Raw genomic sequence first — 72089 nt, 5'->3', positions numbered from 1 at the left:
ATCATAAAATATGGGTTTATCAACCTCCCCACACTTAAACAATAGCATGTCCTCATGCTAAATCCAAGATAAAGAGTAAGGTAAGGTTGAAGTGGTGGAATCTCATGCAATGCAATTTATCCTAAATGCAACCATCTAAATAAATCATGCAATTCTAATTTTTATTCACTTGTATATAAAACTTACATGTAGTTAAATTAATTCACATTCTCAAGGGATCATATAGTATAGCCAAACCTTAGATAATGATAAAGCACTTTTACAATTGAGATGGGAAAGAAAAATATTTTATAAACTTGCAAGACAATTAATAATTTAAGCATAGATATATGTTGATGAGCTATTGAACCCTTACTGGATTTTGTGTTTACTCTCTAGTCACTCAGTGTTTATTGGGTTAATCACTCTATTCTTCTTTTTATTCTTATTTTCTATAACTTTGTTCTTCATCTAACCAATCAACAATTATAGAATATAGGCATACAAAAATCATGAGGTCTTTAATTAAGGTTGTAATGGGGCCAAGGTAAAGGTAAGGGTATATGTATAAGGCTAAGCGAGCTAATTAAGTGAATCCTTGATTAGTCTAAGATCTCACCTAACATACATATTTTGTAAAGCACAGCTTCTTTACCTATTTTCCCATATTTCTCCCACTTTTGATGTTACATGCTCATGCCTTAATTTTAATTTTTATCCTATGTGCATTATTTTATTTTGCAATTGGGGAATTCTTTTGTATCCCCTTTATTCAAATACTGAAATATAAAATTTTTTTTAATGCACGTGGTAATTCAATTATTTTGATTTCACATGAGCATGCCTTCCAATTTTTTTTATTTTAAATTATTTTATTTTTTTTTAACTTTCTACCCTTTGTTTTTATCATCCATGTTCCCAATAGGTTTCTCACACTTACACAATACATAATTTCTATCTTAAGCTAACCAATGATTCAACTTGGGATTTTATTTTGTTTTTCTACTTAAGGCTAGTAATGTGGTTATAAAACAAGAGGGAATTTAAAGGCTCAAGGGGGCTAACAAGGGTGATGTAAAAGGTAGGCTAATTTGGGAATAGTGAGCTAGAATCAAACAATGGCCTCAATCACTTTCTTGGTATGTATCTATATTCTACAATCGGACATATAGATTAAAACAAAGTAAAGAACATCAGAATAAAAAAGAAGGGTGGAACACACAGGAATAAAATATGATGGTTTAAATGTAACCATGCAATTAAGCTCAAAATTCACAGGCTGTGTATTCTCTAACTCAAAAATCATATATCAGTTATATATGTCATGCAAGTAAAAGTTAAGAGTTCCCATTATTCTCAATGTAATTCTTAAGGTGGCTCTAAAGTTTTAGTGTTTCTCCTTGATGAAATGTTGTTAACTAACTAACATGCAATACTATATATACAAGGTGTGGGTTGTTTTTATTCTGTTCAAGTCTCTAGTTTACTTCCTTTTTATTTTTTTCAATTTAAACTAAGTTATCTTATGCTAAAAAGGGTAAACTATACTAATTAATCCATATTTTCTATAACTAATAAGTTAGAATTGCAACTAAACTAACTAGCTAAAATATGAACTAAGGTGCAAAATGCAGAAATAGAGTAAAAATACATGAAAATAGCAATGTATAAGTACTGAGAAAATAAAAATAAAAATAAAAGAGAAAAATACAGAAAGATAGCAAAATAAAATAAAAAGAGTCTGTAGTGGTTCACTAAAAAAATACGCCAGAGATGGCGACCTCCCCACACTTAAAATGAAGCATCGTCCCTGATGCTCACTCAAGCAGGGTGTGAAGGGGTGTCATCACTGGAAGGGTGGGTAGCTGGAGTCTCTGTGGTGGTAGTCTGAGGATCTGCCTGCTGCAGAGGAGGTGCTGACTGGATGGGACCTCTGGGTCTGCAGCCTGAATCTGAGGCGGGGTCTCTCTCTGTGATGCAGCCTGCTCCGTGCCTACCTGCACAGCCTCTGTCTATGGATGGGTATCCACCTCGTGATCATCCGCCTCCTCCTCAGATGGCTCTGATGGTGTGTCAGGCTCGGAGGGGATGTCATCGTCAGAACGTATCAACAGCTTTAGGTGCTCATAGCGTCGCTTGCTGCGACGCTCAGATCTCTCGTATCGCCGCCAGTTGCGGCGCTCCATCTGGTCTAGCTGCTGAAACAGGCGGTGCACTAAGTGATAAACTGGCTCTGAGGCAGGTGGAGGTGCAGTGGTGGTAGCAGGGGTAGCTGGGGTAGCTGTAGAGGAAGAGGGGCCGGCAGATGGTGTGGCTGTCTCATCAGTAGGAGTGAGGAATGGAGGTCTATAGCCCAAAGCCAGAAAGTTCCTACTGTGAGGTATAATTTTCTTGTATTCTGCAGCAGGTGGCTTTTCATCAGCATCCTCCCAAGGCACGTCAGCTCGACGGCCAAGCTGTGTAATCAGATATGGAAAGGGGAGAGTGCCTTGGACGTGGACCCTGGCCATGTAGTACCGAATGAAGCGTGGCAGGTACAGGTCCTTACCCTCCATCACACACCATAGGAGGGTGATCATAGCGGCAGGTAGCTCCGTCTCGTGAGTACTCGGCATAATAAAGTTGCTTAAGATCTGATGCCATAGCCGAGCCTCATCGTTCAAGTATGCCCGCTTGATTCCCTTAGGCATGGTGGTGTTCTGACCCATGACCCATGGAACAGTCGGGTCAAGGGCTATCCTTGCCTTGACGGCATCCCAATCAAACTTCATGAAGCGCATGTCCTCCTCAGCTTTTTGATAACCATCCAGTTGATCGAATTTAGGCAGAAACTTCAGAACATCCTCTATGGCCTCTTCAGTGACCAGTATCTGCTTTCCTCTTAAGTTCACTACATCTAGGGAAGTTTTGAAGTAATTGCAATAGAATTCCCTTACCCAAGATGCATTAACCTCAGTCAGGTTTCTCTCCAGGAAGAACCAGCCTCTTTGTTTGATCTTATCAGAGGTGTATTGCTGGAGTTCTTCTGGGATCTTCAGAGTCCTCTCCAGGTACAGGTTCCTGGAGGTTGCAAACACCGGATACTTCAGCTCACAGTATCGGTTTGAAAACTTAATGGGATCAGTAGCAGGGAGTAGCTGGTCAGCCTTTTCCTGCGGGGTAAAGTGTTTCTCCCGCCAGGAGTCATCATGCATGATGTCCAGGATGGACATAGAGGATTCACCTCTTTTCCGTTTTCCAGTTGTTGCCTTTCCCTTTCCCTTTCTTTGGGTGTCTGACATCCTGAAAAATAAAAAACCAGGATATAATAAAAACAGGAAAACAAGTAGGCAATTAATCAAAAGAAGCACATAATAGCAAAAGAGCAGGAGAAAAATGAGTTAAGTAAATGTGCATTAAGAATTGTATAGGAGTTAGAAAAGTGAGAAGAGAAATCCACAATCCAAAATGTAATAGAATTCATGTTAATTAGGAAAAATCATCATCATGCCTTGGTTAGAAAGTGAAAGAGAATAGTGAAAAAAAACAAGAAGATATATGTTGAAAGTTAGGTTGGTTAGGAATGAAAAAGAGTTTAGGAAGTTAAAATTAGTGAATTAGTAAAAAGTGGATTAGATTAAGTGGCATGATGATCATTCCCTAAGTAACAAAAATTCACAAATTAAAGCAACAGATAACTCATATTCAAACAAGGAAGGTAAGGATGATTCATATGGAAATAGCAAAAAAGTGGAATTGAATCATCCAAGATGCATCTTATAAACCAGGAAATTGAAAAGAATAAGAAAGCGTGCCCTAGCATTCATGAATTGGTTTGGTAAAAGTAGAGTAAAGCAGAGTTCAAAGTGCCAAAACCAAGACATGAATGGAAAGAAAACAGTTTACAGAAAATTGGACAGCATTCCGGCTAAAATTGGATGTTCCCGGAAAATAATCAGCAATCAGAATAGCTCATATGAATTAAAAAGATAGCTGCAATTACATATGAGGACTATGAACATGAAAAAGCAGTGTAAAGAGCAGCATGAAACAAGAAATTACAGCATATGAACAATACTAACATCACAGCAACAGCAGAATTGCGAAATTAATAAAGCAAAAAACACGAATAGCGCAAGTAATCAAGCCTAAATCCACTAACCACATCCTAGGCTACCTAACAACCTAGAATCCACTACAACATGTATATCTAACTAGCCTAATTATGAAGATGAACAGAAAAATATGTAATTAACTATGAATTGATAGAAGGGTGGCGTTCGGCGGAACCTGGAAGGCATAGGAAAGAAGGTGGGGCAGAGAGGTGGCTGGGGGATGTTGGTGGTGGCGGCTGACGCGGCGGTGAGGGCTGCTCGGAGGTAGGGGTTTGGGTAGGGTATTGGGGTTAGGGTTTAAGGGGGATGGAAGGGAAGGGGGTGTGGGTGGTGGTGGGTGGTGGTGGGTCGTGCGGCTGGGACGGAGCGACGGCGGTGGCTGTGCGGCGGAGGGAGCAGCGGTGGTTGAGGTAAGAGAAGGGGGGTGGAAGAGGAAGAAGGAAGAATGAGGGGGAGGGTTGTCGTTGCAGTGAGGTCTGGGGGTGGTGCGGCGGCGTAGGGTGGTGCGGCGGTCGGAGGTGGTGGCTGGGAGTGATGGTGGTGGTTGGTTGCAGAGAAGAGAGAAGGAGAAGGGGGTTAGAGGGGACGGCGCGATGGGGTAGGGTTCGCGTCACAGGGGGTTAATGAAATTGAATCCACGCGATCGCGTGGGGCACACGGTCGCATGGCTGGGGTGGATTAGGGGTTGACGCGATCGCGTGAGTGATGCGATCGCATGGAATGGGTAAATAATGAATGACGCGATCGCGTGAGGCATGCGATCGCGTCGCTGGAAATCGTGCGAAACGCACAATTCCAGCATCGTTTCAGCGCAACTCTCTGTCTCCTTTGGAGTGGTGTGCAATCCATGCGATGCGATCGCGTCGCTCACGCTGTCGCGTGGGATTGATGTTGTGCAAGTGACGCGATCGCGTCATGGACGCGACCGCGTGGGTCTTTTTGTGCGAAACGCACAACAGCCGCACGATTCCAGCCCAACTTTCTGGGCGTTGGATCTTTACGCCGATTTCCAGATCACGCGACCGCGTGGGTGACGCGGACGCATGGGTGGTTGTTTTTCGCAATTGACGCGATCGCATGAGCGATGCGGTCGCGTCGCACGCCTTCTTTTTTTTATGCAGGTATGCAATTATGCAGTATGCAATATGAGTGAATAATATTCAGGTTCAATTGAAAAAGAAATAAAAATAAATTACACGAAATAAAAAACTGAAAAGAAACGACCATACTATGGTGGGTTGTCTCCCACCTAGCACTTTTAGTTAAAGTTCTTAAGTTGGACATTGGATGAGCTTCCTGTTATGGCGGCTTTCGCTTAAATTCGTCCAGAAATCTCCACTAATGCTTGGAATGCCAACAGCCTCCGGAGTCCCAAACTAGGCATGTAAAGCTTCTAAGCAGCTTCAAACATATTCTCAGGCTTCTGGGGTGACGAATGTCAGAATAGATTCCAGGATCCCAAACTTTGCTTTTAGATCCGCCTTTGTCTTGATCTATATTTTTCCATCCGGGCGGTTTAGAAAGTAGATTCTCACCATGGTGACCAAACGTTTTCCGAGATCCATTCGATTGATCACGATGCCAATCCGTGTACTTCGAATTGAAGCATGGAACTTTATTGATCCTTGTGCACCAGCTCTAAGTGCGAGCCGTTTCCCTCTTACTCTTAAAGCCGCAGAGAGCTCTAAGCTGGCCATCTGTTTCAAGCAAACCATATTCAAGTGGGAAAATAAAGCTAAGGGTTAAGGATTGTACCCACTTGAAGCTTGTATTAGGTGGTAATGGCCTTGGGATAGGTGTTTCTAGTGGTTCTGTAAGTTCTACTCCCTTGTGCTCTTCTGTGAATTTCTTCACTTCCTTGCAGACTTCTTCAATTGCATCCATATCCTGATCAAAGCCTTCTATATCTTCCTCGTCACTTAAGTCATAAACGGGAGGTTGAGAGAAATCTACCTCCGCATCATCTTCGTATTCACTTGGGGAAGATTCTTCGATCTCAGAGAATTCACTTGCGGATGCAAGTTCATTACTAGGAGAACTTGACTCGTGACTATCATCATCAAGGAAACTTGCTTCTTGGAGTATTCCGTCTAGTTCCTCATAAAAGACTTGCCTTGGGGGTTGTGTACTATCCTCCTTAGCATCAATTGTAACGTCCTTGACAGAATTCTCCACAACTCTGGATTCCCATGGAGGCTCAGCGTCTCCTAGGTCTTTAACCAACTCTTCTTCTTGTATAATGACAGCTTCCTCTACTTGTTCCAGTACGAAGTTATGCCCTGTTCTGTCCACTGGAGTTTCTAGTATCTTCTTCATGCTACGCTCATCATTAGATTGTCCACATGGAGTTGTGGGAGGTCCTTGAATGTTCGAACGTCTAGAAGATAATTGACTTATTGCTTGCTCCAGTTGATAAAGGGTTGTTTGAAGTTGGTCTACTGTTTCCTTGAGGCAAACTTCTGATTCTCGGGGTGATGGATTTGGACGTGGTACATTGGAAAGTGGTGGTGTTTGGGAGTAATTGGATTGAAATCGGGATAAATGAGGATCATATGGTGGAGAATGGTGAAAAGGAGCTTGTGAGTGTGGTGGTTCGAAGTTGTGTTGAGAGGATGGTCTATAGGCATGGGGTGGGACTTGTTGGTAGTTACAAGGTTGTCCACCATATCTATCAGCTTGGTACGCATTGTAGAATGGTCTTTGTCCATGATATCTTGGAGGGTATTGTTGCCTAAATGGTTGATCAGATCCTCTCGGCTCCATCCATCTTTGATTGCTCTGACCTTGATGCATGTTCCTGTTATAACTTTCACTCCTTTCAACAATATTAGAACCAAACTCAAAGCGAGAGGGGTGAGGATTCATAGTAGCTAATGGAAATAAAAAGAGAAAAATAAAGATAAATAAACAAGTAAAAGAAAAATATTTACAATAACCAATAATAAGGCACACAATTGCAATTCCCCGGCAACGGCGCCATTTTGAAAGAGCGGAAGATTGATGATTTAGAAGTTATAGTAAACTCTCGTTGCAAGTATAGTTACTAAACCAAGCAATCAACCTTTCTTACAAACGTTTTGGTTGTCACAAGTAACAAACCCCTTAAAAATTGATAACCGAAGTATTTAAACCTCGGGTCGTCTTCTCAAGGAACTGTAGGGAAGTATGTTCTTATTATTGGTTATGAAGATTGTAACTTGGCGTTTTTAAGATGAGGAACAAGTAATTTAAATTGTAATTGAAATAAGTAAAAGACTGTAAAGTAGATAAATAACTGTAAAATAAACTTTTGGCAAGGTATGAGAAATTAGAAGTCATATTCTAGTTATCCTTATCAATGATGATGAAGATTGAATCTTAATTCCACTCAGTTAACCCTTGCTAGAGCAAGGGAAGGTCAAGTGACTAATTAGTTTGATCCTCAAATCCTAGTTAATCCCTAAGGAAAGATTAGGATTATTGAAGTTCAATTCAATTAGCAAAGATAACGATTATCGATCACGTTGAGTTTGATAATTCCTGAGTTACTGATTTCTTAACCAATACCAAAAGGGGAAAAATAAATCTACTAGAATAAAAATGTCTTCAGATTGGAAGCAACAGTAATATAAATAAAAGAAAGCAATAATAAACTAAAATACCTCAAATAACATTAATTCAAAAGAATAATCTGTAACATAGAAGAATTCATAAACTAAATCGAGAAGATAAATAAAAAGGAATATTGAACCTGATAAAAAGAGATAATCCTGAAAGCAAAAGAAATCCTAATTCTAAATCCTAAAAGAGAGAGGAGAGAACCTCTCCCTCAAAACTACATCTAATTCATGAATACTAACTAATTGGAGACTCTCTTCTAAATGGATGCATTCTCCCACTTCATAACCTCTGATCTGTGCCTTCTGGACTTGGATTTGGGCCAAAAAGGGCTTCAGAAATCGCTGGGAGCGTTTTCTGTAATTTCTGGTGCGTGGCCTCTGTCACGCATCCGCGTGGGTCACGCGATCGCGTCGTCTGGAGTTTTCCTTGTCACGCGGTCGCTTCAGTCATGCGTCCGCGTCATATGCGTTTCGCTTATGGCGCGCGGTCGCGTCACTGCCATTTCGCGCTGGCATGCGATCGCGTCACCCATGCGATCGTGTCGCTGCCAGTTTCTTCAAAAATTCCGTTTTATGCTTTCCTTCCAATTTTGTATGTTTTCTTTCCATCCTTTAAGTCATTCCTGCTTTAGAAGATCTGAAATTACTCAACACACGAATCACGGCATCGAATGGTAATAAAGGGAAATTAAAATAATTACTTTTAAAGCATAGGAAACATGTTTTTCATATACATCACATAATAAGGAAGGGAAAGTAAAACCATGCAATTAACATGAATAAGTAAGTGAATGATTGAATAAATCATTTAAATTAGGCACAAAATATATCATAAAATATGGGTTTATCACTATGTTAACTTCTGTAACCATGCCAATATACATGTTTTATACTTTTTCTACAACCATAGCAATTAGATCCTTCTCTTCCACTAAGTTGGTCTTTGGTGCTTCCTTTTTTAGAAGTCTACATTCTTTAACATAGTGTCCTTTATTGTGACAATGATAACACTCTCTTTGTCTCTTCTTATATTGCTTTGAATCTTTAGAGAACTTTCTTTTCTTCTTATTGGTGTTGTTTTCACCAATATGATTCACTTTAAAACTTTGAGAAAGATACACAGCATCACGTTTTCGAGTTTCCTCCTCTATACGTATATGCCTTAGTAATTTCTCAATTGTGAAGTCCTCACCAAGATGTAAAAGTTTCTTCCTATAACCATTCCAAGATGAAGGCAATTTTGAAATAATTACTCCAACTTGTAATGATTCAGGGATCACCACTTGTAGATCACGAAGTCTACTTACAAGGATTTGTAATTCATGAATTTGATCCATGACAGGCATAATATCATTCATAATAAATTCAAAATATTTCATCATAATAAACTTATTTGTTCCTTGTCGTTCGTTATTGTACTTTTCTTCCAAAGATTTTCAAATCTCTAATGGTGATTGAATTGACATGTAGAGATCATAGAGTCGGTCGGATAAAGTATTGAGAATATGACCTCGACATGCAAAAGTATCTTCATCACGTTTCTTTTTCAATTGAACAATCTTTTCTTTCTCTTCCGGTGTGGAATTTTCAGCGGCATCAGCAATTGGTGTAGTCTTTGGGTCAATCACATATGCAAGATTAAGAACTGAAAGAAGAAACATCATCTTGTCTTTCCAATGGTTGAAGTTCGTTCCATTAAAGCAATCTAATTTGACAAACTCTTGATTCATGACATTGAACGTAGTGTTTTGATCTTGTGCCATCTTCAACAATATCTCTCTAAAATTGTTGGGTATATTAGTATGAGAAGATGACAAAATCTTATATTTGTGTAGTGGTTTCAAGGCACGATTAGATCGCTTTCTTTAGAGAGATATTTGTCCCCACACTTAGTTGCTATAGGGTTGATGACAATACTTTCCCAAGATACAATGAAACCTAAGAATTTCTTAATTAGTAATAATAAGAAATTCTCAACTCTCTTGAATAAAATAAATCTCTTAATAGTTGATTAAAATGTACACTTAGTATTTGTATATCTGAAATAGTAGACAAGGACTTATTTATACATATTACACGTAGCAATTATGATTAGTTACGTATATAAATGGTTGTGTCTTTTCTATTGCCAATAGATACAATGTTTTGAACATACACAATTCTTAAAGAGTTGTGTCCCTTTAGCCAATAGACACAATATTTTAAACATATACAATCCTTAAAAAGTTGTGTCCCTTCAACCAAATAATACTAAACGGTTAGTAACCTTTTATTAATATTAATAATAATATTAATAATAATATTAATTAATCAAATTTATAAATACCTTCGCATGAATCAGTATGGATACTAAAGATATTTCTTATATAAAAGATTGATTAAATTTGAAAATAAATCACACTATCAAAGATAAAACCATTACAATGATATTTGAAAACATGGTTACAATATAATTGAGTACATAACGAAATCACACGAACGAAACTTGAAACTAATGTAACATGAATAAAACTAAACCAAATAATAATAATAATAATAATAATACCAGAAAGTGCCACCAAAGTTGATAAATAACCGTAGCAGTAGACAGAACATACACAACAAAGAGAACTACTTCAAGATCAACATTAATCCATTATTTATATAGTAGTAGCAACTAGCCAGTGGTCCATTACTGCATTCGCCGCGTTCTGCCTTGACTGAATGGTTTATTATTGGTCAGATTGCTGGTGTGTTATGCTGCTTGCACTCCACAGCTTACTATAAAGAAAGGGTCCCAAAATGGTCAATACAAAGAAGAAGAAGGAGATAAATTTTCCCCATCTAGCACTCACGGCGTCAGGTTGTATGGCAGCCACGTTAAAGCCATATGTAAATGACAAGGCATATAGGGAAGCCAGTATTGCGTAGTTCTTGGAGGACTCCAATAATATGTAAATCATGGACAACAAGCTAGAATAAAAGCATATGCTGTTGCCAATTACAAAGATAACAAATGCTTTTGGCTGGTGGGAACCCATTATAGATTCTCCTGCCCGATGCAGAGCACTATCATCCTGCCATAGTCCACCTGGTGGGGTAATCACAGCCTGATAGGTTGCTGTTGCTATTAATGCAACTATGGTCATGTACAGACCATTTCTAACATCATCATTTTTTATCCCCAAACTCGTGTGTGAATGTGATTGCTCAAAATGATGATAGATTGATATCTGTTGTTGATGTTGTTGGGGGTGGTGATGTCCATGTTTACTATTACTTGTGTATTAATGGGTGGTGGGTAATGAGGTTTGGCTGAATGAACTTGATTCTTCTTGGCGTTAATGAAATTCATTTGTCTAAATATATAGACCAAAAAATTTTGACCAGATCTGCTAGTTCCTAACGCAGTCCATTGACTCCATTAGTCTTCTAATAATCCGAGACGTTCTGCGTACTCAACATGCGGACTAGTGCCTTTACAGTTTACAAGTAATGGGTAAATAGTAGTATGTCAGGATCCATTATTCATCTCCTATAGTTGGTAAGTTGATTTTTTTTTAATTATTTTTAATAAAAAATTTATTAATAAATGTTATATTAAAATAAAAAATTCTATTAAAAATAATAATTTTATATAATATCATCCATAATTAAAAATATTTTTAAAAAAACTCATATATCATTCATCATTTATTATTATAAAAAACATATCGTAAATAATATAGATGAGTTATTCTAATACTCTTCATATATACATTTAAAATAAATTAGTACATAAGATATAAAATATTCATATTTATAATAATTTATTTAATATGTTATTATTTTAATAATAAAAAATAAACAAATGTTAAAATAATTTAATTTTTATGTATATATTTTTCTATTATATTATTCAATTAGGATTTGTTATAAAAATTAAAGTATTTATTTTATATGATAATTGATGTAAGAATTAAGAAAAAAATAATAAAAATAGAAAGAACAATAAAAAAATTCATTAAAAAATGGTTGGCCCAAATAAATATATCACAGTAATAAAGTTAAAATTACAAAAAAATAAAATAAAATTTGAATCTAGATTTATAGCAGTCTATAAGATATTAAGAATCTAAAATCAAAATATAATAAGGGCCGTTTAGAAAGTTTTAAAAGTAACTTTTTTAGTTTTTGACTTGTGAAAAGTAGTAGGGGTGCACATGATCCGGTCCGGTTCGAAGGTCCGGCTTGGTCCCGAACATTTTAGGGATTAATTTGGTGTGATTTCATCCGGTTTAGGGCCGGGTAAGGGTTTCAAAAATAGACCCGGTCATTATTTTGGATCGGGTCTGGGCCATAGCTCGGGTCACCCGAAGTCGGTCCAGTGGCCCGTTCATCATGCACAATTAATTTTGTGTTATTAGTTATGGATCATGACTATTCTTATGTGGAATTTAAATATTATAAACCTTAATATTTTGTGTTATTAGTCATTATAAGACTATAAGTTAATGTTTTATGTTTAGAATGCATAAGACTTTAGACTAATGTATAATATTGTGTTATTTGTATTGATTTAAATATTTGGTATTATTAGACAATATTAGTATTGATTGTGGTTATGCTTTAGTATTGATTGTGGTTATACTTTAATTTTGAAGAAGGGTTGATTCTTATTATATTTTTCTAAGTGAATTTTACCATGTTAAATAATGGTTAGAGTTTTGGAAATTTGGATATTTTTACATGTTAGCTTAGAAGAAGGTATCAACGTAATGTAATGTTAACGGCCCGGTTTTCACCCGATATAATTGTGGCCAAAAGTGTATTAGTTTCATCGCGTCTAGAGCCGGGTTCGAGTCTAATAAATAGACTCGGTGTATATTTCGGGTCGGATCTGGGTCACATCAAACTCGGCTTCACCCGGCCTATGTGCACCCCTAAAAAGTAGTAATATTAATGTCTGGTATAATTTTTAAAACCAAATTGTAACTTTTTAAGAAACTATTTAGGTCCAGTTTGGGTAAATGACTTAAATAAGTTCTTTTGGAAAAAGAGCTTAAAGCATAAGGACTTTTATTAATAGTAGCTTATAAATAAGTTATTTGGCTCAGGTTTCGGTGGTCCAGGAACCTTTGGATCACTTAGTGGTCCAAGTAGAAAACATGTTTTTGGAGTTTTTTTATCAATTGCTACGTAGTCCTTGAACTAATTTTAATTACAAATCAACCATATATATTTTATTTAATTATAAAAATAGTTTTTTATTTTATAAATTATTATTTTATCAATTATCTATTATATTTATTAACAATCAAATACAAAAATAACAACCAATTATATCATCCATTCATCCTAATAATTCCAATTGATTAAAAAATTAACTTTGATTTCGTTACGTTCGTCCATGGCTTCCAAGTCGTGTTTCCTTGAAATTCAATTGATTGGTTTTTCAAAACAATCGATTGAATGATAACTCAATTGATTGATTTACACTATATCACAAAACAATCGATTGAAAGTTGTAAGGTAGAATGGTAAAAAGATTAAACCAATCGATTGTTTATACTTTTCAATCGAATGAATGCCTCAAAACAATCAATTGTTGTTGTTACTCAATTGATTGAATTCACGAAAACAACATGGATTTGCCAAATACAATCGATTGAAAAGTGATGACATTGAAGTTTTAGCCAAATTCAATCGATTGGTAATGTAATCCAATCGATTGGAAGGTGATGAAGTTGAATGTTTTGCCAATTTCAATCGATTGGTAATGGAATATCCATCTACTCAATCAATTGGGTTCTCATTTTTCATAATTCTGTAGGATTTTGCACAATTTATTCTATTCTACTTTCATAAATCACAAATAGGTTGTACAAATCCTCATTAATCCAAATTTTTTTCAATCACCATGATAAGAATCTTATTATCTTCTTGCACCAATATCAATGTATTAACATAAGAACAATTTTTATCACTTAACTTAAATCATTGATCCTGTAGTTTGGTCTAGTTTGGACGAAGGAAATGTATTTCTACTAGTATTAATTAAATCCGTGATACTACATGACGAAATTAAAGCCATGGACGAACGTAACGAGATCAAAATTAATTTTTTAATCAATTGAAATTAGTAGGATGAATGGAGGATATAATTGGTTGTTATTTTTGTATTTGATTGTTAATAAATATAATAGATAATTGATAAAATAATAATTTATAAAATAAAAAATTATTTTTATAATTAAATAAAATATATGGGGTTAATTTGTAATTAAAATTAATTCAAAGACTACGTAGTAATTGATAAAAAAACTCCAAAAACATGTTTTCTACTTGGACCACTAAGTGATCCAAAGGTTCCTGGACCACCGAATCCTGTGCCTTAAAACTGCTAATATAGACATTTAACTTCTCTATAAGCTCCTAATATAGACATTTAACTTCTCTATAAGCTCCTAATAGGCACAGGATTCGGTGGTCCAGGAACCTTTGGATCACTTAGTGGTCCAAGTAGAAAACATGTTTTTGGAGTTTTTTTATCAATTACTACGTAGTCTTTGAATTAATTTTAATTACAAATTAACCCCATATATTTTATTTAATTATAAAAATAATTTTTTATTTTATAAATTATTATTTTATCAATTATCTATTATATTTATTAACAATCAAATACAAAAATAACAACCAATTATATCCTCCATTCATCCTAATAATTTCAATTGATTAAAAAATTAATTTTGATCTCGTTACGTTCGTCCATGGCTTTAATTTCGTCATGTAGTATCACGGATTTAATTAATACTAGTAGAAATACATTTCCTTCGTCCAAACTAGACCAAACTACAGGATCAATGATTTAAGTTAAGTGATAAAAATTGTTCTTATGTTAATACATTGATATTGGTGCAAGAAGATAATAAGATTCTTATCATGGTGATTGAAAAAAATTTGGATTAATGAGGATTTGTACAACCTATTTGTGATTTATGAAAGTAGAATAGAATAAATTGTGCAAAATCCTACAGAATTATGAAAAATGAGAACCCAATTGATTGAGTAGATGGATATTCCATTACCAATCGATTGAAATTGGCAAAACATTCAACTTCATCACCTTCCAATCGATTGGATTACATTACCAATCGATTGAATTTGGCTAAAACTTCAATGTCATCACTTTTCAATCGATTGTATTTGGCAAATCCATGTTGTTTTCGTGAATTCAATCAATTGAGTAACAACAACAATTGATTGTTTTGAGGCATTCATTCGATTGAAAAGTATAAACAATCGATTGGTTTAATCTTTTTACCATTCTACCTTACAACTTTCAATCGATTGTTTTGTGATATAGTGTAAATCAATCAATTGAGTTATCATTCAATCGATTGTTTTGAAAAACCAATCAATTGAATTTCAAGGAAACACGACTTGGAAGCCATGGACGAACGTAACGAAATCAAAGTTAATTTTTTAATCAATTGGAATTATTAGGATGAATGGATGATATAATTGGTTGTTATTTTTGTATTTGATTGTTAATAAATATAATAGATAATTGATAAAATAATAATTTATAAAATAAAAAACTATTTTTATAATTAAATAAAATATATATGGTTGATTTGTAATTAAAATTAGTTCAAGGACTACGTAGCAATTGATAAAAAAACTCCAAAAACATGTTTTCTACTTGGACCACTAAGTGATCCAAAGGTTCCTGGACCACCGAAACCTGAGCCAATATATTGTTAATTGTTATGATAATTACAAGTCAGAGAAATATTTTATTGACAAATATATATAGTAATTATATTAAAAAATTTTAAATTGAATAAGTTTAATGGTCATATATATACAATTAATTTTTTAATAAATTTTATGATAAAAAATAATATAGATTAAATGAAATTTTTTTCAATACTATGATTCTTATCATAATAATAAATTTTTTAATTAAATCAACAATTTTATTATATTAATCTTTTAATTAAAAAATATATATGTATATATAAAATAATAAATTATTTGATACATAATTCAATCATAATAATTATTCAATTATTCCAACTTCCAACTGGTGAGATAATCAAAGCCTACCTGAAAGGTTAGCTATTAGTGCAACTACGGCCATGTACATGCCATTATTTCGAACATCATCATTTTTTCCCCCTAAAATTTGTGTTTGATCAAGTCTTGGGATTCATGTTCATGTTCACTATTACTTGTGTCTTAGTGTGTGGTGGGTAATGAGGTTTCGATGAAGGAATCAAGGAACTTGATCCTTCTCAGGCTCTCAGCGCGTTAGTTGTCGTCCATTGTTAACTAGGGAAATTGAAACGAAATTACTCTTCTTTTTTTTTTTTTCCGCAATATCTTGCAGCCTGAAAGGTCACTTCACTTATTAATATGTCGCTAATCGAAATTCTAATTAAAGATTTGTTGGGTGGCTAATAAATTACTGGATGTATAAGACAAAATTCAAACTTTTCATACTTATTTAAATAGATTAGTAAACTAACCATTAAACCAAACTAACTATTAACGAAATTACTCTGTCTAAATAGAGTAATAGATAAAAAAATATAGACTCTGCTAGTAACACAGTCCATTGACTTGAGTCATGTAAGTTCTAAACTTCTAATAATAATTACTCTTTCTAAATAGAGTAATAGAACAAAAAATATTGACTCTGCTAATAACACAGGCCATTGACTTGAGTCTTGTAAGTTCTAAACTTCTAATAATCCAAGGATGTACTACAACTATCAACGCGTCCATGCTGCATAGTTGCATTGGGATCAATTATAGGCGACTTCTCCCTATGCCGATACGAGTCAATACGTTTTCTAAATTTGACGGGGAAGTTACGCGTTGTAATATTTTATTGTGAAATCTTAGGTGGGTAAACCATTAAGAATAACCTCAGTTATTAATTTACTGAAAAATTTATAATTTAAATTTATTAATAATAAAAATATTTTTAAAATAAAATAAAAATAATAAAAATTAAATATATATTTTCTAAAAATATTTTAAAAATTATATTATGATGAATTTTTTGTAAACATAATAAGAAAAATAAAAAAAATATTTTTAATTTTACATCAAACGAAGTTTTTGTTGGAATTTTTTGAACAATAATAGTCCAAAAAGAATCAGTTAAAGAAAAAATGACTTTGAGTCAATTGGTGATATGAGAATGTTAGAACTACCGAAAGAAAAAGAGTAAAGTATTGTTTTTGTCCCCAACATTTGAGGCAAATTCTATTTGTGAATCAATGATTTTTGATGTTTTTTGAGTGAACGAAAAATTCATGTGAAAAAAAAAGGAATATATTAAAGTTTTAACTATTGAGAATATTAGATCTAGACCGTTTTTGAATAATGGAAGAAATGCTCATATTTCCCATAAGAAAGATTATATTGACGATGAACATGAAAATGATAATTTTGATGTGACAGAAAATTAAGATGAAAAATGCTCATGTAGAAGGTGATGTAATTTTGTTTGTTGATATTTATTTTTTAACTAAGTTATAGTTGCTGTTTTTCGTTTTAATTTGTATCATTTGTCAATTTTTTAATTTAGATACTTCAAAGGTTAGAAAAATTAGTGAAAAAATAAAATGCCTAAAGATTTATGTAAGAACTTGGAAAGAAAAGGAGGAAGTAATTTTTGATCGTAGAGCAGCAGTGGGCCAACTCCTCAGAGAGTGAAAGATTTAATCAATTTTATTGGAACAATGGAAAGAAATAAGAATTTTATTATCTTAATGTACAGTAATTAAAAAGTTGTGCCTAAGCAAATCAAAAAGCGCATATGGAAATATATTAATGTAAACTTCATTTATCTTTATGTTTATGCCATATGTTTATAATCTTTTTATTTATATGATAATGATATGATGAAATTAATGTGTTTGTAGTCAAAGTTCATTCTTTTAAAATTCTCAAAGCTATGAGTGATGACTGATGTTCAAGGAGTATAAAAGCGTTACAAGATAAGAATCAAGAAGAAACACTTTGAATCATATTATGAAAATATTGAGAATATATTAGTGAATCATCCTTTGAAAATTTCAGAAATACAATTTTAAAAACTAATTGCATATTAGAGTATTCCAAGGGTCAAAGTGAGTTAGCTAAAAGATTTCAATTATTATTATTTGATATAACCAATTATAACTCTTTCAATTTTTATATTTTATTTTATCATTGTTTATGTTAAACATAGGCAATGTGTTATAAATTTTGAAAATCGCAAAAAGCAACAATAGAGATATAAAATCGGGTCAATCAATTTTGCAAGAGTGTGTGTTGATCTGGTAAGGTCGTGTTTATGTTAAAATTCTTTACTCGTAATTTTTACCTAATTTTAGTATGTTATAATTTTATAATTGCCATATTGTTCTGTAGCATGTGAAAAAAGAGAACAAAGAGAAATCAAATCATGATGAAATATTTTTTGCAATTCAGAATGGACTAAAAGAAAAAAATACTTGATATATAAACACAAGCTGTCATTGTAAGTTACTCTATAATTTTTTTGTCTTAATTGCTGTTTTTTGGTTGTAATATTTTTGTTGCTGCTTTATGATTATTTTGGTTGTTGTTTTGGTTACTGGAAGAAAGGTCACATCTAATATATCAACAACTTTTCTTCTTCTTCCTTTATAAAAATAATAATAAAAATAATTAAAAATGAAGGGAAGGTAATTTGAAATGATAATATAAGGCTATCATTATTAGTCTATAATTTTTTTCTTAGTTGCTATTTTGTGCTTATAGTTGTAACTTTAATTATTTTAGAAACACAAATAGACATATAATATATTTGTGTGTATAAGATAAACTTGATGATCTCTAAGAAATTAGAGAAACTTCTACTAATGCATTTCAAAAAGTGTTTAGTAAAAATAATCCAGGAAGAGTTCGATGTTTTGGAAGAACTGTTACAAAAACTTCTATTTAAAAAAATAAAGAAATAGATGAAATCAAGAAACAAAGTGAAGAGAAGGTAACAACCTTAAAAACTAAACTAGACGACCATAAGCAAAGGCTGCAAGAATTGGAAGATATTGTGAAACTTATGTTGCAACAAACTTCTCCTACTATGAATGTTGATGAAGTGCTTTCTCTCTTACGATCTACAATCGTTTGCAAATAGTGCATAAGATCCAAATAACAGAGCCGTAGCGAAGAGAAAAGATGGGACAACAACAATGATTAAAATTGACATGCATCCTTATCTAGTTATTTCTCTTTTTTCTTTTTTCATTTTGTTTCAAGAGTCTAAACCATTTATCAATTCTTTACCTCTAAGTTTTGTTCTTAACTTTTGTAGCAGAGATTCACAGCCTTCATTTTCTTCAACATACCTGAATGGTGCATGTAGGAGGAAGACATATTCAACAAGCTATAATGGAAGTACAAAGATAAAAATATTGTTCTAATTTTCTTCTGATTCAACTTTGATTTGATTTTTTACTTTTGTGTCCTAACCTTTGACTTTTCTTCTTCTTTTCTCTTTGTTGCTTAATTTTATAATCACTTTTTTTCTTTTGATTTAAATCCTAATAAGAACTTCCTTTTTTTTTGCTTATTTTTGAAACTAATTATGTGGGTTAAGAAGAGAGAAGAAAGAATAGAAAAAGAGAAAAAGAGAGTTCAGTTACTTGGTAATGAACCAAAAGAGAGTGTGCATCTTATTATCTTAGTTAGTGATCAACAACAATTGTTATGGGTCACAAGAGAATATATTGTTTGTTGTTGGTCCTTGTTTGTTGCAATATCATTTTATTTTGGCCTACACACTAGCAAACCAAATTATACACACAGTTTGATTTTTGGTCCAAGATTATAAGAAAAAATATAGGTAGATAATGAAAATACTAAACAACGTGAACAATGGAGGATTTATTATTTTTGTTTTCTTAAACTCAACATCGTTACTGTTTTAATGTTTACTGTTTTGGTAGCTTTGTCACATCCATTTATTTTGCTCCTTGTGTTTTTTTGCTTATCTTTAATTCTTAGGAGGATCATTCCCTTTGTATTTTTCTTCTCTTTGCCTAGCAAAAACTGTGTAGCAATAACAAAATAGAATTCCCTTTTGATACATCATAATTCATAATATAATGTACAATCAACTCTTCATTCTCTTTAGAGTTTTGGCATAATAATATTCTATATTTAGTAACCCATACTGACCTGGACAGTAACTATGTTATCAATTTATTCATCATTATCATCATCATTGTCATCTCTGTATGAGTTTTAGCAAGCTAGTGCTGCTCCTAGTCTATAGTGGACGAGCATGTTTCATTGATATTTTGGTAATCATGTTCTCTGATCTCCTTTGTGGATCTTAAAATATAAGTCACTTTAATCTAACTATTAAGTTATTCTGCTTTTTTTTCTTTTCTTTTCATAACGGAAACATTAAGAAAACATGGTTATGTTTGTGGTCCAGATAGATAACAAGAACTTTGGAGGATTGCCCAATTGTTTAAACTAAATGGCCTGTGATAGAATTCTGATGTTTGATCAAAGTTTGTTTAAGTATTCAGAAGCTTGCTTAAATCACCTTATGTTGGTCTTTTAGTAAGTAACTAAGTATCTTGCCGATTACTTCATTATTTGTTCACAATATGCAAAATGCGTTTCTTGATTTTCTAGATATAAAGTGCAGGCAAGCAACAATTGCAGATTCTGCAGAAATCTATGTACCAGGGCCAACAGATTCAACAACTACACTTAACGCAAACCTTCAGATGCAATCTAAGGAGACGGAGCAGCAGTGGCAGCATCAACAAAAGCCGATCCTTCTACAACCAAGTCACTTGCAATCTTATCAGTCAAATTCAACCAAGATTTAACGTTCCCAGATGCTTGGGCCTACGAATAATTTTGCTAAAATGCAGCAACCACAAAGATTACTTGCACAGAAGAATAATCTTGCAAACCTGCAACAGCCACCTTGTATGATAATTTTATTTCCTCAATCAAAACAATTGCCTTGTAATTTTCTATTTCTGCAAGGTTTATATCCTTCGTAAGTGTTTTTTTCCTTGTTTAAAATGCTTAGGGTGGTCTTAAGGTCTATCCTTCATAAGTGCACGCAATGGCATTCGTAATGCGAGAGAAAATGAGAAGCCAGAACGTGAAAAGTTCAAAAAAGTAAGAGTATATAGAGTAAGAAAGGAGAGTGCAAACTTCATGAATCCCATCATGTTACCTCTCAAACTATAGTAAGACCAAGATTTAGGTTTCATCATCATTCACATTGGATAGAGGAGCTCCCAAAGTGACACGGCACATACACACAATATTTTTACAATTTTTTTTAAACATCTTTTATTTATCTATGAAAATATAATTTTATTAACTTTCAGATTCGAAGTCAAGATCTCTTAATTAAAGCATGACATACTTACGATATTAATTAATCTTATATTATTATTATTATTATATATTAAATAAATATAGGAGTAAATTAATTAATAATGAAAATTTGCCTTTTAATACACAAATGGTAAATAATTTTCTGAATATTCTTATTTTAAATTAAAATTTTAGCTAATTTTTTTTTATATGGAAAATTTTTTTGTGTAATGCCATAAAATGAACAAATGAAAAAAATTTTTACTGTCAGCATAAAGCGCAACCTGCATTTTACCCATTTTTATTTTTTATTTTTTGTTTACGAAATTAAACGTTACGTTTGATGTTTTTGAGGGTTTTTAATTTTTTTTAATTTCTTTTTGGCCCAAAATGTAGCCTGCATTTATTGATTTGAATTTTAAAAAAAAAATAAAACGCAGCTTGCGTTTTTTGTTGTGTCAATTTTTTTTTGAAGGCCACAAAACGCAAATTGTATTTTTAAAGTGTCAGAATTTTTATTTTGAAAGCATAAACCGCAGGTTGCATTTTGTGAAGGAAAAAATATTTTAAGCAAGAGTGTTATCTATAAATATAAAGCGGGATTCATTCAAAATTTTTCACTCCACTTCTACTCCGCCTAATCCTCTTTCTTGCATATATGTCATAGTAGTGAATTTTTTTGGCAGTTAGTTGTGTCAAAAAAGTCAGGTTATGTGAGGTTGAAGTTATGAAAGGTATTGCAAATTTACGAGTGTATTATAACGGTGAAATTATACCAAACACACATGAAGGAGTGACTTTTGTTTGTGAATGTCCGTTTTCATTTGCTATTCCATGCACCATGAGTTTTGTAGAGTTACAAAATGGTCTTTGTGATAACATACAAAGTCACATTTCGAAAAGGGTGAGCAACATTTTATACAGGAATCCTGTACAAGTATTTGGTGGGCTGATAAAGTTTCAAATAATGCCCATCAATGACGATGCAAGTATGCAACAGATGTTCTATATTCATCAAGAATTCCGATTTCACATCTCGATGATAGAGTTGTACGTTGAGTTTGAATAGCAGTCAAGGCTGGACGTGGTTGGCGAGGAGGTCAATGTTGATGAGCTCAGGGATATAGATTGGGAAGAAGATAACAACGATAGTGAAGAAGAGTTCGAAGCCAATTATGAATTTGATGACGAAAACGATAAAAGAGACTTGGCAGGCAATCCGGCGGTACAAAATGAGGCGCAAACGATTGTAAGTCAGCACCCCTTTAGCGTTTCGTCTTTTATGCGGATTATGGATCTCGAACCATGCATGCCCCAGAATTTCCTGAGTATGCGAATATGGGTATGTTATGATTATTAATTCAAGTTACCACTAGTGTGTATTTTATTTACCTTCTCTGACTGATGGTGGAGCGCATGTCGTAGGTGAAGGTAACGTTGCAGTGGAAGATGGTGAGTTTAGTGTCAGAATGGAATTGGTTCTAGAGAGTCGGTGATATCTACAATCAAAAGCTACACTATCTCTAAAGGAGTTGATTACACTGTGTATGAGTTTGAGCCGCAGACATTCTTTACGAAATGCAAGGGTTATGGTGCAGGGTGCGATTGGCTTATCCGAGCTAACTTGATTCGAAAGAAAGCTTGTTAGGAGATCAGGAGATATAATGGCAAATAGACGTGCACAATGGACACTATTTCACAAGATCATGCCAAGTTGGACTCAGACACAATTACAGATGCTATTAGGCCATTGGTCGAAGCAGACCCGTCGATCAAGGTGAAGTCTATTATTGCAGAAGTTCAATCCAAGTTCAATTACACTGTTAGTTACCGCAAGGCTTGGTTGACAAAGTAGAAATTTGTTGCAAAATTTTTTGGAGATTGGAAAGTTTCTTATCAGATTCTGCCAGTATGGTTGAAAGCAATGACTGCGAAGATGCCAAGGTCTCGTGTTCAAATCAAAACGCTCCCTTTTTACCGTGAGAATGAGGAGGTTCAAGGTGTAAGAGTTCCCCATCGTGTTATTTGGAGCTTCTATCCGTGTATTGTTGCATTCAGACACTGCAAGCCATTGGTGCAGGTTGATGGCACACACCAGTACGAAAAATATAAAAGTGCACTTCTAGTGGCAGTTGCACAAGATGGAAATCAAAACATTATGCCTATTGCGTTTGCGATAGTCAAGGGTGAGACGGCAGACGCGTGGGAGTTTTTCCTAACCAATTTGAGGAGATATGTTGTTACCATTGATGGCGTTGGCATCATTTCTGACCACCATAACTCCATCGACGTAGCAATAGCTCGCAGTAACGGTGCATGGTCACCACCAAGAGTGTGGCACATGTTCTGCATCAGGCACATCGGATCCAACATTATTATTCTAAATAAGCACCCTAACATAAATGGTTTAAACTTACATAATTGACTCTCATGTCATCGAGTCCTTGCCTAAACTGCACCGCAGACTTTCGTGTATATCTTGTATGCCAGTGCCAATGACTCCACCTAATCACGAGTAGGATGATTACAACAACAACAACAACAACAACAACAACAACAACAACAACAACAACAACAATAATAAACAATACCACCGCGCAAGTGGAACACCAACATCGAGGAGCTCATTACGCGGAATAAGAGCCATGAACGGCATACACTCCCACGCCCAAACAAAAAGCAGAATGAGTGGCACATTCATCTCTTTATAATTGTACCGTGATGCACGATACAACGATCTGTATAGATGTGTTAGACTAGCTGCCTCCCAACTGTATTGTGGAATCCGATGAAAATCTCGAAGTAGAGGCAAAAACTTTGAGTTCAAAGACGTGGTAGACTGATGGGGAAAAAATCGTCGGTAAAGAATTCACAAAAGTAATCACGTTGCAAGTATAGATCTAAACCGACAATTAAACCTCAATCAAATTTAATTTGTTTGTCACTTAATCAAACCCAATAAAAATAACCGAAGTATTTAAACCTCGGGTCGTCTCTCAAGGAATTGCAGGGAAGTATGTTACTATTGGTTATGAGATAGTATATTTTTGGGTTTTTGAAAGGTTGAACAAGGAATGTAAATGACAAGAAAATAAATTAATAATTAAGAAAAGTCTTAACAAGTATTGAGAATTGGAATTCCTATCCTCATTATCATCATCAATTATGATAGTAATTGCCTTTTTCTTTCACTTAATTAACCTCTAACAATGAAGGAAAGTCAAGTGAGAAAAGTTAACTTAAGTTCACAAGTCCTAATCAAATACTAGATTTAGTGAAACTTAAACCAACTAGCAAGTCTCAAATACCAATCAATAACAGACCTTTGATAATTTAAGAGTCTCCAATGAATCAATCCATGTTAAGAATAGGAAAATCTAACTAAAAACCCAACCAAACATTTTATCAAACACTTGGGAGGCATAACATAAAAATATAGAAATTAATAAGAGATAATAAAACCTAAACAACCAATTGCAAGGAATCAATAATAACAAATGAGAAAAGAAGTAATAAACATGAAATACTTCAAATTGCATTAAAAAGGAAATTAAATCTAACATGAGAATTCATAAACTAAATTGGTAACATGAATAAATCAACAAGAGAAGATAAACTAAAGTAGTAGAACAATTAAAGATAGAAAAAAAACTAAATTAAAGCAAGACAAAATTCTGAATTGAAGAAGAAATAGAACTAAAACCCTAAAACCTAGAGAGAGGAGAGAGCCTCTCTGATACGTGGTTAGGAGGGCATTTTCGTCATCTTAGAGCTAACGGACGGAATGATAATCTTGTCATATTCAAGGATCTGAATTCTACAAGAATTATGCCATGCTAGTCTTGGACATCTAGAAGACCAAGAGTCCGTCTCAAAAACAGTGGTGCTGAAAGGGCAACAATTCATAAGACCCATTGGGTTAAGGCAAGACAACAAGAAGCCCAATAAAGCTTTTCAAATTCGATGGGAGGCATAATTTTTATTAATTTTCGAATTTTTAGTAATTTATTTTTATTTGTTTTGCTGTTAGAGTTTGTTGGAAGTTTTGAATTACTTCTGATTTGCTTAGTAGTATTTTTAGAGATTTTAAATTTAAATCAAATCTGATCTAATCTAATAAGATCAAATCTGATTTAAATTAGTTATCATATCTTTAGAATTTTAAAATTTAAATCAAATCTAATATAATCCAATAAGATCAAATTTGATTTAAATTAGTTATCTTATCTTATCTTTTAGCTAGTTTGTTTGGGTCTATTTAAACACCTTCTGGTGAGACAATTTACATAACTTTGATGAATAAATTTCATTTGCTTTTAAGCACTTTTTATTGTGTGAGAAGTGAGGTGAGTGATTTGCTTCACTTGTTGCATGAGGAAGATTGGAGGATCCAACACTAAGGTGATCTGCGTGGTGGTTTCTTTCAGTTTTCGTCCCTCTGATCTAGGTTGTCAAGGACAGGTTCTTTGAAGGTCTAGTAGAGAATCCCTTCCAGTGACCTAGGTTGCTAAGAACAGGTATCTTAGAGGTCTAGTAGGAAAAACCCTTTATCTATCTTTTATTTTCTTATCATATGGTATCAGTTACAGGTCGTAGGTAAATTCTTATTTATCTACACGTTCCATCTGTCTTGTTTAGTCGCTTTTTTCTCTCTCTTTAATTTCTGTAAATTCACGTTAGAGTCAAACGAAAAAAAAATGAGAAAAAAAATTCTTTTTTTTTAATTTTGTTTTTGCAATTATTCTATCTTTAAGTCAGTGTCTGAAAAAAAATAATAAAAAAAAATGATTGAGTATTACGATAGTAATGATGAAGGAAGCTCATATGCGAAAAAGAGTTCTCAGTTTCAAATCCCTGCATTCAAGGGAGGAATGATCCTGAAGCATATTTCAGATAGGAAAGGAAGGTAGAATCAATTTTTGCAAATTGCATCCTTTCAGAAGAAAAGAAGGTTCAACTGGTACACGCCAATTTTTCCAATTCTGCCCATATATGGTGGACTGAATTAGGAAAATCTAGAAGACAGTATGGAAAGCGCCCAATTAGCAGCTGGGAGAAGATGAAGAAAATCATGAGGAGGCAGTTTGTGCCATCATTATACGACAATACATTTTTTGGCAAATTTTTTACATTACAACAAGGCTCACAATCAGTGATGGAGTACCACAAGGAGTTTCTATATTTGATGGACATGGCTAATATTAAAAGGAGTTCTGAGGTTCTTAAGGACAAATTTTTGTTTGGATTACATGAAGAACTTGCAGAAGAAGTCCAACGTTACCATTACACGACCATGGACAATTTGGTCAAATTGGCCATTGACTGGGAGCAAGTGCAACAAACGATAGATCGCCATAACAAGAGGAATTCTTCTACGCCTATCTTTCATTCTTCTTCAAAGCCAGAGATGGAAGAATTTGTTGAGTATGCTGTCGAGGGTGATGTATCCTTGGAAGACTCAGAAGTGCAAACTTTCTCAACTGGGTTCTTGGGATGTGAGAAATTTAAAAATCCAGAGAGAAAAGAAACAGAGAAAGAAGGTGAGTGTTTGAGTGAAAAGGATCAATGTTTAATTGAAAGTGAGAGTTTTGAGAGAAAATATGAGAATAGTGAGAGAGAGGAGTCAATGAGTGACAAAGAAATTGAGAGCAATAAACACACTTGTGAGAGAGATCTAGAAAGTTCTAGTTTATACAAGACTGCATTAGTATCATTGAATTCCATGGAATCCTTAGTTTCTCATACATCTAACCATGGAATTCCTAGTGTTTTTATATCAATTTTCACAGGCTTTGTAGATTCACTGATTAATTATGGAGGCATTAAAATGGATGAAAAGAAAGAAAGAAAAATTGCACACCTTGGACAAGATGGTGAATGTATGGTTGGAAAGATTGAACTAGCAAAGGACATAGCCACAATTCAGTGGGTAGAGGAGAGTCATCAAACCATGGTATTTAAACCCGGAGATTGGGTTTGGATTCCTTTGAGGGACGAAGAGCATCTCATTCAAGATTCGAGGACGAATCTTTTTGAAGAGGGAGAGAATGATACGTGGTCAGGAGGGCATTTTCGTCATCTTAGAGCTAACGGACGGAATGATAATCTTGTCATATTCAAGGATCTGAATTCTACAAGAATTGTGCCATGCCAGTCTTGGACATCTAGAAGACCAAGAGTCTGTCTCAAAAACAGTGGTGCTGAAAGGGCAACAATTCATAAGACGCATTGGGCTAAGGCAAGACAACAAGAAGCCCAATAAAGCTTTTCAAATTCGATGGGAGGCATAATTTTTATTAATTTTCGAATTTTTAGTAATTTATTTTTATTTGTTTTGCTGTTAGAGTTTGTTGGAAGTTTTGAATTACTTCTGATTTGCTTAGTAGTATTTTTAGATATTTTAAATTTAAATAAAATCTGATCTAATCTAATAAGATCAAATCTGATTTAAATTAGTTATCATATCTTTAGGATTTTAAAATTAAATCAAATCTGATCTAATCCAATAAGATCAAATCTGATTTAAATTCGTTATCTTATCTTATCTTTTAGCTAGTTTGTTCGGGGTCTATTTAAACACCTTCTGGTGAGACAATTTACATAACTTTGATGAATAAATTTCAGTTGCTTTTAAGCACTTTTTATTGTGTGAGAAGTGAGGTGAGTGATTTGCTTCACTTGTTGCATGAGGAAGATTGGAGGATCCAACACTAAGGTGATCTGTGTGGTGGTTTCTTTCAGTTTTCGTCCCTCTAATCTAGGTTGTCAAGGACAGGTTCTTTGAAGGTCTAGTAGGGAATCCCTTCCGGTGACCTAGGTTGCTAAGAACCTAGCTCTGATACCAGATGATAAGAAAATAAAAGATAGATAAGGGGTTTTTCCTACTAGACCTCTAAGATACCTGTTCTTATCAACCTAGGTCACCGGAAGGGATTCCCTACTAGACCTTCAAAGAACCTGTCCTTGACAACCTAGATCAGAGGGACGAAAACTGAAAGAAACCACCATGCAGATCACTTTAGTGTTGGATCCTCCAATCTTCCTCATGCAACAAGTGAAGCAAATCACTCACCTCACTTCTCACACAATAAAAAGTGCTTAAAAACAACTGAAATTTATTCATCAAAGTTATGTAAATTGTCTCACCAGAAGGTGTTTAAATAGACCCCAAACAAACTAGCTAAAAGATAAGATGAGATAACTAATTTAAATCAGATTTGATCTTATTGGATTAGATCAGATTTGATTTAAATTTTAAAATCCTAAAGATATGATAACTAATTTAAATCAGATTTGATCTTATTAGATTAGATCAGATTTGATTTAAATTTAAAATCTCTAAAAATACTACTAAACAAATCAGAAGTAATTCAAAACTTCCAATAAACTCTAACAGCAAAACAAATAAAAATAAATTACTAAAAATTTGAAAATGAATAAAAATTATGCCTCCCATCGAATTTGAAAAGCTTTATTGGGCTTCTTGTTGTCTTGCCTTAGCCCAATGGATCTTATGAATTGTTGCCCTTTCAGCACCACTGTTTTTGAGACGGACTCTTGGTCTTCTAGATGTCCAAGACTGGCATGGCACAATTCTTGTAGAATTCAGATCCTTGAATATGACAAGATTATCATTCCGTCCGTTAGCTCTAAGATGATGAAAATGTCCTCCTGACCATGTATCATTTTAGAAAACTACATCTAAACCTAATGTGTGAATAATGATAGATGTCTCCAAGATTTTCCCACTCTACAGCCTCTATTCTGTGTTTTCGGGCTTGGAACTGGGCCAAAATGAGCCCAGAAATCCCCCCGAGCACTTTTTGCAAAATGCAGCACGTTACGCTTTGTCACGCGTACGTGTCGTCCATGCGTACGCGTCGTTTGGAAAAATCCTTGTCACGCGTATGCGTCAGTCATGCGTACGCGTCGCTCGTCTTCTGCGCCAGTACGTGTCGCTGCCAGCTTCTCAAAACATCATTTTCTTGCGTTCTTTCTACTTTTGCATGCTTCCTTTCCGTCCTCTAAGCCATTCCTGCCCTATAAAGCCTGAAAACACTTAACACACAGATCACGGCATCGAATGGTAATAAAGGATAATTAAAAATTGACAATTTAAAGGTCTAGGAAACATGTTTTTAACTATATCACAGAATTAGGAAGGAAAATGTAAAACACGCAATTCATATGCATAAGTGTGAGAATAATAGATAAAATCCGCTCAATTCAATACAAAATAAACCGTAAAATAGCGGTTTATCAATCTCCCCATACTTAAACATTAGCATGTCTTCATACTAAGTTCAAGAGAACCAAAAGAGTGAAGGCAGAATGATGGAACTTATGCAATGCAATCTATCTAGATGTGAGCTACCTACATGCATCATGCTATATATATATATATAAGCATATATCTGGTCAAAGTGAGTCAAATTTCCAAGAAATCATATATGCACAATCAAGGATTAAATCAATCATATCAAAGGATATTCACAATTGAGGTGAGTTAATCAAAAGAGTTCACAAACTTGCAAGATAAGCAATGATCAAATATGGACATATAGAAATGAGCAATTGAACCCTCACTGGATTTGTATATGTACTCTAATCACTCAAGTGTTTGGGGTTAAACCTCTCAAATCTCCTCTAATCATGCTTTCTAAAATTTTGTTCTTCATCTAACCAATCAACAATTATCAAGTATACAAATACAAATATCATGAGGACTTTTCAAGGTTGTAATGGGGCTAAGGTAAGGGTGAGGATATATGTATGGCCAAGTGATGTATCATATGAATCTTTGACTAACCTAAGTTCTCACCTAACACATATACACACTCCATACAATTCTAAAGTCAAGTTTATCTACCCAAATTCTCATTTTTGCAAAATTTCACACACTCATGTATAGGGGTGTGCATGGTTCAGTTTTTCCATAAACTGAACTGAAACTGCACTAAACCATTTTAAATGGTTTAGAAACTGAACCAAACTGCTTTGTCATATAAGAAACTGATTTTAAACCAGTTTATAATACAGTGCACCAGTTTAAACCAATTCATAAAAATAAAACTGGTTTTAATTAAAAAAACCAGTTTAAACTGGTTTATGCCTAAAACTAGTTTTCACACCCTCTCTCTCCCTCTCTTCCTTTCCTCTCTCTTTCTCTCTCTCTCTCTCTCCTCTCTCTCTCCTACCCCCCTCTCTCTCTCCCTCCTCTTTCTCTCCCCTTCCCCTCTCTCTCCCCCCTTTCCCACTCTCTCTCCCTCTCTTCCCTTCCTCTCTCTCTCTCTCCTTCCTCTCTCTCCCCTTTTCTCTCCCTTCCCCTCTCTCTCTCCTACCCTCCCCTCTCTCTCTCCCCCTTCCCCTCACTCTCTCTCTCTCTCCCTTCTCTCTCTCCCCATTTTCCCATTTTCTCTCCCTTCTCCTCTCTCTCTCTCCTCTTTCTCTCCTACCCCCTCTCTCTCTCTCTCTCTCTCTCTCTCTCCCTCTCTCCCCCTTTCCCACTCTCTCTCCCTTCTCCTCTCTCTCTCTCTCTCTCCCCCTTCCTTTCTCTCTCTCTCTCTCTCCCCTTCCTTTCTCTCTCTCTCTCTCCTCCCTTTCTCTTTCTCTCTCTCTCTCCCTTCTACTTTCTCTCTCCCCTCTCTCTCTAAATCAAAAGTTGAAAGAATCATAAAATATTCACATACTAATAAACTAAAGCATGGTCTTACTTTTTGTTCAATGACAATATTCAAAATATGATATAATATGATACTAACCTAAATGAAGTTAAAATAAACTAATTCAAATCTAACAGACTAACACAATATTGGCCCATTACAATATTCTAATCATCTTCAAGAGAAACAAGCGTGCCAACATTTGTTGAAGAATTTCTCCCTACATAAAAAAAATATCTCATTAATTATAGAAAACTAATAATTAGTAACAAACAAGCAATAAGAAAAAAATATATATTACCTTGTTCAGCTTTTTCAATCTCTTCAAAATTTTCAATTAGTCCAAATGGGTCATCTATTACCCAATAATCTTGAGTGCATACAAGAGCTTCCACCATATATGGTGTCAAGGAGCTCCGATAAGTAGGGGTGTGCAAAAAAACTGGTTTCACTGAACTGAATTGAAACTGAACTGAAACTGTTTTAAATAAACCAGTTTTTTTAAATAAAAAACTGAACTGAAACCATAGTTTTTATGAAAACCAGTTTATTAAAAATCAGTTTTTATGGTTCAGTTTAGTTTTAAACCAAATTAAAACTGGTTTTATTTAAACTCTAAAATTAGTTTTTACATACTCTTTCTCTCTCTCCTTTCACTTTCTCTCTCCCCTTCCTCTCTCTCTCCACTTTCTCCCCCACTTTCCCTTTTCTCTCCTCTTTCCCCCCCTCTCTCCCTTCTCTCTCTCTTTCCCCCTCCTCTCTATCTCTCTCCTCTTTGTCTCCCTCCTCTCTCTCCTCTCTCTCTCTCTCTCCATCCTCTCTCTCTCCTCTCCCTCTCTCTCTTTCTCTCTCTCTTTCCTCTTTTTTCCTCTCCTCTCTCTCTTCTCTCCCTCCTCTCTATCTCTCTCCTCTTTGTCTCCCTCCTCTCTCTCTCTCTCCATCCTCTCTCTCTCCTCTCTCCTCTCTCTCTCTCTCTCTCTTTCCTCTTTTTTCCTCTCCTCTCTCTCCTCTCCCTCATCTCTCTCTCCCTCCCATCTCTCTTCGTCTCTCTCTCTCTCTCTCTCTCTCTCTCTCTCTCTCCCCGTCTCTCTTCCTCTCTTTCTCCTCTTTTTCCCCTTCTCTCCCTTCTCTCTCTCTTTCCCCCCTCTCTCTCCTCTTTGTCTCCCTTCATTCTCTCTCTCTATCTCTCTCTCTCTTCGTCTCTCTTCCTATCTCTCTCTACCTTCTCTCTCCTTTCCCTCTCTCTCTCTCTCCCTCTCCCTTCCCGTCTCTCTTCCTCTCTCTCCTCCTCTTTCTCCCTCTCCTCTCTCTCCTTCTCTATTCCCCTTTCTTTCTCTCTCTCTCCTCACCCTCCCCTCTCTCCCCCTCCCATCTCTCTTCGTCTTTCTCTCTCTCTCTCTCTCTCTCCTTTCCCTCCTCTCCCACTCTTTCCCAATTCCTTCCTCTCTCTCTCTCTCTCTCGTCCCTTCTCTCTTCTTCTTCTTCTTCTTCTTCTTCTTCTTCTTCTTCTCTCTCTCTCTCCCTTCTTTTCCTCGCTCTCCCCTTTTTTCTCTCTCTTTCCTCTCCCTCCTCTCTCTCTCCCCCTCTTTCTTCCTCTCTCTCTCTCCTTCTCCTCTTTCTTACCCTCCTCTCTCTCTCTCTCTCTTTTTTCTCTCGCTCTCTCTCCATGTCTTTTCTTTTTCTCCCCTCTCCCTTGCTCTCCCTCCCTCCCCCCTTCTCTCTCTCTCTCTCTCTCTCTCCCATTTTGTTTCTCTCTCTCTCCCATTTTGTTTCTCTCACTCTCCCTCTTTTCCCTCTCCCATTTTCTTTCTCTCTCTCCTCTCCCTCCTTTCTCTCTCTCCCTCCCTTCTCTCTTCCTCTTTCTCTCTCTCTCTCTCTCCTTTTTTTCCTTTTCTCTCTTTCTCTCTCTTATTTCTCTCTCCCCCTTCCCTTATTTCTCTCTCCTCTTCTCTCTCTTTCTTCGCCCTCCTCTCTCTCTTTCTCCTCTTTCTTTCCTTCCCTTCCTTTCTATCTTTTCTCTTTCTCTCTCAACCTTCTCTCACTCTATATCCCTCTTCTCTCTCTCCCCCTCTTTTCTCCAAAATAAGAGAGAGAGAAGGTTGAGAGAGAAAGAGAAGAGGGGGAGAAGAGAGAGAAAGAGAGAGAGAGAGAGAGAAAGAGGAAGAGAGAAGGGAGAAAGAGAGAGAGAACAAAGAAAGAGAGAGAGAAGAGAGAAAGCGAGAGAAGAGAGAAAGAGAGAGAGAGAGAGAGGGATATAGAGTGAGAGAAGTTTGAGAGAGAAAGAGAAAAGAGAGAAAGGAAGGGAAGGAAAGAAAGAGGAGAAAGAGAGAGAGGAGGGCGAAGAAAGAGAGAAAAGAGGAGAGAGAAAAAAGGGAAGAGGGAGAGAGAAATAGGAGAGAAAAAGAGAGAAAAGGAAAAAAAGGAGAGAGAGAGAGAGAGTGAAAGAGGAAGAGAGAAGGGAGGGAGAGAGAGAAAGGAGGGAGAGGAGAGAGAGAAAGAAAATGAGAGAGGGAAAAGAGGGAGAGAGAGAGAGAGAAAAGAGGAAGAGAGAGAGAGAAACAAAATGGGAGAGAGAGAGAGAGAGAGAGAGAAAGAAAGAGAGAGTGAAGGGGGAAGGGAGGGAGAGCAAGGGAGAGGGGAGAAAAAGGAAAGACATAGAGAGAGAGCGAGAGAAAAAAGAGAGAGAGGAGGGTAAGAAAGAGGAGAAGGAGAGAGAGAGAGGAAGAAAGAGGGGGAGAGAGAGGAGGGAGAGGAGAGAGAGAGAGAGAAAAAAGGGGAGAGCGAGAAAAAGGAGGGAGAGAGAGAGAGAGAAGAAGAAGAAGAAGAGAGAAGGGACGAAAGAGAGAGAGAGGAAGGAATTGGGAAAGAGTGGGAGAGGAGGGAAAGGAGAGAGAGAGAGAGAGAGAGAGAGAGAGAGAGAGAGAGAGAGAGACGAAGAGATATGGGAGGGGGAGAGAGGGGAGGGAGAGGAGAGAGAGAAAGTAAGGGGAAGAGAGAGGGAGAGAGAGGAGAGGGAGAAAGAGGAGGAGAGAGAGAGGAAGAGAGACGAGAAGGGAGAGGGAGAGAGAGAGATGGAAAGGAGAGAGAGAAGGGAGAGAGAGAGATAGGAAGAGAGACGGAGAGAGAGAGATAGATAGAGAGAGAGAGAGAATGGAGAGAGAGAGGAGGGAGACAAAGAGGAGAGAGAGAGGGGGGAAAGAGAGAGAGGGGAGAGAGGGGGAAAAAGAGGAGAGAGAGGAAGAGATAAGGGAAGGGAGAGGGAGAGAGATAGGCAAAGGAGAGAGAGAGAAAGAGAGAGACGAAGAGAGATGGGAGGGAGAGAGAGAGAAGGGAGAGGAGAGAGAGGAGAGGAAAAAAGAGGAAAGAGAGAGAGAGAGAGAGAGAGAGAGGAGAGAGAAGAGGGAGACAAAGAGGAGAGAGATAGAGAGGAGGGAGAGGAGAGAGAGAGGAGAGGAAAAAAGAGAAAAGAGAGAGAGAGAGAGAGAGAGAGAGAAAGAGAGGAGAGAGGAGAGAGAGAGGATGGAGAGAGAGAGAGAAAGAGGAGAGAGATAGAGAGGAGGGGGAAAGAGAGAGAGAAGGGAGAGAGGGGGAGAAAGAGGAGAGAGAAGGGAAAGAGGGGGGAGAAAGTGGAGAGAGAGAGGAAAGGGAGAGAGAAAGTGAAAGGAGAGAGAGAAAGAGTATGTAAAAACTAATTTTAGAGTTTAAATAAAATCAGTTTTAATTTGGTTTAAAACTAAACTGAACCATAAAAACCGGTTTTTAATAAACTGGTTTTCATAAAAACTCTGGTTTCAGTTCAGTTTCAATTCAGTTCAGTGAAACCAGTTTTTTTGCACACCCCTACTCATGTATCAATTTTAATTCCATCTCATATGCATTGATCTTTTTTTATTGAACTTAACATTGGAGTAATTTTGTCCCCTTATTCATTTATTTTTTCTTTTTTTTATACTTTTTTCTTTTTTTATATGAATGAAAACATAATATATCAATGCATATAGTTTTTCTAATTTCACATGAGTAAGCACCCAAATTTCTAATATTTGTCAGTAAAAATAACACATTCTCATCAACCCAAGTTTTCACATTTTCCCACACTTAGTTGACACACCCTCACTATCTTAAGCTAACCAAAGATTCAAATAGGACAATTAATTATTTTTTTGCTTAAGGCTAGTGATGTGGTAATATAAAAGAATAAAAAAGGGGTTAAAAAGGCTCAATATGGCAAACAAAGGTAAATGAAAGGGTAAGCTATTTGGAATAAGTGAGCTATAATCAAATGATGGCCTTAATCATCTAATTGCATTAAAAAACACTAAATAATGGACATATAGAATAGAACAAATCATAGATTGCAATCATGGAGAAGAAAACACACAAGAAAAAAATCATGATTAAATAATGTAACCATATAATTAAGCTAAAAAACTCACAGGCTGTGTGTTCTTAATTAGCTCAAAAACCATATTCCAACTATATATATATATATATATAAGTTTCAAAAAGTTTTAACTCAAATCAATGTGAATCTTAAATGCCCTTTTTAAGAAAGAGATACATTCCTTGAAAGTTTCATCAAATTGGCCAACATTTCTTATATTATATATATACTAAATGAAATGTTGTGATTATGAAAAGTTAAGCCGTATTTTAGTTTACTCCCTATTTTCAATCAAACAAAATTCTCATATGCAAAAGGGTAAACTAAGCTCAATAATCCACATTTTTTCAAATCACAACTAATAAACTAAAAGTGCAATTCACACTAGAAGTCTAAGATATATACAAGCCAAAGTACAAAATGCAACAAAGTAGAAATAAACAAAAGTACAATAAAAAAAATGTGCAAGTACTAAAAGAAAAATAAAACAAAATAAAGCAAAATAAAGCAAAATACAAAATAAGGCAAAATAGAACAAAAGTCTGAAATGGTTCACCAAAATATAGTCCGCCGGAGACGGCGACCTCCCCACACTTAAATCACAGCATCGTCCTCGATGCTCTCAGTCAAGCTGGGTGCAAAGGATCGTTGCCCACTGGTCCACAGTCAGCTGCAGGTGTCTGTGACTCTGTAAGGTGTGGCTGTGTAGTTGCCTGTGGCTCTGTAAGGCTGTGCAAATGACTGTGGCTCTGTAGGCTACTCAGACTGAGTCTCCTCCTGTTGGGGCTCCTCCTGCTCATCCTCCTCCTCCTCCTCAGAGTGCTCCGAGGGTATGTCAGGCTCAGAGGGGATGTCAGTACACCCCGAAGTCACTGTCAGCTTCAAATATGCATAGCGTCACTTGTTGTGAAGCTCAGACTGCTCATAGCGTCACAACAGGCGCTGCTCCATCCGATCCATGCGCTCAAAGAGGCACTGCACAAGACGGTAGACTGGCTGTGATGCAGATAAAGGTGCTGATCGAGATGGTGCAGATGGTCCTGCTGGAGCTGAAGAAGTTGTCGGCTCAGTAGCTGCTACTAATGCTGCTCGGTCTCTGCGACGGGCTACTGGGCAGTCACCCCAAGGGATAACTTTCTCCTTACCGTGAGTGGCTAGTGCCTCATCACCCTGCTCCCAGGGCACCTCAGCCCGGTGAGCTAGCTGTGTGACCAAACAAGGGAATGGCAGGTTACCTCTGACAGTGGCCCAGTACATGTATCTCCTAATGAGTCGTGGAAGGTACAGCTCCTTCCCCTCTAAAACACACCAAATCAGAACTATCATATCAGTCGGGACCTCAGTAGCTTGAGTGCTGGGCATGACATAGGTACATAGAATCTGCTGCCATAACTTGGCTTCTTTCGTCAGATAGTCAAACTTAATGCCTCTTGGAGTCTCTTTCTTAGATCCTTGCTCCCAAGGGGCATCCAGAAGGGCAACTGTATGATGCACTGCGTCCCAATCAAAAGTCATGCATTTAATATCTTCCTCAGCCTGATGGAAGGCATCTTTATCATTGATCATAGGCTAAAAGTGGAGGATGTACTCAATAGCCTCCTCTGTAATCAAAATCTGCTTGTCTCTGAGATGAACGGCATCAAGGGTCGCTCGATAGTAATTGCAATAGAATTCCCAGACCCAAGTCTCGTTCACTCGCACTAGCTCTCTGTCCAGAAATACCCAACCTCGATCCCTAATCTGAGGCTCAGAAAACTGCCTTAAATCGGAGGGTACAGCTAGTTTCTTCTCTACAATGAGGTTTCACCTATCAAAGTGCGGAAATCTGAGCTCACAATATAGGTTGGCGAACTTATATGAGTTGTTAGAAGGTGTAGCTTGGTCAGCCTTGTCCTTCTCATTAAAGTGCCTCTCAGATAAGCCTAAGGTCGCCGGCTCAGTGGATGGCTACGACCTTTTCCTCTTACTGAAGGTGGCCTTGGCTTTGTCTTTCTCTTTGTCAGACATCCTGAAAATAGAAATTACAGGATACAAAATTTTAAATAAATCAGAGGAAAGAAAAGCAGGTAAATAAGCGAGCAGACAGAAAAATAGGTAACAGAAGGTGAGTGAGACTCAATCATGAAGTGAGTTTAAAGAAATAAACTCTTGGAATGCAAGAAAACAGAATTCAAACATCAATCAGAATACAAACCAAAAATTCATGCAATAATAGCAAGATGTTTATTTGTTAAGCAACAACAATTATCATGCCTCAAAAGGAAACTAAAAGAATTAGTTGACAACTAAAAGAAAGGTTAAAGAGTCAAATAAGTCAAGAGTTAGAAAAGTGTGTTAAAATTAGTGGCATGGAAATGTTGTTCTTAACCAAAATGAGTGCACAAAGTTAAAGAACAAGAAATCTCACTCTCATGAGAACAAAGTAAATCATTGATGATGAGAGATGTAATGTAAGAGGTACAAAAAAAAAAAGAATTGGAATCATCAACAATGCATATCAAGTAGAAAGGGAACCAAGAGGAATGGAAATGCTAACCATCACCCTATGAATTGGCTTTGGTTTAAACCAAATATATCAAAAGTCAAAATTACCCAAGTCAATTCATGGGTGGAAGTTAAGAGTAAAAGAGTTTTCAAAAAAATTTGGGTAGCAATCTAGCAGTAAAATGGACGTTCCCGAAAAATCAAACAGCAGAATCAACAATTCATATGAATTCCATAAATGTCAAGCAGCATGAAGAACAAGAATTCGTACGAATCAGACATCATGAAGCAAAATAGAATAGCTCAGATCAGCATCGCAACAAATTTGCTATTTCCCAAACTCAATCAATCAATTCAGATTTTCTATGAGTTCATGACAATTAAGAACACCAAAACCATGTGTAAATTCATAGGGAGTAAGCAAATGAACCAACATACAGCAAAATAAGCAATCAAATTAGCAACAATAAGGAATTAAGCCATGACCAATTAAGCACCATACAACATGCTTTGAACAATGAACAAAATAATGGCTTAAAGCATAGCACCAAATCAGCAATGATGTACCAAAGGAATAGATTCAGGTACCCATCCTTTATTGAAATCAACAATCAATCATAAGTAAAGACTATGGATTCAAACAACTAGGCATCACTGAATCAAACAATGAAGAACGAGTTGAAACAAGAACTTAGCAGCATCAACAACTCAAATTTAGAAATTTATCAAAATCATCATCACTGCAAGCACAATTTAGAGTTCATGTATTCCAAAAGGGCAGCCAGTAGCATTAATAAATCAATTAAGCACAAGGTCAAATCATCAGCACAAACAAAGAAGAATTAACCATTCCCAGATAGCAAGAACAGAGCAATTATCAGACCTAAATCCACTAACCATATCCTAACTACCTAACCACCTAAAATCAACTAAGAACATGCATCTCTAACTATCCTAATTCTAACAAAATTTAAACTAAGCTAACTAACTTAATTGAACAGAAGAAGAAATGAAATGCAGAGATGGAAGCAGGGGAACCTGGGAGGTGTAGTAACATAATTGGAAAGGAAGGGAAAGGGTAGTGCCACCCAGAGATGGTGGCGACCTGGTGCAGAATTGACGCTGGGAAGGTGGAACGGGGGTGCTGAGAAGTGGCGCCGGACTCAGTGAGGTGACTGTGCAGAGTAGAGAAGCGCAGCGTCTGTTCTGGAAAGGGTATGGAAAGAAAACGCGAGATAGAGAAGGAAAGGAGTTGGTGGTGGTTGCTAGTGGTGGCGGAACGTGAAACGGCCGAAAAGGGCAGAGGGAAGGAGAAACGGAAAAAGAAAGAAAGGAGGAGAGAGGAGTGGCGGTTGGCGGCGGCTCGGGGTCGCCGGACGAAGGTCGGTGGCAGTGAGAAGCAGAGGTTGATGATGGTGTTAATGGAGGTTTGGAGGGAAAGAAGAGAAAATGGAACGTTGAGGGAGAAGGGGTGAACGACGCGAGTGGGTAGGGTTCACGCGTAAGGGGTGTTAGTAAATTTAAACCCACGCGTACGCGTGGGTCACGCTTGAGCGTGAAGGAGAAAAATAAGCATCGATGCGTACGTGTCCTAGACGCGAACACGTGAATGGAGAGAAATGAGGGTGACGCGTACATGTGAAGCACGCGTACACGTCTGGCAAAATTGTGCGAAACACACAATTCCATCGTCATTTTCGTGCAACTCTCTGTTCAATATGAATGGGGGAGCAATTGCGTACGACGCGTGCGCGTCAGGCACGCCCACGCGTGGTGTGCCAGAATTGTAAATGATGCGTACGCGTCGTGGACGCATACGTGTGGGTCGAATTGTGCTTCTTGCACACCAGCCGCACAATTCCATCACAACTTTCTGTTCGTTAGATGGGAGAGCGAGATTTGCATCGACGCCCACGCGTGGGTTGTCCCCTTTTTTTTTTAAATAACAAACTACCAAAACAATACTAAACATGATTAAGCAAATAAAACCATAATTTAAACTAAATAACCATAACTAAAAATAAAAATTTAATTTATTACCAATGTAAACAAAAGAGAAATTAGAAAGAATATACCATGGTGGGGTGTCTCCCACCTAGCACTTTTAGTTAAAGTCCTTAAGTTGGACATTTAGTGAGTTCCTTGTCATGATGGCTTGTGCTTGAACTAATCCTGAAACTTCCACCAACACTTGGACTTCAATAATCTTCATCATTCTCAAGTGAATTTGCCAAGCCTTGAGGGAGTTCTTCACAAGCTTTGAGCTCCCAAAGTCGATCCTCTTGTATACCGGGATCCCAAATCCTATTTCTACAGCCGTCTTGAAGTGGATCATCATTGTTCCTACCGGGTGGCAAGCAGTCTAAATTCTCAATGCAATACCAAACTCTTCTCTTAGATCCAACCAAATGTTCACTAGTCCCACCCTTGCATCTAGCTCTTGATATATCGACCTTGATGAGTCTTGATTTGCAACTCCAACCACTAAACATCCTTCTCTTACGCTTAATACCACAAAGCTTCCTAAGTTGACCATTGGTTTCAAGAATACCATACTCAAGTGGGACTGTAAAGCGAATAGAGATAAGTCTTACCCACTCAAATGATGTAGTAGACGACAACCTAGGTAGAGAAGTCTCCAACGATCTTGACAACGCATGTTCAACTCCCGTCCATCCTTTTCGAAGGAGTTCCACCTTTTGAAGAGATTCTTCACCTTTAAAGCACTTCCTCATCACCAAGGGAACTTGCTTCTTGATCTATTCCATCCAATTCTTCATAGGGAATATGCCATGGTGGTTATGCACTAGCCTCCTTGACATTAATTTCAATCTTCTTGGGGGAATACTCTTCAACTCTAGATTCCCATGGTGATTCAGCATCTCCTAAGTCTTCAACCACTTCTTCCTCTTCAACTATTACGGCTTCCTCCACTTGTTCTAATACAAAGTCACGTTCCTCTTTGTCCATAGGAGTTTCTAGTGTCTCCTTCATGTTGTGCTCTTCCGTTGATTCTCCACATATATCCATGGGAGTACTTTGAGTGTTGACGTGCAGAGAATCTAAATTACCTACTACCTCAGTCAAGGTAGCTATGAACTCTTGTGTCGTCCTTTGCATCTCTCTTTGCTCTTAAAGAAGAACACTTAGGGTGTCATGCATTGAATATTAGGGTGGATATGAAGGTTCATTATTTGGGAGGAAAGGTTCATGATAGGAGGGTGGTTCATCATAATAAAGATGTGGCGGTCCAACACTCTCCATCTTTTCCACTTGTTACACAACACACTTCAATTCCTTGTTCTCAAGTTGAGATTCTTTAGCCATAAGAGTTTCGTGTGCTTTTCGGCTTACCACTCACTCCATTTGATGAATGGTTGCTTGAAATTGATCCAGTGTCTCCTTGAGACAATCCCTTGACTCTTGTTCCTCTTGAATAACATAGTTAGGATCATATGGCTCTTGGATTGATGGATATGGACATGGTGTATATGGAGGTGGTGGTTCTTGGGAGTAATTGAGTTGGAATTGGGGTGGTTCTATATATGGTTCATATGGCTCATAAGGTGGTTGGTATGGTGGATATGGGTTAGGATCATATGAGGATGTTTGGTAGTAGGGGGCTTGTGAGTATGGTGGTTTAAAGCTATGTTGAGGGGGGGATTCATAGGCATATGGTGGGGCTTGTTGATAACTACAAGGGGGTCCACCATATCCATTGTCTTGGTACGCACCTTGAAATGACTCTTGCTCATAGTAAATTGGTAGAGGTTGGTTGTCACGAAAAGGTCCACCATAACCAATGTCTTGGGGTGCATCGTAGAATGGTTGTTGCTCATGGCACATTGGAGAAGGTTGTTGCCGAAAGGGTTGATCAAATCCTTGTGGCTCCCCCCATCTTTGATTGTCCCAACTTTGATGCAAGTTTTCATTGTAATCTCCTCTTCCTACAACATGATTGTAATCAAACTCATAGCCAAAGGGTGAGAATTCATAGTATTGAAAGAAAATAAAAACAAAAACTAATAAGGAATAATGAAACTAAACTCCTAAAACTAGAAACGACTAACAAAGAAACGAAAAAGCAAAATTATTCACAATATTCACAATAACCAATAATAAGGCACACGTTTGCAATTCCCCGGCAATGGTGCCAAAAATTGATGGGGGAAAAATCGTCGGTAAAGAATTCACAAAAGTAATCGCGTTGCAAGTATAGATCTAAACCAACAATTAAACCTCAATCTAATTTAATTTGTTTGTCACTTAAGCAAACCCAATAAAAATAACCAAAGTATTTAAACCTCGGATCGTCTCTCAAGGAATTGTAGGGAAGTATGTTACTACTGGTTACGAGATAGTATATTTTTGAGTTTTTGAAAAGTTGAACAAGGAATGTAAATGACAAGAAAATAAACTAATAATTAAGAAAAGTCTTAACAAGTATTGAGAATTGGAATTCCTATCCTCATTATCATCATCAATTATGATAGTAATTGCCTTTTGCTTTCACTTTGTTAACCTCTAACAATGAAGGAAAGTCAAGTGAGAAAATTTAACTTATGTTCACAAGTCCTAATCAAATACTAGATTTAGTGAAACTTAAACCAACTAGCAAGTCTCAAATACCAATCAATAACAGACCTTTGATAATTTAAAAGTCTCCAATTAATCAATCCAAGTTAAGAATAGGAAAATCTAACTTAAAACCCAACCAAGAATTTTATTAAATACTTGGGAGGCATAACATAAAAACATAGAAATTAATAAGAGATAATAAAACCTAAACAACCAACTGCAAGGAATCAATATAACAAATGAGAAAAGAAGTAATAAACATGAAATACTTCAAATTGCATTAAAAGGGAAATCAAATCTAACATGAGAATTCATAAACTAAATTGGTAACATGAATAAATCAACAAGAGAAGATAAACTAAAGTAGTAGAACAATTAAAGGTAGAAAAGAAACTAAATTAAAGCAAGACAAAATTCTGAATTGAAGAAGAAATAGAACTAAAAACCTAAAACCTAGAGAGAGGAGAGAGCCTCTCTCTCTAGAAAACTACATCTAAAACCTAATGTATGAATAATGATAGATGTCTCCAAGATTCCCCCACTTTGAAGCCTCTATTCTGTGTTTTCCGGTTTGGAATTGGGCCAAAAGGAGCCCAGAAATCGCCCCCAGCGCTTTCTGCAAAATGCAGCACGTGACGCTTTGTCACGCGTACGCGTCGTCCACGCGTACGCATCGTTTGGAAAAATCCTTGTCACGCGTACGCGTCAGTCACGTGTACGCGTCGTTCTTCTTCTGCACTAGTCACGCGTACGCGTCGCCTACGCGTACGCGTCGCTGCCAGCTTCTCAGAACATTATTTTCTTGTGTTCCTTCCACTTTTACATGCTTCCTTCCCGTCCTCTAATCCATTCCTGCCCTATAAGGCCTGAAAACACTTAACACACAGATCACGGCATCGAATGGTAATAAAGGGTAATTAAAAATTGACAATTTAAAGGCCTAGGAAACATGTTTTCAACTATATCACAGAATTAGGAAGGAAAATGTAAAACACGCAATTCATATGCATAAGTATGAGAATAATGGATAAAATCCGCTTAATTCAATACAAAATAAACCGTAAAATAGCGATTTATCATAGACTTATCTAAAAACTCCACTGTACCAAACCCACAGAAAATGTGAGCCCTAACGTACTGCTCAATAGACGCTTGCGTGTCACACGGTTCAGTGTCTCTGCACCGCTGGACCCATGCAAGATTTACCTTACCTAAGACGTGATCATCCGGACTCGGCTGCCGACCAAAACAAGCGATGCAGTTCTCCACCAAAAACTGGTGATTGCTATCCGATCTACCCGTGACGGGATCTCCGTTAACCTGGAGGCCAAGTATATGAATCACGTCTTCCAGCGTCACCGTCACTTCGCCCACTGAAAGGTAAAATGTGTGGGTTTTTTGCCTCCATCGTTCCACCAAGGCACTTAATAGTGTAGAATGGCCTCTCATTTCGCCTATTCGCAAAACATGTTGAAACCCAGTTAATATTAGCGTCGCCACAACTCTCTCGTTTAAAGTATCCGACGGATCAAGTTTTCTAGACAATAAATTTCTAATCGCCTGTAAAAAAAGAATATTTATTGATATTACTTCTTAAATATTAACAACAACAAGCACAATAATACTAATACTAATAATAATAATTTCTTAATAATAATAATAATAATAATAATAATAATAATAATAATCTCATCCGTATCTTTTTTTTAAAAAATACTTTGTTAATAAAATATTAATAAATAATTATAAGAGTTATTAACATGTTTTTTGAATAAGAACAAGATAAAGAATTTCTTAAACCGTATTATTATCATAAAAAAATAATAATAAATTATTAAATATAAATAATAAATTATCATCAGTATAATAATAATAATAATAATAATAATAACAATAATAATAATAATAATAATAATAATAATAATGAAAACAACAATAAAATACTAGTTCAAACAAAAATAAATAAAATACAAATAAATATATTCATTCATCATAAAATTAAAAAAAAAATTACCAATTAACAATGATCCAAATATTCAATAATGTATTTTTCAGGTACGTAAAATTACGAACCATTTGTTTTATAAACTATCTTAAAACCTAAATCTTCTATTCTTATTCTTCCTCCCACTCTTTCTCCAACTCCTCAACGCACTACCCTCTCCTCCTGCAATGCAATATCCCACCCATTGGAACCACTCTCACATTTTTTTTGGTCCTTTTTATTGCTTCCCCTCCTGCGTTTTTCATTATAAAGGCATGCTCAACATCCTCTTTTCAACACGTGTCACGCATGCAGCACCGCGTCTGACAATCGCAACCTGTAATTTATGTCTGCCAACTGACAAACACTTGTTTTTGTTGAATTCCAAGCGGTCAACATAGCAAGTGTGTCTGTCTTTATGCAGGGAGCTAGGACACGTTTCGAGGCTTGGATGTCTCTCCTTGATAAACGCAACCTTCATTTTTTCTATGCTGCAGTTTTTGATTTTTTCTGTCTCAATTAAAAGGTAACCTACATTTTTTAGGTTACTGGCTATGGCAGATCCACATATATATGGATTACACGTCATACACCCATTAAGCTACATATCACTATTTTCCCATCCATTAATAAATTAATTTCTGTAAAATTTTAAAATACAAAAGAATTCATATTAATTAAAAATGACTATCACTTTTCAATTTCTTTCTGATTTATTTTTATTTAATTTACACTAGTCAAACTGCCACAGGGATATTCCTAATTTCTTATTATCATCGTAAAAACAAAACAAAAATAAATAAAAATAAATAATAAAGAAAGAAAAGAGAAAAGGTACATACCATATGCGTTAGCGTGTGTCGCAGAAATCAATCATGCTTTGGTTTCGGGTTTACACAATTCTATTCTTGTGGCGGCAGCTCAGCTCGCAGAATCCATCGTCATCTCATCATCAGTTACCATTTGATCTTGGGGTTTGATTCATTCTATTTCCTTTTTAGTTACTGCTACCCCCTTTTCCTTTTGATGATCAAAGCTTTGGAGGTGTTGGTAGCTTTGAAATTCTTTCATCCGAAGTCTCTTCTTATTAATTTTGGTTTGAAGAGCGAACCCTTCATTCATCAGTGATGGACACAACAACAGCGAGTAACTGGAGGGATCAACTGCACCCTGAAACCCGCCAACTCCTTCTCAACGATATGTAAGTCTAACGGTTTGTTTTCTTTTCCATGTTGCAATGGTTTGTGTCTTCTCTTCAATTCATGCCACTATCCTTTCATTTCACAGAATGACCAAGTTAAAAATCGGTCATCCTCTTTGTGATTATGATGAAGACCTTGAATTTCAAAAAATTGCTCATAGTATTGAGCAGAAAAGTTATGGTGGTGCTACAAACCAGGTAGCTTCATAATTTATTACAAGTCTCACATCTCTCAAGAATGTGGTTTCTAGATAGTTTATAAGTGCAGGATATTCCTAGCCCTAAGCTAGTTTTGGGGTTAAGTCAGGCCTATTCAATTTCAATTTTAATATAGTGTATCGATTCAGCTGCAGATGTTAATGCTCCATACCATCATTCCTGAGTGTAAAAGGGTACATTATAAGTCCCGCATCTCTCACTCCCTAAGCTAGCTTTTGGGGTTGAGTTAGGTCTATTCCATTTTAATTCTAATATAATTTGGTTTCTCTTTTTATTGACCCTTTCCCTTTACTAATTTCTTTTGTGCTGCTTAATTTCAGGCTGATTATTTTGACGAAATAGCATCTAGGCTTCTTTTGTTGGAGAGTAAGCTTCAGAATGTTGCTGTCAACTTCTGTATCGAATTCAATTACTAGGCCCTGGCACTAGCCCATTTCAGTTTTTTCAAAGATTCTTCACCTTCGAATTTTCTTGTTCTATGCTATTTCATAATCTATGTTGTAAATGCGGTGTAACCGTCTTGACCATCAACATATTTTGCACATAGATTTGATTGTTTGCCAAATTTTGTTCATTTGTGCATAGATTGATTTAGAAAATAGTGAATCTTTACTTTCATGTCTATGGCAAATGCATGACTCTATTGATTATCTAGATGCTGTTTTGTTCTCATGATTCTAGTGCTTTAATTTACCTTTTATTTCCTCCTTACAGTTTGGAATGATTTAATGTCTTATCATTTGTACCTCAGATAATGTAAATTTACTTATACCATTAACTGGAGCCTATTCATGTTGGCCATCCCTTACAGAAGCAAGAGAAAGGGAATGGAGATCTCAGCTTCGCCCTGATTCCCGGCAAAGAATTGTCAACAAAATGTAAATTTCATCTTATGTTGTATTCGGTGATCCGAATAGCTTTCATTTTGCCTGCATTTGCACTTTGAAAGAAAAAGTAGCCATAAATCATATTTCCTTGAAGTTTGTCATACGGAAATAATTTGATCACAAAGCGTGCATTTTAGTTGAGGAACTGAAGAAGATATAAATCAAATAAGCAGCTACTTTAGGATAATATTATGCTTTTGGCTTCTATTTGTTCTAAAGCACTTGGTCTTTTAAAAGAGATGTCCATTACTGCATTAATACTTATGGTTTGAGTAGGTTTGTTACATCAAGTTATTTCTGTTCCGTATATGCATTTTCCTTTCTTTAATTTTTAGGAGGATTTATAATCCTCTGTTCGCTTTATATTTTTCTCCCCTTTGACTGAATAGATGTCTTCTAGTGAAAGCTGTAGCACTAATAAACTATATAAATTTCTAGTTTGATAGATCACAAGGTATTGTTAGCTCTTCATTCTCGTTTGAGTTTTGATATACCATTTTTCTATATTTTGTAACCTATACTTACCATTGAAGGTAACAATTTCATCAATTCATTCATAATCTCTATATGAGCTTTAGCAAGCTAGTGCTGCTCCTAGTCTATATAGTGGACGACGAGCATGTTTCATTGATATTTTGGCAATTGTGTTCTCTCCTTTGTGGATCTTAAAGTATAAGTCACTTTGATCTAACTATGAAGCTACTCTGGTTTTCTTTCAGAAGGGAAACGTTAAGAAGACATCTTCCTGTTAGTGGTCCAGAGGGATCACAAGAACTTTGGAAGATTGCCCGAAGGTTTGAGGAGAAGATTTTTGCAGCCGTATCCAGCCAGGTATATACTTACGAGTAAATGGCTCATTGTCGTTTTCTTTTATCATTATCTATGCGAACACATATATGGATGATGGAAGATTGATTGGATGTGGTTTCACCTTATTTCAGACTGATTACCTTAGAAAAATATCTTTAGAGATGCTTACAATGGAGACCATATACCAGGGACGCCATGAACCTGCCAATCCAGGTAACTGATCTCTTTGGAAGGCAATAGTTCTTATTGCATGTAAAGTCGTTAATATTTCATGTTTTTCCTACACTACATGATAAAAATCCGAGGCAGAACCGGAGCAGGAGCCAAAGAATGCCAGAATGGACTGATGACTATCACATGGGCTAGCATTTGAAGCAACTATAAGTTATAAGTTTTAACGGTTCAAATAGCTTTATGTTGCGTCTGGTTCAAATGGAATTGCATAACTGTTTTGCTCACCTTCTTTTTGGTATTTTGGTCATACTAAGTTTTTGTCAAAGGTCATTGAGGGTCAGTGTTTTATGTATTTAGAATTTTGTGAACATATTTACCTCTTGTTTTTTGTTCTTTTTATAAAATTTTGAAAATAGAAATCACTGAAAATAAAAATAAAAAATGAAAATGCAAATCAAACTCACCCTAAGTGCTGCGTTTACAATTTCAGCTTTAGACACCAATGATAATACTATCCTTGCTCTCTTATCTTTCAATTAAAATAAATTCGTCTTCTTGATCGAATATTATTTGACTTGATTCTTATCCAAACTATTGTCTAAATAGTTATTCCTTTTACTAAGTGTTTCCGATTTTCGATCGTGAATAGGGTTTGGGATGCAGCAGTTTCTCGCATTCACGAACAACTCCAATGCGATGGACAGTTCGTAATGGAGCATGTGCTTGTTTGAATTTTCAAACTTTGATGTACATGTATCAATACTTATTTTTTTTTTTGCTCTCTTTTAGTCTTTACAATTACATATAAAATTTGTACACAAATTTCTTTTTGTAAAAGAATTATATGTTTTTTTTGCTAATTTTAAGACTTTGGTCTCAAAATTTCTTAGTTAAAATATGAAAGACTTACCATATCAACTAATTTCGTATTTATTATTATTATATATTTAATAAATAAAAGAATAAATTAATAATAATCTTTTTCCTATTAATACACTAATTGTAAATAATTTTCAAAGCATCCTCACTTTCAATTAAAATTTTAAAATACAAAAAAAAAATTCATAATAATTAAAAAATTATCTCTTTTTGGTTTCTTTCTAATTTTTTTCCTTTAAATTAATGTAGGAAATATTTTTATGATTATCGTTGTCTAAAAAAGCAAATATCAAATAAAAAGTAAAATATATTGTTTGTTCTTAAAATTTTTAAAAAATTTTAAAAAATATTTTTAAAATTTTATTTGATTTTAGCATTTAAATATTCTTATATATTTTAAAAAGTTTAATTTTGATGCATTGACTATGTAAAATATTTTATATATGTATATAGTTACATCCGTTTTTTGAATACCAATTCACGCCGTCAATAAAATTAGTGACGGAGCCATGTTAATCGGAAAGAGGCAATGGTCCCAAATTAATAATTTGTACATACCAAGTCTTTAATTTTTTTGTTTTATCCCTTTTTAATTTTCAATTTTTCTCTCCTCTTAACTTATATTTTTCATGTTGATTTCTCCTAAAAAAAAATTTTAGCTCCGTTCCTGAATGAAATTAATAATTATTTTTTATGATGTATTACGTAATTAGATATACGTGTAAAGTTATTTTACAATGACAAAAATCAAAATTAAATTTTATTTTAAATCCAAATTTATCACCACCTTCTTTCTTCTCACAACACAAATTACCACATAGCATGAACCTAATAATACAAATATTCCAGACACACATATATCTTATAAATTGACCTAAGTTTCACTATACTATAATCGGCTTGTATCAACATAGAGGAGTGTTAATATGTGAGTTGATGATGCAATAAAACTTATTAGTGGTTTATGTGGTAGTTGGAGAAGAAGGTGGTATGTTAAAAATTGGAGGATAGAGAAAGAAAATGAAGGACCAAAAAGAAAAAAATAAGGATAAAATTGAAATGAAAAAGTTGTTGGAATTAATATTTGAATAAATGACTATTTGTACCCATGAAAGATAAAACGCTGACATATGTACTCATATTAGATCGAAACTGAACTTGTACCCACGCAAGATGCCTTCCATGTGACAAAAGTACCCTATCTTGGATATGCACTTGCTTCGTGATTATCCGACCCTATATAGCACTCCAACCCTCCAAAGCGCTATCTATGTAGAAATGACCGTTGGTATATGATCGTTTGATAAGGTTTTACTCCTCAAATCGAAACCCTAGCAAGTTATCTTCCCCAATTTGAACCATACTTCAAAAATCAAATCTTGTTGAATTTCATATAGTGTCAAGTGCACCCACAGTTAGAAAGAATTATCTCGTAAGCCCCAAAATGTCTTTGCGCAGATTAAACTCTATTGCAAATGATGGAAGTCGCAGTAGTTCTTCAAGTTCGAAGAAGATGAAGGAGAACAAGCTCGACGACAGATGCTTCTGTGGGAGGGAGGTTGCGTTGATGGAGTCTGGCACGATGACAAACCCTAATAGATGATTCATCAGATGTCCTCTATGGGCGGTAATGGCCAGGCACTGTTATTGTTGAGGTGAAAAATTTATTTTTGAACTTCAGTTGACATTTGGGTGTGTTTTTTTAGTTTTCATATAAGAGACTGCAAATACTTTGTGTGGGTGGATGAAATCGAAAAAGGATGGGACCTAGCAAGATCTTTAGCTAAAAAAAATTTGGAGCATTCTTATGCAAGGCATGAAAATTGATTGACTGTCACTGCAGTTGGAAAAAATCAGCAAGCATCCTCAATGACAGCTAGGAAGATAGACAAATTTAGAGATAAAATTAGGGGAATTAGAGTGTTGCTTTCAACCATTGCATTGGGGGTAGCATTTTGTTTATTTTGTGAGTTGTATTTGGTGATAAAAATATAAGATTTGTATAATTTGGGATCTTTGTTAATCATGAGATAGTGAATTTTTTTTTCTGATCTTGGCATGACATGATGTCTAAGTCATCCTTACATTGTTCTGTTTTTTTTTATATTTCTTATACATTGACATAGACACCCATGTATGAGCAACTTGATGACATTTGATTTCTGATACATTGACATAGACGCCCATGATTTCAACTTGTTGCTGCCATCTAAATTGATTTTGATAAATTTTTTCTCTAGACAATGCCATTTTAAATGCACATCAATCTCTCTTTTCTTCTTAAACTTAATCTGTAACATAGGAACCTGATGGTTTTGGTTTTCAAACCCATGTTTCTTCCAAAATTAGATCAAGGTGCTATTAGAAGAGTGATAAAATTAACAATATGTTGGAAAAAATTTATATATAGATCCTGCAAGTTCCATTGATTGTCAAAAATAATAGCCATCACATAAGCCAAAGAAGGCAAGTATTGACAACTTATAGCACACCCTCAAAACCAGCATAACTAACTCTACCCTTAAACAGACCATAAAAATGCATAACAAAATGCAAGAGTCTTGTATCTCTCTTTAGTATACCAAAACAACAAAAGGCAAGCATAAGTAGTCTACGAGCTATGTTGGGTATATGAAAATACGAAAACATAACAGTCTAAGAGGAACAAATTTCTCTCTTGTGAACGTCCACAAACACATTAGAACACATAGTCTATGAAATTGGGGTTGAGTTACTACTCCCGCTTGAGACATAATTTTTTGCTCCGCTTAAGGTACCTATCCTGCCTTGACCTCTACCTCTAACAGCTGTGCCTCGGCCTCTAGCACTTAGATTCACACCAGGTGTGAGCATGAACTGCATGAACCGTGTGGTTGTCCCTGCATTAGCACCTTACAGTGAGGTGTAGTTTGAGAGTTGTGTGTGGAAAGGCTTGTAGATGGATGGTTAGAAGACGGTGTAGGTGTTTGTAGTGTTTGTGCAGTCGGAGGAGGTCGCCTAACACTTCTCCTTTTAACTTATTTTTTGGTTGTTGCATTATTTGTTGGAGGTTGTAGTTGTGAGCTTGTTGGCAGCGACATCAGTTGAGGTTACTGAATTCCAAAGAACAAACAAATCAGATGTGTGACAAGTTAAATAAGGAAACTTAACTAATTGAGTAATGCATTGCACTTACTTGTGCAGCGTGTGGTGTTGCGGAACCATTTCCCTCTTCAGTTGCTGCTGCTTCAGCATCTGTACCTTCTAAGGTCTCTTCCCAGTATATTTCAACCATCATATCCTTATCCTCATCACCTGCAGGCACTTGCAATGCAGCACTCTCTTCACCCATTACTTTTTTTCTCTTCTTAGAACTTCTCTTATTGTGACTAGCCTACGAAAAAAAGTACTCATTGTAAGTTCAACATGAATTTCAGGTAGAACTCGAGTTCCACAGTGTGATCACAGGATTCAATAACTCTAGAATTTAAATAATTTCAGGATTCAATAATTCAATAATTTCAGGATTCTAGAATTGAACTCACATACCCGGAGGCAGTATTTGTAGACAATAGTTTCAATCCTCCTCTTTGTTCTATGAGAGTCACTCTTATTTGTAGGGCCATCATTTCTTTTGTCTCTCTTGATTGTTGGTTTTCCAATTGGCTTTCTATACCGTGGCGGCAGAATGGGTAGGGTGTCAAGATGCTCCCAGAACTCCTGGCTTGGAAGCATTGAAAACTGGTACGCTACATTGTATGCACCCATGGTGAGCTAGTTATGTGCATACTCTTCGGATCTTCTATTTTGGTAAGCTAAAGCAGCACGGGCATGTCTACATGGTAGTCCAGTTAGTTGCGAAAGTTTACAACTGCATGTACCTTTTCCTAAATCCACTCACCTTCATGAGCAGACATTGCACTTCATACACATTTTCTGCGTCATCTCCAATAGGAAGAGGCCTCCATTTGTTGCTCTCTCTCTTTTCTCTTTCTAATCTGCTCTGTTGGGTTAGGGCTAACCTTCAGCTATACCCAAGCAAAACCTTTTAATTCCTTGCCATAATCCTCATTACGTAGCACCTCACTTCCTTCGACATGGTAATTATCGGTTTTCCCCTCCTCCAACATGGTGATTATCAGTTTTTCCCTCATCTTCTTCACCTTGGCATTAAACACCTCACATTTATTGTTTGTGTAGTTGTCCATTTTAGGGTATTCACTAAAATACCATAAAATGAGCTCTACTCTATTATTTTGGACCAGTCTTGTCCAGGTATTCCCAAGCCCCAGCATTGATCCTTTTTAGCCTATCCATGGAAGCATTGAAGTCTTGTGTTGTGGTTGCCTTAGCGCTTGACCACATACATATTTTCAACTGTAAGTCACTCTATTTCTTGCGAAAATTTTTTCATATATGCATAGCACAAAATCTGTGGTTACCATTTGGGTATATTTCTTGCATGGCAAGTATTAACCCCTGTAAGTATATAGTAAAATAAACAGCTCAAGAATAATTCAATAAGTTTAACATGTACATTCAAAGGGAATTCAATAAGAATTCAATAAGTAACTATTTGGGTTCACTAATCAGATTTCAATAATTATCTAACAATTTTGTATCTAAACCAGATTTCAATAATCAGGTTTCATTGAGTATCTAAATCAGAGTTTAATAAGTTCATAAACCAAACTTTATGAAAGACCTAAATCAGATCTCAATAATCATATTTCATTGAGTATCTAAATCAGAGTTCCACAAGTCCATAAACCAAGCTTCAAGAAAGACCTAAATCAGAAGCCAATAATCATATTTCATTGAGTATCTATAGTAGAGTTCAACAAGTGCATAAAGCAAACTTCAAGAAAGACCTAAATCAGAATGCAATAATTACCTAAACAAGGCTGAACGATAACCTAAATCATAACCAAATTAAGTCCCAATAACAGACATCAATAATTATCTAAATCAGAATTCAATAAGTTCCATAAGCTAGATTTCAATAATACCCTATATCAAATTTCAATTAGTACATTAATCAGATATAATGAAACATCTGCATATCTAGCATGAAGTTAAACCCGTTTGCCTGAAAATCTCTCACATTGATTAGCGAATATTTTATACGCTTTTTTATGTTATTTTCTTAGTGTTTTCAGTATGTTCCATTAAGTTTTATGATGTTTTAGTAGCTTTTAATGAAAAATTCACTTTTTGGATGCTACTTTGAGCTTTTGTGTTTTTATCATGATTTTAGGTGATTTTTGGGTGATTCTGACAAGTTTTGGAAAAGTCTGATTCAAAGGCAAAGAAAGGACAACAGATGCTGTCAGATCCTGACCTCCATGAATTCAAACGTATATTTCTGGAGCTACATAGGTCCAATTAATGCGTTCTCAAAGGCATTGAAAAGCTAACTTCTAGAGCTTTCCATCAATATATAATAGTCTATACTTTTCTTTGGAAATGAAGGCCCAAAACGGGCATTGAATGGCCAAATTACCCCATTTTTCTAGCGTTCAACGCCCTAAGATGATCAAGGCTGGCGTTGAACGCCCAAACCCAGCATTCAATGCCACAAGGGGAGCAAGGAAGCAGCATATTCACTTCCTAGTGGGCGTCCAATGCCCACTCCTTCAAGTCAGAAGCCAAGCTCAACCGAAACACTCACCAAAGTGGGCCCAGAAGTGGATTTTTGCACCTTTAGCTTAGCTTATTTCATTATTGTAATTTCTAATTATTAAGTTTTCTTTAAGTCTACTCATTAGTATTTATAAGGGGAGATCACCATTGTTTGGGATCCCCACCACATTCGACTTTTACTCAGTTTATTCTCTGTATAGTATGAGCAACTAAACCTCCTAGGTTAAGGTTAGGAGCTCTGCTAATTCCTATAAATTAATACAAATAACTTTTCTATTTCAATGAATGTGTGATTTTATTCTATGATACTGTTGAGTTAAGAAATTAACTAACATAATTGATGATGACAAACATTATTTTTATTGGGTTAACTACCCAATTAGTGTTGATTATTTTTTATTAAGTGATGCAAGCCACATTTATCAAATATAGCAGAAGCCTAGTTTGGAATAAATTGAAACAGCAAGTGGACTATTTAAACAAAGTAAGCCCAAAGAAAACAAAGCAAAGAAATCAGATGGGCAAGTGGACATAGCCAACCCAAGCCCGAATTAATCTCTCAAGCTAATCCCTCCAAAGTGCTTCCACCAAAGCAACGTTCATCTTTTTCTTTCGGTCAGACATAGAAAAAAGAGAGAGAGAGCTTAATCAGAAAGACAAAAGTCTAATCACCCAAATCTAAGCATCTTAGGCTAAGTCAGAAGTTAAAGGTGATTTGTTTCCCCTTGCATGCATTTTACTTTCCTCTCTTCTTCTCCAACTCTCTGTCAATCCAATTTGGGATACATGAAAAAAGTGATTTCTGATAATCACTGCTATAAATCAATGGCCAAATTTGTTTCTTGGGGGCAAAGTTGCAGCTCAAGGGTTCAGATCTGGGTTTACCATTAAAAATATTTTTCTTTGCTATCCTAAGGCTTTCGGTCAAGAAAGAGGGTCAGAACCAAAGTTCCTAATTTGAGGATTAATGGAAGAAAGTGAAAAAGTAAGTTGGTAGCACACAGCTCGAGGAGTTGACTTGGTAGAGAGCAACTCAGCAACATGCAAGGAGATACAAAAGACAATTTTTTCATTGTTCTGAAGCAAGGAGAGAGAACCAGTGTTTGGAGGTTTATGTTCTGAGAAGAGTTCTCTGAAGAAGTTCACCAAATTGGACAATGCTTCCTAGTAAAAGGAGCATTCCGCCAGAATGAGGAACTAAATCAGAGGCAAGCTAATTTGGTTCATCACATAGCAAAGAGACTGTTGAAGTATTAATCTCATTCATGTTTTACAGATTGTAATTTTCTTTTCAATGTTTATCTTTCTATAATTTCTTGAGGTAAAAGGCTGAATGAGAGAGTTCTTGAAAGAGCCTAAGAGTGGAAAGAGGCAGAGAGAAACGCTTGAGTGAAAAGCCTAGAGTGATTTCAGAATTTTTTAGGTTGATTCTGTGTCTTGTATCTTGTACCAGTGAGGTATCTCTTTCTTAGTTGGGTTAGCACTAAGAGTGAAGAGTTAGATATTATCATAGGTAAGTCAAGTTAGGTTAGAACTTGATAAGAAAAGGATTGTGTCAATCCTATGGAATTGGTGTATGCAATTGATGAGCGGATAATTTATACCCTTTTTGGCATTGTTTTTATGCAGTTTCTAATATGTTTTAGTTACTTTTTATTATATTTTTATTAGTTTTTATGAAAAAATCATATTTTTGGACTTTACTATGAGTTTGTGTATTTTTCTGTAATTTCAGGTATTTTCTGGCTGAAATTGAGGGACCTGAGCAAAAATCTGATTCAGAGGCTGAGAAAGGACTACAGATGCTGTTGGATTCTGACCCTCCTGCACTCAAAGTGGATTTTATGGAGCTACAGAAGCCCAAATGGCACTCTCTCAATTGCGTTGGAAAGTAGACATTTTGGGCTTTCCAGCAATATATAATAGTTCATACTTTTCTCGAGATTTGATGGCCCTAACTGGCGTCTAAACTCCCACTAGAGACCCTTTTCTGGAGTAAAACGCCAGAACTGGCACCTAAGCTGGCGTTTAACTCCAAGAATGGCCTATGCACATGAAAGCTTCAATGCTCAGCCCAAGCACACACCAAATGGGCCCTGGAAGTGGATTTCTGCACTATCTGCACTTACTCACTTATTTTCTGTAATCCCTAGTAACTAGTTTTGTATAAATAGCACTTTTTACTATTGTATTCATATATCTTAGAATCCTTGGACTTGGAGGCTGGCCATTCGGCCATGCCTAGACCTTTTTCTCTTATGTATTTTCTACGGTGGAGTTTCTACACCCCATAGATTAAGGTGCAGAGCTCTGCTGTTCTTCATAAATTAATGCAAGTACTATTGTTTCTCTTTCAATTCACGCTTACTTCTTCTCTAAGATATACTCTTGTACTTAATTCAGTTAAGTCAGAATGAAGGGGTGACCCGTGACAATCACCCACTATCTTCGTTACTCGCTTAGCCAAGATCCGCGTGCCTGACAACCACAAGTGGTCTACATGATGTTCAACGTAGTTATTGGACGACAGTCGGAGTATATTCTCTTGGGTCTCTAATCCACGATTTGCATCATCTCTCCTGATAACAGAGCATCCGAATCCGTGAGATTAGAACCTTCGTGGTATAGGCTAGAACCAATTGGCAGCATTCCTGAGATCTGAAAAGTCTAAACCTTGTCTGTGGTATTCCGAGTAGGATATGGGAAGGGATGACTGTGACGAGTTTCAAACTTGTGAATGTTGGGCGCAGTGACAGTGTGCAAAAGGATAGAGAGATCTTATTCCGACGCTAGTGAGAACCGACAGATGATTAGCCGTGCGGTAGCTATACCTGGTATTTTTCATCTGAGATGAGAAATCTGACAGTTGATTAGCCGTGCAGAGGCCGTACCTAGTATTTTTCATCCGAGTGGATCATACAGCTTGCCATGGAAGGGAGCACGCATGATTGGAAGAAGACAATAGGGAAGCAGAGGTTCAGAAGCAACAAATAATCTCCAAACACTTATCTGAAATTCCCACCAATGAATTACATAAGTAACTTTATTTTATTTTATGTTTTATTTATCTTTTAATTATCAAAACCCCATAACCATTTGAATCTGCCTGACTAAGATTTACAAGATGACCATAGCTTGCTTCAAGCCGACAATCTCCGTGGGATCGACCCTTACTCACGTAAGGTATTACTTGGATGACCCAATGCACTTGCTGGTTAGTTGTGCAGAGTTGTGAAAAGTGTGATTATAATTTCTTGCACCAAGTTTTTGGCGCCGTTGCCAGGGATTGTTCGAGTTTGGACAACTGACGGTTCATCTTGTTGCTTAGATTAGGTAATTTTATTTTATGTTTAAGCTTTTTATTTTTTTATTTTCGAAAAAAAAAATGTTCTTCAGAGTTTTTAAGAATGAATTCTAGAGTTTCATGAGATATGTTGAAGCCTGGCTGGCTATTAAGCCATGTCTAATCTTTTGGACCGAGGTTTACACTTTCCATTGTAGAAAGGACATGTCTGTACTTGTTATGCTGAAGCTTGGCTGGCCATTTGGCCATGTCTAATTCTTTTGGACCGAAGCTTTAGACTAATATTGCACGAATCCTGGAATTCTTATTAAAAATTTTGAATTTCTTTATTTTCTTTTTCCAAAATATTTTCAAAAAATACAAAAAAAATTTAATAAAATCATAAAACAAAAAAAATTGTGTTTCTTGTTTGAATCTTGTGTTAAATTTTAAGTTTAGTGTCAATTGCATGTTTTTTAATTTTTCTTGAATTTTCGAAAGTTCATCATGTGTTCTTCATGATCTTCAAGTTGTTCTTGATGATTGTCTTTGCTTAATCTTGTGATTTTCTTGTTTTGTATTTTTAGTTATTTTTCATATGCATTTTCAAATTCCTAGTGTCTACACATTAAAAATTTCTAAGTTTAGTGTCTTGCATGTGTTTCTGACGTCGGGATTTCTACCAGTAAAGAGATTCATAGAAACAGTTGCGTTGTAGATATAGTCTCTAAACCGACAAAAATACCTTCGTACAAACGTTTGGGTGTCACAAGTAACAAACCCCTTTAAAAATTGTTAACCGAGTATTCAAACCTCGGGTCGTCTTCTCAAGGAACTGCGAGGAAGTATGTTCTTATTATTGGCTATAAAGGTTGTAATCGGGGTTTAGAAGATGAGAAGCAAGTAAATTGAATGACAAGTAAAATAAATGGCAATTAAAATAAATAACTACTGTAAAGCAGACTTTTGGCAAGGTAAGAGAAGTTGGAGATCCAACGTAGTTATCTCTCTCAACTATAATGAAAGTTGAATCTAAACTCCACTTGATCAACTTGTACTAGGGCAAAGGAAAGTCAAGGGACTAATTAAATTGACCTTTGAATCCTATTTATTTCCTAAGAAAAGGTTGGGATTACTTAAGTTCAGCTCAATTAGCAAGATAACGATTATCAATTATGTTGAGTTTAATAACTGTTGAGTTACTGAATTCTTACCCAGGACCAAAAGGGGAAAAAGTAAAATCGCTGGAATAATAAAAATATCCTTAGATAGGAAGCAATGGTAACTTAAATCAAAGAGAACAATCATAAACTGAAAATACCTCAAATATTATTAATTCAAATATAGTCTGCAATATGGAAGAAATTCATAAATTCAATGATTAATTCAAGTGCTGGAATAAATAAAAGTAAAAGAAAGCTAAAACAAAGAAACATAAAACCTGGATTGAGAGTCACTCTTAAAACAAGAAGAAATCCTAAATCCTAAAAGAGAGAGAGAGAGAAGATCTCCCTCTCAACTAAATCTAAATCATTGAAAATTAAAATATGCGAGCTCCCTTTGAATGGATGCATTCCCACACTTTATAACCTCTGGTCTATGCTGTCTGTACTTGGATCTGGGCCAAAAAGGGCTTCAGAATTCGCTGGAGGCGTATTCTGTAAATTCTGATACGTGGCCTCTGTCACGCGTCCGCGTGGGTCACGCGGTCGCGTCATTCGGAGCTTTTTCTTGCCACGCAGTCGCGTCAGTCATGCGACCGCGTCATGTGCGTTCTGCTTAAGGCGCGCGGTCGCGTCAGTCATGCGACCGCGTCGCTGCTGATTCGTGCTTGGCACGCGATCGCTTCGTCCATGCGGTCGCATGGATACCAGTTTTCTTAAAGCTCCGTTTTGCCTTCTCCTTCCATTTTTGTATGTTTCCTTTTCCGTCCTTTAAGTCATTCTACCTTAGAAAATCTGAAACTACTCAACACACTAATCATGGCATCGAATGGAAATAAAGGTAATTAAAATAATTAATTTTTAAAGCTTAGGAAACATGTTTTTCACAATATGACATAATAAGGAAGGGAAAGTAAAACCATGCAATTAATGTGAATAAGTAGGTGAAGGATTGTATAAATCACTCAAATTAAGCACAAAAGAACTCATGAAATATGGGTTTATCAACCTCCCCACACTTAAACACTAGCATGTCCTCATGCTAAATCCAAGGTAAATAATTAAGGTTAAAGTGATGGAATGTCATGCAATGCAACCTAATTTAAATGCACTACCTAAATGAATGATGCATCATGCAACTCTAATTTATTCACTCATATATAAAGCTTACATGTAGCCAAGTTAATTCACATTCTCAAGGAGTCATCTATATATATATAGCCAACCATTAAATAATAAAGCATTTCAGCAAATGAGATGGGAAAGAAAGCATTGTACAAACTTGCAAAACAATTAGTAAATATAAGCACAGATATATGTTGATGAGTTACAGAACCCTTACTAGATTTTGTGTTTACTCTCTAGTCACTCAGTGTTTATTGGGTTTATTCACTCTATTTTTCTTTTTATTCTTGCTTTCTATAGCTTTGTTCTTCATCTAACCAATCAACAATTATAGAATATAGTCATACCAAAAAGTCATGAGGTCTTTAATTGAGGTTGTAATGGGGCCAAGGTAAAGGTAAGGATTTATGTATAGGGTTAAGTGAGCTAATAAGTGAATCCTTAATTAGACTAAGATTTCACCTAACATACATATTTAGCAAGATAAAACTTCTTTACCTATTCTCCCATATTATCCCACTTATTGTTACATGCTCATGTTTCACTTTTTATTTTCATCCCATGTGCATTGTTTTTATTTTGCATTGGGGAATTTCTTTTGTATCCCCTTTTATTTAGATGCTGAAAAATAACTCTCTTTTTTTTTTAATGCACATGATAATTGAATCACTTAGATTTTCTCATGAGCATGCTTCCCAAATTTTATTTTATTCCTTTTAACCTCTCTACCTTTTGTTTCTATCGTCCATGTTCCCAAAAGGTTTCCCACATTTAACTCTATTCATGATTTTCTATCTTAAGCTAACCAAGGATTCACTTGGGATTTTCTTTTGTTTTTCTGCTTAAGGCTAGTAATTTGGCTAAATAGAATAAAGGGGTTTTAAAAGGCTCAAGGGGGCTAACAAGGGTGATGTAAAAGGTAGGCTAATTTGGGGTGAGTGAGCTAAAATCAAATGATGGCCTCAATCATTCTCTTGGTATGTATCTATTCTATATTCTATAATTGGACATATAGATTAAAGCAAAGTAAAGAACATCAGAATAAAAAGAAATAAAACACACAGAAATGAAATTATGGTTTGAATGCAACCATATAATTAAGCTCAAGACTCACAGGCTGTGTGTTCTCTAACTCAAGCATCATATATCATTTATATATTATATGCAGGTTTAGTTAAAAATTCCCATTATTCTCATAAAAAAATTATTTAGGGTAGCTTTTAAAGTTTTAATGTTCCTCCTTGATGAAATGTTGTCAGCTTAACTACATCATGTAATGCTATATACAAGGTTTATGGATTTAAATCTGATATGTTCAATTTCCTAGCTTACTTCCTTTTTATATTTTTCAATTTAAACTATACTATCTTATGGTAAAAAGGGTAAGCTATACTAATTAATCCACTAATAAATCAGAATTGCAAACTAAACTAAATAACTAAAATAGACTAAATGGCTAAAATATGAACTAAAGATGCAAAATGCAGAAAATATAGTAAAAATACATAAAAGTAATGTATAAGTACTCAGAAAATAACAGTAAAAAGAAAAATACAGAAAAATATCCAAAATAAAATAAAAAAGATGTAGTGGTTCACCAAAATAAACGCCAGAGATGGTGACCTCCCCACACTTAAAAGGAAGCATCGTCCCTGATGCTCAATCAAGCCGGGTGTGAAGGGGTGTCATCATTGGTAGGGATGGTAGCTGGAGTTTCAGTGGTGGTGGTAGGCGGAGGGTCTGGCTGCTGTGGAGGAGGTGCTGACTGGATCGGGATCTCAAGATCTGCAGCCTCAATCTGATGTGGGACCGCTGCCTGTGGTGCAGCTGGTGCTGCCTCCTGGGGATGGGTCTCTGCCTCGGGCGCATCTGCCTCCTCCTCAGATGCCTCAGACGGTGTGTCAGGCTCGGAGGGGATGTCACCGGATCGTATCATCAGCTTTAGGTGCTCATAGCGCCGCTTGTTGTGACGCTCCATCTGGTCAAGTCGTCGGAACAAGCGGTGCATCAGATGATAGACAGGCTCTGTGGTAGGTGGAGGTGCAGTGGTGGTAGCAGGGGTAGGTGGTGCAGCAGTGGAGGAAGAGGGTCCAGCAGACGGTGGTGCTGTCGTATCAGCAGCAGTGAATGGTGGTGGTCTGTGGCCCAAGGCTAAGAAGTTCCGGCTGTGCAGAATGATCTTCCTGCACTCCGCCGCTGGTGGTCTCTCATCGGCATCCTCCCATGGCACGTCAGCTCGACGGCCAAGCTGTGTAACCAGATATGGAAAAGAGAGGGTGCCTCGGACGTGGACCCTGGCCATATAGTGCCGAATGAAACGTGGCAGATAAAGGTCCTTACCCTCCAGCACACACCAAAGGAGGGTGATCATAGCAGCCGGGATCTCCGTCTTGTGAGTACTCGGCATCACATAATTACTCAAGATCTGATGCCATAACCGAGCCTCATCGTTTAAGTATGCTCTCTTGATCCCTCTAGGAATGGTAGTGTCCTGACCCATCTCCCAAGGAACTGTCGGGTCGAGAGCTATCCGTGCCTTTATAGCATCCCAATCAAACTGCATCTGGCGCATGTCCTCCTCAGCCTTTGAATAACCATCAGGCTGATCGGACTTGGCTGGGAGCTGGAGAATGTCCTCTAAGGCCTCTTCAGTTACCAGAATTTGTTTTCCTCTCAGGTTCACTGCATCTAGGGTAGTGAGATAGTAGTTGCAGTAGAATTCCCGTACCCAAGATGAATTGACCTCTGTCAGTGTTCTTTCCAGAAAGAACCAGCCCCTTTGCTTGATTTGCTCAGTGGTGTACTGCTGGCGTGCTTCTGGAATCTTCAGAGTTCGCTCCAGGTATAGATTTCTGGAGTTTGCAAAAGCCGGGTACTTCAGCTCACAGTACCGGTTTGCAAATTTAATAGGATCATTTGCAGGGAGCAGCTAGTCATCTTTTTCCTGCTGTGTGAAGTTCTTCTCCCGCCATGAAGAATCGTGCATTAGAGCAATGATGGACTTGGAGGAATCTCCTCTCTTGCGCTTGCCAGTAGCCTTGCCTTTTCCTTTCCTTTGTGGGGCAGACATCCTGAAAAACAGAAAACCAGGATATGGATAAAATAGGAAAGCAAATAGGCAATTAAACAAAGGAAACTCAAAGTGGCAAAGGAGAAATAGAATAAGGAAAATGAGTAAATGAAATATGATTGAATTTATGTTAAATGGAAAAATAATCAATATGCCATGGTGAGCAAGTTAGAGGAAAGTGAAAATAATCAGAAAAGAGATTAAAAGGGTTAGTATGGTTAGAATTTGAAAAAGAAATTAGTAAGTTAAAATTAGTGAGTTAGTAAAGTGCGGGTTAAAGTAGGTGGCATAGACAAATTCCATATAACAAGGATTCACAGGTAAGAATAGAAGTACTCATAATCGAACAAGGAAAACAGGGTGATGCTGATTCGAATAGAAATAAAGAAAGCAAAAATTGGAATCAGTGAATCACAAATGCAGTTTATGAACCAGGAAATCAAGGAGAATAAGAATGTCTGCCATAGCATTCATGAAATCGTGTGGGTAAAGCAGAGTAAAACAGAGTTCAGAAATGCCAAACCAAAACATGAATGAAAACAATTTTAAAAAATTTGGACAGCATTCCGGCTAAAATTGGATTGTCCCGGAAAATAAACAGCAATCATAGCAGTTCATATGAATTAAAAATTTGCTGCAGTTACCAGTAATGAATAGAAACAGGAAAATTTGGAGTAACAAGTAGCAATTGCAAGAAATCACAGCATATGAACGAGGTCACAGGAACAGCAGAATTGCAGTTATGATAAAATATAAACAGGAACAGTGCAAGTAAACAGACCTAGATCCACTAACCAGAGCCTAAGCTACCTAACAACCTAAAAATCCACTACAGCATGCATATCTATCTATCCTAATGATGAATAGAAACGGAAAAAATTACAGAAAAACGACGAACGGATAAAAGGGAGTTGCGATTTGCGGAACCTGGTAGGCGGGAGGGGTGGAACGGGGAAGAAGGTGGCGGCGGCTGGGGGGGGCAGTGGCGGAGGGAGGGTTTAGGGTTAGTGATAGGAGAAGGGGGGTTTGCGGGTAGGTGGCGGAGAGAGGGGGGCGCAGCTGGGTGGCCGGCGGTGGGGGGCGGTGGTCGCGGGGGCAGTGGTGGAGAGGGGAGGAGAGAGGAAGAAGGGAGAAGAAGGGAGGGGAGGGGGTTGCGGCGGCGGCGTCCGGCATGGCGGCGGCGTCTGGGTGGTGGCACAGTGGTGGCTAGGTGGTGCTGGGTGGTGGTTGGAGGGAGATGGAGCAGAGAGGGAGAAGAGGGTTGGGGGTGGGGGGCTGCGCGACTGATAGGGTTCGCGTGGCTGGGGGGGTTATACTTTCGAATCCACGCGGCCGCGTGGGGCACGCGGTCGCGTGGTTGGGGTGAAAATGGGAGTGACGCGATCGCGTGGGGCGCGCGATCGCATGAGGGGGGAAAGAAGGGTGACGCGATCGCGTGGATAGCGCGATCGCGTCACCGGAATTCGTGCTAAACGCACGACTCCAGCGCCGTTTTAGCGCAACTCTCAGTCTCCTTTTGGGGTGATGTGAAATCCATGCGACGCGATCGCGTCGCTCACGCGGTCGCGTGGGATTGGTATTGTGCAAGTGACGCGATCGCATGGGGCATGCGATCGCGTGGGCCAATTTTTGCGAAACGCACAAGGGCCACACGATTCCAGCCTAACTTTCTGTTCGTTAGATCCTTACGCCGATATATATATCACGCGGCCGCGTGGGTCACGCGGTCGCGTGGGTGGTGTTTCTCGCAATATGACGCGATCGCATGGGGCATGCGGTCGCGTCGTGCACCCTTTTTTTATATGCATTAAAAATGCAGAATGCAATGATTAACATGAATGCTATGCATGATTCCAGGTTTAATAAATTAAAATGAAAAAGGAAAAAATGAAAGCAATTAACAAGAAATAAATTGAAAAAGAAACGACCATACCATGGTGGGTTGTCTCCCACCTAGCACTATTAGTTAAAGTCCTTAATTTGGACATTGGAGGAGTATCCTGTTATGGTGGTTTATGTTTAAATTCGTCCAAAAATCTCCACCAGTGCTTGGAATGCCAATAGCCTCCGGGGTCCCAAACCAAGCATACAAAGGTTCTGAGCAGCTCCAAACAGATTTTTAGGCTCCCGGGATGACGAATGTCAGGATAGAGTCCAGGATTCCAAGCCTTGCTTTTAAATCTGCCTCCGTCTTGATTTGCATGTTTCCATTTGGGCGGGTTAAAAAGTAGAATCTCACCGTGGTGACCAAACGTTCTCCGTGATCCATGCAATTGAGCATGATACCAATCTGTGTACTTCGAGGTGAAGCGTGGAACCTTATTGAACCTTATGCACCAGCTCTGAGTACGAGCCATTTTCCTCTTACTCTTAAAGCCGCAGAGAGCTCTAAGCTGGCCATCTGTTTCAAGCAAACCATATTCAAGTGAATAAGTAAAGTTATAAGTTAAGGATTGTACCCACTTGAAGCTTGTATTAGGTGGTAATGGCCTTGGGATAGGTGTTTTTGGTGGTTCTGCAAGTTCCGTTTCCTTGTGCTCTTCTGTGAATTCCTCCACTTCTTTGCAAAGTTCTTCAATTGTATCTGTGTCCTGGTCAGAGTCTTCCGTGTCTTCCTCATCACTTGAGTCATAGATTAGAGGTTGAGAGAAATCGACCTCCGCATCATCTTCATATTCACTTGGGGAAGATTCTTCGATCTCAGAGAATTCACTTGCGGATGCAAGTTCATCACCAAGAGAGCTAGACTTGTGACTATCATCATTAAGGGAATTTGCTTCTTGGATTATTCCGTCTGATTCCTTATAAATGACTTGCCTTGGAGACTGTACGGTATCCTCCTTAGCATCAACTGTAGTCTCCTTGACGGCATTTTCCTCAATTCTGGATTCCCATGGAGGTTCAGCATCTCCTAGATCTTCAACCAACTCTTCTTCTTGAACAAAGACAGCTTCTTCTAATTGTTCTAGTACAAATTCATGCTCTGTCTTGTCCACTGGCGTTTCTGGCAATTCATTCATGCTCTGCTCTTCATTGAGCTGTCCACATGGGGCTGTGGCTAATCCTTGTGTATTTGAGCGCCTAGAAGCCCATTGAATCATTGCTTGCGCCAGTTGTTGAATAGTTGTTTGAAATTTAATTACTGTTTCCCTTAGGCGATCCTCCGCTTCTTGGGTTGCTGGACTTGGACATGATACAAAGGAAAGTGGTGGTGATTGGGAGCGATCGGATTGGTATTGGGGTAAGGAAGGATCATATGGTGGCGAATGGTGAAGAGAAGCTTGTGAGTGTGGTGGTTCGAGGTTATGTTGAAAGGATGGTTTATATGCACGGGGTGGGGCTTGTTGGTAGTTACAAGGTTGTCCACCATGTCTTTCAGCTGAGTATGCACTGTAGAATGGTCTTTGTCCAGGATATCTCGGAGGGTGTTGCTGCCAAAAGGGTTGATTAGATCCTCTTGGTCCCATCCATCCTTGATTGGTCTGACCTTGGTACACATTCCTGCTGTAACTTTTATTTCCTTTAACAATATTAGAACCAAACTCAAAGCGAGAGGGGTGAAAGTTCATAGTAGCAAATAAAGATAAAAAGGAAAAACAAAAAAAATAAATAAACAAGCAAAAGAAAAATATTTACAATAACCAATAATAAGGCATACGTTAGTAGTTCCCTGGCAACGGTGCCATTTTGACGTCGGGATTTCTACCAGTAAAGAGGTTCATAGAAACAGTTGCGTTGTAGATATAGTCTCTAAACCGACAAAAATACCTTCGTACAAACGTTTGGGTGTCACAAGTAACAAACCCCTTTAAAAATTGTTAACTGAGTATTCAAACCTCGGGTCGTCTTCTCAAGGAACTGCGAGGAAGTATGTTCTTATTATTGGCTATAAAGGTTGTAATCGGGGTTTAGAAGATGAGAAGCAAGTAAATTGAATGACAAGTAAAATAAATGGCAATTAAAATAAATAACTACTGTAAAGCAGACTTTTGGCAAGGTAAGAGAAGTTGGAGGTCCAACGTAGTTATCTCTCTCAACTATAATGAAAGTTGAATCTAAACTCCACTTGATCAACCTGTACTAGGGTAAAGGAAAGTCAAGGGACTAATTAAATTGACCTTTGAATCCTATTTATTTCCTAAGAAAAGGTTGGGATTACTTAAGTTCAGCTCAATTAGCAAGATAACGATTATCAATTATGTTGAGTTTAATAACTATTGAGTTACTGAATTCTTAACCAGGACCAAAAGGGAAAAAAGTAAAATCGCTGGAATAATAAAAATATCCTTAGATAGGAAGCAATGGTAACTTAAATCAAAGAGAACAATCATAAACTGAAAATACCTCAAATATTATTAATTCAAATATAGTCTGCAATATGGAAGAAATTCATAAATTCAATGATTAATTCAAGTGCTGGAATAAATAAAAGTAAAAGAAAGCTAAAACAAAGAAACATAAAACCTGGATTGAGAGTCACTCTTAAAACAAGAAGAAATCCTAAATCCTAAAAGAGAGAGAGAGAGAAGATCTCCCTCTCAACTAAATCTAAATCATTGAAAATTAAAATATGAGAGCTCCCTTTGAATGGATGCATTCCCACACTTTATAACCTCTGGTCTATGCTGTCTGTACTTAGATCTGGGCCAAAAAGGGCTTCAGAATATGCTGGGGGCATATTCTGTAAATTCTGATACGTGGCCTCTGTCACGCGTCCGTGTGGGTCACGCGGTCGCGTCATTCGGAGCTTTTCCTTGCCACGCGGTCGCGTCAGTCATGCGACCGCGTCATGTGCGTTCTGCTTAAGGCGCGCGATCGCGTCAGTCATGCGACCGCGTCGCTGCTGATTCGTTCTTGGCATGCGATCGCTTCGTCCATGCGGTCGCGTGGATACTAGTTTCCTTAAAGCTCCGTTTTGCCTTCTCCTTCCATTTTTGTATGTTTCCTTTTCCGTCCTTTAAGTCATTCTACCTTAGAAAATCTGAAACTACTCAACACACTAATCATGGCATCGAATGGAAATAAAGGTAATTAAAATAATTAATTTTTAAAGCTTAGGAAACATGTTTTTCACAATATGACATAATAAGGAAGGGAAAGTAAAACCATGCAATTAATGTGAATAAGTAGGTGAAGGATTGTATAAATCACTCAAATTAAGCACAAAAGAACTCATGAAATATGGGTTTATCAGTTTCTTTTCTTAAAAATTTTCAAAAATATGTTCTTGATGTTCATCATGATCTTCAAAGTGTTCTTGGTGTTCATCATGACATTCAAAGTGTTCTTGCATGCATTATTTGTTTTGATCTTAAATTTTTATGTTTTGTGTCATTTTGTTATTTTTTTTCTTTCTTCATTAATTCAAAAAAATCAAAAATAATATCTTTCCCTTATTTTACTCATAAATTTCGAAATTTTTGGTTGACTTAGTCAAAAAAATTTTCAAAATTTAGTTGTTTCTTGTTAGTCATGTCAAAATTTCAATTTAAAAATTTTATCTTTTCAAATCTTTTTCAAAAATCAAATCTTTTTTATTTTTCTTTTTAATATTTTCGAATTTCTTAACTAAAATTTTCAAAATCTTTCTCTTAATTTTTATTTCACATTTTCGAAAACTTTACTAACAATTAATGTTTTGATTCAAAAATTTCAAGTTTGTTACTTTCTTGTTAAGAAAGGTTCAATCTTTAAATTCTAGAATCATATCTTTTAGTTTCTTGTTAGTCAAGTCATCAACTTTAATTTTCAAAATCAAATCTTTTTAAATTTCTTCTTCAAATTTTTTTCAAAATTTAATTTCAAAATCTTTTTCTAACTTCTTATCTTTTCAAAATTTATTTTCAAATCTTTTTCAATTAACCCCTTGACGTTTTGTCTTAATTTTAAAAAGTTCACTATTTCTTATCTTTTTCAAAACCACCTAACTACTTTTCCACTTCTAATTTTTGAAAATCACTAACCACTTTTTCAAAATTCTTTTTAATTAACTAATTATTTTAAATTCTAACTTTATTTTATTTTATTTCTTAAATTTCGAATTCTAACTTAATTAATTAAAATAAAAACATTTTTCTTCTCCTTCTTTTTAAAATTCGAATGCTATCTCTCTCTCATCTCTTTCTATTTATTTACTAACACTTCTCTTCTACTCATAATTCGAACCCTCTCCTTCTCTCTGTGTTTGAATTCTTCTTATTCCCTCTCTACCTCATTCTTCTATTCTTCCATTCTTCTACTCACATAAAGGAATCTCTATACTGTGACATAAAAAATTCCTCTCCTTTTCTGTTCTCTTCTTTTTCATATGAGCAGGAACAAGGATAAAGACATTCTTGTTGAAGCTGATCCTGAACCTGAAAGGACTCTGAAGAGGAAGCTAAGAGAAGCTAAAGCACAACACTCTGGAGAGGACCTTTCAGAAATTTTCGAAAAAGAAGAAGACATGGCAGCCGAACCCAATAACAATGGTGGAGATGCAAGGAAGATGCTTGGTGACTCTACTGCACCAACTTCCGACTTCTATGGAAGAAGCATCTCAATTCCTGAAATTGGAGCAAACAACTTTAAGCTTAAGCCTCAATTAGTTTCTCTAATGCAGCAGCATTGCAAGTTTCATGGACTTCCATTGGAAGATCCTCATCAGTTCTTAGCTAAATTCTTGCAAATCTGTGACATTGTTAAGACCAATGGAGTTAATCCCGAGGTCTACAGACTTATGATTTTCCCCTTTACTGTAAAAGATAGAGCTAGGATATGGTTGGACTCACAACCTAAAGAAAGCCTAAACTCTTGGGAAAAGTTGGTCAATACTTTCTTGGCCAAATTCTTTCTACCTCAAAAGTTGAGCAAGTTTAGAGTGAAAGTCCAAACCTTTAGACAGAAGGAAGGTGAATCCCTCTATGAAGCTTGGGAAAGATACAAGCAATTGATCAGAAGGTGTCCTTCTGACATGCTTTCAGAATGGAGCATCTTATGTATATTCTATGATGGTCTGTCTGAATTGTCTAAGATGTCATTGGACCATTCTGCTGGTGGATCTCTTCATCTGAAGAAAACGCCTGCAGAAGCCCAGGAACTCATTGAGATGGTTGCAAATATCCAGTTCATGTATACTTCTAAAAAAAATCCTGTGAATAATGGGATAACTCAGAAGAAAGGAGTTCTTGAGATTGATACTCTGAATGCAATATTGGCTCAGAATAAAATATTAACTCAGCAAGTCAATATGATTTCTCAAAATCTGATTGGAATGCAAGCTGCATCCGACAGTACTAAAGAAGCCTCCTCTGAAGGAGAAGCTTATGACCTTGAGAATCCTACAATAGAAGAGGTAAATTACATGGGAGAATCCTATGGAAACACCTATAATCCTTCATGGAGGAATCATCCTAATTTCTCATGGAAGGATCAACAGAAGTCTCAACAAGGCTTCAAAATAATAATGGTGGGAGAAATAGGTTTGGCAATAGCAAGCCTTTTCCATCATTTTCTGAACAACAGACAGAGAATTCTAAGTAGAGCCTCTCTGACTTAGCAACCATAATCTCTGATCTATCTAAGACCACTCTCAGTTTCATAACTAAAACAAGGTCCTCCATCAGAAATTTGGAGGTACAAGTAGGTCAGCTGAGTAAAAGAGTTACTGAAATCCCTCCTAGTACTCTCCCAAGCAATACAGAAGATAATCCAAAGAGAGAGTGCAAGGCCATAACAATATCTAAAGTGGCCGAACCTATAGAGGAGAAAGAGGCAATCATTTCCAGTGAGAAAGATCTCAATGGACGTCCACTGACCGCTAAGAAGTTCCCTAATGAGAAATCAAAGGAATCTGAGGCTCTTAACAGAGACCATAGAGATTCCACTGAACTTACTGTTGCCATTCATGAGCTCTGATGAGTATTCTTCCTCTGAAGAAGATGAAGATATTATTGAAGAGCAAGTTGCTCAGTACCTAGGAGTAATCATGAAGCTGAATGCCAAATTATTTGGTAATGAGACTTGGGAGGATGAACCTCCATTGCTCATCAATGAACTGAATGCTTTGGTTCAACTGAATTTACCTTAAAAGAAACCGGATCCCGAAAAGTTCTTAATACCTTGTACCATAGGCACCATGAGCTTTGAGAAGGCTTTGTGTGACCTGGGGTCAGGAATAAACCTCATGCCACTCTCTGTAATAAAGAAACTAGGGATCTTTGAGGTACAAGCTGCAAGAATCTCATTAGAGATGGCAGACAAATCAATGAAATAGGCTTATGGACTTGTAGATGATGTCTTAGTGAAGGTTGAAGGCCTGTACATCCCTGCTGATTTCATAATCCCAGATACTGGGAAGGACGAGGATGAATCCATTATTCTTGGAAGACCCTTCCTAGCCACAGCAAGAGCTGTGATTGATGTGGACAGAGGAGAGTTAGTCCTTCAATTGAATGAGGACTACCTTGTGTTTAAGGCTCAAGGATCTTCTTCTGTAACCATGGAGAGGAAGCATGAAAAGCTTCTCTCAATACAGAGTCAAACAGAGCCCCCACACTCAACTTCTAAGTTTGGTGTTGGGAGGCCACCATTAAGCTCTGAGTCTTTGTGAAGCTCTCTAAGAGCTCACTGTCAAGCTATTGACATTAAAGAAGCGCTTATTGGGAGCCAACCCAATGTTATTTAATTATATTTATTTTTATAGACATTTGTTTTCCATTATTATTTTATGTTTTCTTTAGGTTGATGATCATATGAAGTCATAAAAACAGCTGCAGAATTAAAGCAAAATAAAAAATAGCATAAAAAATAGCACACCTTGGAGGACAGGCTTACTAGCGTTTAAACGCCAGTAAGGATAGCAGAATGGGCGTTTAACGCCCAGTCTGGTAGCATTCTGGGCGTTAAATGCCAGAATTGGCAGCCAGACTGGCGTTAAACGCCAAAAAAGGGTGTCTGGTGTCTAGCTGGCATTAAACGCCAGAATTGGTAGACAGACTGGTGTTTAACGCCAGAAAAGAGTGTCTGGTGGGCGTTAAACGCCAGAAAAGGGCATCAACCTCGTGTTTAAATGCCAAAAAGGTGCAGGGAGCAGAATTTCTTGACACCTCAGGATCTGTGGACCCTACAGGATCCCCACCTACCCCAACTCACTCTCTTTCCTCTTTACACCTTTCCATCACACCCTTCCCCAAAATACCCTTGACCAATCATATCAATACCTCTTCCCCAAACACCATTCACCTATCAAATCCTACCCTCTTCCTCATAATCTCTTCACCAGTTACATCCATCCACTCTTCCCCAAAAACCCATCATAAAATCTCACCTACCTTACCATTCAAATTCAAAATATTTTCCTCCCAAACCCAACCCCCTCTTACACGAATTCCCCCTATCTCTTACCCTATAAATACCCTTCCTTACCACCTTCATTTTCACACATCATACACACTTAAACCCCTTTGGCCGAAACCAACACTCCCCTCCATCTCCTCCGTTTCTTCTTCTTCTACTCCTTTCTTTCTTCTTTTGCTCGAGAGCGAGCAAACCTT

The 72089-nt window shown here is 36.6% G+C and overlaps 2 protein-coding genes, 1 non-coding gene and 1 pseudogene across 4 annotated transcripts; 2 read left to right on the top strand and 2 right to left on the bottom strand.

The window, feature by feature from the left end:
- Nucleotides 1-22715: 22715 nt before the first annotated feature.
- LOC148547867 (uncharacterized) lies at nt 22716-23456 on the top strand. Its single transcript, XM_088495556.1, has 2 exons — nt 22716-22853; nt 22932-23456. The coding sequence occupies exons 1-2, from the start codon at nt 22716-22718 to the stop codon at nt 23454-23456; spliced, it is 663 nt and encodes a 220-aa protein (XP_088351682.1).
- A 12551-nt stretch (nt 23457-36007) lies between these two features.
- On the bottom strand, nt 36008-37084 carry LOC148547866 (uncharacterized; annotated as a pseudogene).
- A 7877-nt stretch (nt 37085-44961) lies between these two features.
- On the top strand, nt 44962-48185 carry LOC107614091 (mediator of RNA polymerase II transcription subunit 15a-like protein). Of its 2 annotated transcripts, XM_021109406.2 has the most exons (8): nt 45119-45324; nt 45411-45522; nt 45672-45716; nt 45864-45909; nt 46295-46421; nt 47150-47261; nt 47372-47453; nt 48064-48185. In XM_021109406.2, exons 1-8 carry the CDS (start codon nt 45251-45253, stop codon nt 48123-48125), a joined length of 660 nt encoding a protein of 219 aa, XP_020965065.1. In that variant the 5' UTR covers nt 45119-45250; the 3' UTR covers nt 48126-48185. The 2 variants fall into 2 exon arrangements, with proteins under 2 accessions (XP_088353562.1, XP_020965065.1); XM_088497436.1 differs by lacking the exons at nt 45672-45716; nt 48064-48185 and adding an exon at nt 47550-47862 and having other exon boundaries at nt 44962-45324.
- Nucleotides 48186-69406: 21221 nt separating this feature from the next.
- LOC148547865 (small nucleolar RNA R71) lies at nt 69407-69510 on the bottom strand. Its single transcript, XR_015897818.1, has one exon. It is a non-coding gene; the product is annotated as a small nucleolar RNA R71 (small nucleolar RNA).
- Nucleotides 69511-72089: the final 2579 nt, after the last annotated feature.

Source organism: Arachis ipaensis, chromosome B8 (genome assembly GCF_059453495.1).
Source record: "Arachis ipaensis isolate K30076 ecotype BB chromosome B8, ASM5945349v1, whole genome shotgun sequence".
Taxonomy (NCBI): Eukaryota; Viridiplantae; Streptophyta; class Magnoliopsida; order Fabales; family Fabaceae; genus Arachis; species Arachis ipaensis.
The sequence above is the reverse complement of the archived record's forward strand: the minus strand, read 5'-3'. Positions and strand labels throughout refer to the sequence as shown.

Bases quoted from the DNA above. Each gene is read 5' to 3' on its own strand.
- LOC107614091 (XM_021109406.2), top strand. From the start codon at position 45,251: ATGGACACAACAACAGCGAGTAACTGGAGGGATCAACTGCACCCTGAA. The intron at 46,422-47,149 runs GTAAATTTCATC...GTTTTCTTTCAG, and splicing joins CAAAGAATTGTCAACAAAAT to AAGGGAAACGTTAAGAAGAC. The intron at 47,454-48,063 runs GTAACTGATCTC...GATCGTGAATAG, and splicing joins CCATGAACCTGCCAATCCAG to GGTTTGGGATGCAGCAGTTT.
- LOC148547867 (XM_088495556.1), top strand. From the start codon at position 22,716: ATGGACACTATTTCACAAGATCATGCCAAGTTGGACTCAGACACAATT. The intron at 22,854-22,931 runs GTTAGTTACCGC...GTTTCTTATCAG, and splicing joins AATCCAAGTTCAATTACACT to ATTCTGCCAGTATGGTTGAA.